The 72,089-nt window shown below is 36.8% G+C and overlaps 2 protein-coding genes and 1 pseudogene across 2 annotated transcripts; all 3 read left to right on the plus strand.

Moving 5' to 3' along the window:
• The first annotated feature begins 21,036 nt into the window (after positions 1-21,036).
• LOC149253444 (uncharacterized) lies at positions 21,037-21,528 on the plus strand. The gene has a single exon (XM_089454482.1). The coding sequence runs from the start codon at positions 21,037-21,039 to the stop codon at positions 21,526-21,528; it is 492 nt and encodes a 163-aa protein (XP_089310608.1).
• A 16,357-nt stretch (positions 21,529-37,885) lies between these two features.
• On the plus strand, positions 37,886-42,642 carry LOC149253445 (uncharacterized; annotated as a pseudogene).
• A 20,997-nt stretch (positions 42,643-63,639) lies between these two features.
• LOC149253446 (F-box protein SKIP2-like) lies at positions 63,640-65,349 on the plus strand. The gene has a single exon (XM_089454483.1). It carries the CDS (start codon positions 63,640-63,642, stop codon positions 65,347-65,349), a length of 1,710 nt encoding a protein of 569 aa, XP_089310609.1.
• The last annotated feature ends 6,740 nt before the right edge of the window (positions 65,350-72,089 follow it).

Raw genomic sequence — 72,089 nt, forward strand, 5'->3', positions numbered from 1 at the left:
CAAACAATATACCTCCACTAACTTTTCCAAACGCAACATGCAAGAGAAAAAATAAACTTCACTTTCACTAATGAGCACGCAATCTATTGAAAGAAAAAGTGACTTGTACTTTACGAAGATGAACTTTACCTAACTAATGTTCTCTTTGATTTTCAGATGTTCATATGCAACTAAGCTTCAACTAAAACAAAAATGAAAATTTTGATTCAAAATTCTCATAATGCAAGTGATGCATCAACCAACGCAACACCAAATTCAAAAGCATTCAATGAATATGTATTTCACTTTCACTTTCATATAGATAAATAAATACACTCATTTTAGTTGGTAAACCAAACAATGTAATATATACTTGATGAATGACAAAGATGAATTTCAAATGCAAGATGACCTAGTACAAATGAAAAGCAACTTTGCACAAGACAAACTGAAACTAAAGAAAATGAATGTTTGAAATGATTTTACCAGATGATCAGACCTAAGTAATCAGTAAACCTCTAACTTGATGACACTCACAAGCAATAAGTGACAATAAAATGACCTATAAACCCTAAAATCAATCCCATTGCACTCAAACACTTGAAAGTTCAAAGAAGTAAGAATTTTCTAATAAAATGAGGTAATCAATCAAAAAATCAATAAATCCAGTCATACAAGACAAAACAAGACCTCAGGGCTCAGACACACTGGAGTTTGACAGAGAAACCCTAGGTTTTTTCCAATCTCAAGGATCAGCAAAGTTGTTATTTCCAAACAGGCGCTGAATTGGGGATCAACGCGACTATTTCAAGAGAAAGCCTATTGGAAGCATGACTATTAGAGAAGAAAGTGTGTTGGCCAAGGAATAAGGAAAAAAATAAGAATAATTCCACAAACACTTCCAGAATGAGCACTCTAAGATAACAACCAGTGATTGTGTAGACCTATACAAACCCAAACTAACTGAGAAAATGATGGTCGGTCAAACTAATCAAGGGATTAGTTGAGAAAGGAACATGAAAAGACTATATCTTCTCTAGTGGATTCACCATTTTGTTGTGAAGGTAAATCCCCTCTACAGACAAAGGTGATCCCTCTAGCCCAATGAGTGGGTCTAGAAAAAATCTAAACAAACTAACATATAATTTCCTAGTTTATGTTTAACAAATGCAGAGAGAAGGAGAAACCTACCTCGCTCCGATGCTAATCACTCAATCTTTTAGAGATGACTTTGAATATTTCGCTCCAAGCCTCACTCCTTACTTTTTCTTCACGTCTGAGAACCTGCAAGGAAGATCGAATATCTATGCAATGTACAAGAGCATATATGGCATACATAAAACATAAAATACTTCATAGATCAAGGAGCATTAAGCTAAAAGAATAAAAATTTACAAATTATGGAAAGTGAACATCATATGTATATATTAATAAGCTAAAAAGGGAATCATACAAGCTATACCTCGATGTTGGAGACCTCCTTTTGGTAGATGTCCAAGTCCAAGAAAATACTCTTCAAGCACTCCTTCTCCAAGCTAGAATGGGTAGCATGTAAGCTTAATCTCAGCATAGGGATGCAACAATAAATGACCAACTATTTGGGGATGGAAGGGAGTGAATTTATACGAAGGGAGGGGGCATTAGGGATCCACAAAAGAGGGAAGAAGGTCCACATCTCAAGGGGAAAGACCATGATGATAAGATCAAGAGGTCCAAATGGGAGAACTCGACCATATCAACAATAACCAATATCCAACTCATTGTTCTCAAAGGTTCTATTGCACTAAGCTTCTCCTCCAGTTTGGGAAAACTTACCATAAGAGGTTTAGCATGGGTTTTCCTATCAAAACCTGTGCTAGCAGCACTAGTGTATAACTATGCAACTTGCCATCAGCATAATCAGGTAGTGGAGAAAAGCGAATTGATTCTAAAACTTATTTTTTTAGATAAACTTCTTCAGAATGAATTCATGACAGTTTTCCTTTGATTCTTCAGGGAGATTTTGGTCTATATATCATGATGGATATGCTGCATAGTAGTCAATGTTTTGGCACTTCAGAATATGGAACAGGAAGTGAACACGAGGTATGAAAAAATACTATGTAACATACCCATGTGGATGAGGTGAAGATGTTCGTATACTCCTCCATGACCTTGTCCATCTGCTGCTACCATGTGTAGGATTCATTTCATGAGGGTGTGGAGGTGGCCACATTCTTCTTCTTTCCCTCATGGAAAATCATAAGGAAGACAAACTTCTCGGTCTAGGAAATGATCTTATTGCATTTCTCCGCAGAGATTAAATAAATGGCGGTAGGCAATTCTACCTCTAGTATCTTGTATAACTTATCACCCAAACTAATCATAACAGTGTGAGGCCTAGACTCATACACAACATGATGCTTCCATAGGTATGGTTGGCCTAATAATACGTCACAAACATCAAGAGGAGCAACATCACACAATACTTCAGCTGTGAAGGGCTTGATGTTGTAGGGAAGATGACACTGTTGGCTTACGTGAAGATCTTGCCCTTGGTGAAGCCCCACGATGGTCTATGGTTGCAGGTGTGGTGTAGTTAGTAGGCCCAACCACTTCATGACCTCTGCTAAAATGAGGTTATTTTGACTTTCACTATCGAAAATGAACTGCGACGGAGAATCCCTCAACCATGTCTCTGTGTAGAAGAGCCACTCCCCCCCATCTCAATATTTACTCTCAATCTTCTATATCTTGTTCGTGGAAATGGTCACACTAGGCTCTCAATCAATAATATAATTTCCTTTTTCATTCCCTTTATTAGGTTCTGACTCATAGTTGGAACATGCATCTGATTCAGAAGAATTCAACTTAACCAACAATGACTTCTTAGCTCAACAGTCACTTATGTTGTCGGTGGGGCTCTTATGAAACTCACACCATTTCCCTATTTCCTTATTTGTCTTTATGGTATTTTTCTTTTCTTACAGCTTCAATGGGTTTTCCTAGGGTGCCCCACCTTGGCCTTGTCCTTCTTTCTATGGTTTGGGGGTGACTTTCCCTTGGTTCATATTCATAGATCTAAAGTCTTTCTTCTTATGTTTAAATTTATGCTCAATAGTTACAATGTATCGATAGGCAATGCCAAGTGAGGAGATGTCCAGGAATTCCATCTCATTGTGGATGTACTTGTGTAGAAAGTTGCGATACTTGAGTACCAAATTCTGCTTAGAATCCTTAATACTCAACTTCGTGAGAAGGGTATGAAAATTATTTGTGAACTAGAGCATGTCTTGGTCCCTTCCCTACCACAACATGGTCCACGTTATGTATTTATCTTTACAGCTCCCGACAGGGTAATATTGTCCATTGATGGCATCTTAGAAATAATTCCAAGTGGGTGTGGCTAAAAACAGTGAGGGCTCCATCTTGTCCTTCTGTTCATTGTAGGTTTCCCATTGGTCCTTGTCATGGGGGGGAATTTTAAGGAGTGAAAAAGTAACCTCTTCCCAATTGGAAAAGCCATGAACTAGAAAATATCCTTCCAACATATTTAACCATCTATCTACAATGTTTGCATCTATCTGGTCTTTAAATATGGGAATGTCAAAGTTGACTTGCACCTTAAAGGGAGTGGCACCTCCAGAGTGGATGATGGATGAAATTGTGTCGCCTGTGGCTAGCCGCCAAAGGATCTAGGAAAAGTTATCCACCATCACAGTACTCTATCGCTCAAGGGCTTCCTTGAGAAATATTTTGAAAAGATCTCCTTCTCCCTCATATTTCTTTTCTTCCACCATGAGAGGCCATCAGTGTTTGCGAGGTTGGTCTTGCAAAGATTCAACCAGTTTGAGGCTTAACTCCTTATACCTTGACCTCATTGGGGACATGCAAAGAAAAATAGAGAAAGAGAAGACTTGATCCAGATTGGACCATTATGATCTTTTTCATCCATCTCGATGCATTCAGAGTGGAAAAAGTGGAGGAATCATCTTACAGGACAGTTTTACCGGCAGGATCCAGTTTATCGAAATTAGACCAAGAACCTTTCGGGAGAATTTTGAGCCATCAAACGACATTATTTGGGGTAAAAAATTGCTTCTCTAATCATCACCAATTTATGTTATTTTGCACACAGAGATATTTACAACTGTGTAAGAATCACATCAATCGAAGTCTGTATGCAAACATTATGCCACTCAGAAGTTAACCTTGTTGTTTTCACACCTATAGTTTGGGAGGATACCATGTCAACCCCCACTATTCATGGGAAACGTGCTAGCCACATGATTATGAGGTAAAAGAATCTAGATGAGTCTATATTGTAGCTCTAGTTAATAGTTGATGTAGTCAAAATTAACCACTAGTAGGCTATCAGGTTGTGTTATAACCGAAACACTAGGAGGAAGAGACATTCCATTCTTTCGAGAGCATTGTGTTCCATAGTTCAGAAAATATATCTAGGAGAGATAGTAGGTAGATTAGATAGAGAGGATATGTGCACTATAGTAGCCCACGGGGCATAGGCATTACTTGTTTATAATTGAAGCCATATTTGAAGACAGAGAAAGAGAGCGAAGCGAACTCACCTTCCAGCTAGGTTTTCTCCCGAAACGGTTTCCCACAAAGCATATCTTGTGTCTTATGTGAATGTGTGAGATTGGTTTTTCATCTCTACTTTTTTTCATAATTTTCATTCACATGCATGCACTAATTACAGTTAAATCTACATATATGGAATTTTAGAAAACTGTAATAGTGTAAAAATTTAGTATTTTAATATATTATTATTAGATTTGTTGTGATGAACTATCTAACGGAATATCCACAACAATTTACGGATCAGGTTTGCTTTGATACCACTAAACCAGACTTATGTATAAATGAAAAAGAATATAGATATAAACATAAACACAAAGTTGCAACAGAAAGAAATCTTCATTTCATTAATATCAAAGAGTTGAAATATGCTTACAAGCAGAATGGAAATAAACTAGCTCGGGTGATGGTAGCTTATCTCTAAGAAGAGATGTGGTAGCTACATGACTCTGAACTGTGTTACAATGAGGCTCAGGGGAATTTTTGTTATTTAACAATAAATGGAAACCCTAAAAAACCAAAACCCTAACCTGAGGAGATGGTACGCCAAGAGATTATGCGCCCCGTTGGGGTTAGCTAGGTAGACAACTTCTTTGGACCATAACTCGGTCATATGATCTTCATTTGGTGCGTAAAATACCTCATTTGAAATATCTCTTTGAGTTAAAATAGGGTTTGCAAAAAACCCCTGTGGAGCTAAAAATAATTCTATTTGGGGGTTCAAAATAACTTCAAAAGTTTAGGAACCGAAAAACTACTAAAAATAGTAAATGATGCTATAATCAGGGAAATTTATGAAACTGGTAGGAGGTATAGGTGAAATAGGTGAGTGACCACCAATATCCACTTGGATCAATCCCCCCCCTTAAGAAGCAATGGTCCCCACTCTGTGCAGGGCCTCCATAAGGTGACAAAATTTCTGTTGAACCTACTCCCTAGTGAACCACTTGCCCCGGTGTAGGAGTTGGATAACTTTGACAACTTGATGCAATTGGATCCTCTATTGGTGAGTGTTCTTGATATTTGTGTCCATGATCCTGTTAGTTGTGGCATGTTCAATGCGGCTTGGGTTGAGTTTTACTCGTGTCAGCTGCTCATCAACGTCGGATGTGTCCAACAATGGGGTAAAGAATGGTCCTTGATGGTCCACATTGAATACTAAGTGCAGGCTAAGGAATAGTGGAATGCTGAGCTCGAAGGCATTGTCTCCTACAACCTTGCTAGTGGTGTACGACCCATATCGAAGCGGGAGAAGCTTTTGGTGGGGCCCAACGAGGCGCTCCTACTGCAAATGGAACCAAACTTTGTTTCCCACCTAAAACTTGTGTGACACGTAATATTGATAATGACAATTCCTTTACTTAGCATTATCCATGTCCAATATGTCATGGACCTACTGGAGGATGTGCTAAATATGATCAATGAATTTGTTATCCCTATCAACTTAAGACTGGACATGAGCCGAATCTTCCTGAGTAGATGCAAATGGTATGCCCACATCAATGGACCTAGTGGCTGGAATCCCAACCAAACCAAAAAGGGGATGTGGCCAGTTGAGCTATGGAGATATTTTTTGTAGTTTTTTTGGACATAGGGGAGGCTTTCATCCCATTTGTGTGGATGCTTCAAGTTGTACATGCACAAAATTTTCATGATCATGTTGTTGACGACCTCTATTTTGCCATCAATTTATGGGTGGAAGATTGTGGAATTAGTAAGCTTAATATCTAGCATCAACTAGAGGCTTGATGAAAATGTACTCAAGAACCTTTTTTCTTGATTTGAGATAATGGACTGTGGGATCCAAAAGTGTATCCACACATTCAAATAAGAGCGTAGCAGTGGATTCTACTCTGATATTGTTCCTATAGGTTGCTATAATGGCCATCTTAAAGAATCTATTGACGATAAAAAATACACAGTCGTTGCCATGCTTAGTCAAAGGAAGGCTTAACATGTAATCCATGAAGATGGATTCCCAAGGATGACTAGGAGTAGGCAGAGACGTATGTAATCATTTTTTTTCGATTTGTAAATGGTGCAGTTAGTGCAGGATCTAATGTACTTCCTAACATCCTATCAAAGGTTCGGCCAATAAAAATACTTTGCAACACTGCCACTATTTTCTCTATTCCATAATGTCCAACGTACCAATTGTAGTGCATCTCCCAAATCATCTTGGCATGCTCGCTTGCAGGAACACAGAGATGTCCCAAGTGGCATAACAATGCACCCTCGAGGTGGAAATCTAAAACTTGCTTGCCTTCTAGGAGCATCTGGTATGTTTTTCCAAATTTTGGATCACTCTTGTGAACATGTGGGAACCCCGAAGTCTCATGTCCACAAGAGTCGAGAACAGTGGTTAGCACTGTAACCCTTGGTCGGCTGACACAGTGTGCAACATTATTGATGTTTCCCTTCTTGTACATGATGTTCAAATGGAATTGTTGTAGATATGTGAACCATTTATGATGGAGATTGTTCTACAACTTCCCTTCTGTTTGTATGAACTGTAGGGGTCGGTGGTCTATGTGGATGACCATTTCCTTCCCCGGAATATAATGCTTCCATTGTCAACAGGCCTACAAAATGAAATAATTTATTTTGTGATAAGTGGGATAATTTCGGATTGTATCAGAAAGTGTCTCACTATGATATGCTACGAGATGCCCTTTCTAGGTAAGAACTGCATGGTCAGAGGTGTATGACTCAATTTCAAATGGTTGTTGCAGATCTGGTAATGTGAGCACTGGTGTAGAGTAGAGGTGATGCTTCAACTCAACAAACGTCTTCTTTTGGGATTGAGACTAAAGGAACTTTTCTTTCTCTCCGCCCTTGGTGACTTGAATCAAAGGCCAAGCACTATGAGATAATCTCAACGCAAACCTGTGATAGAAATTGGCAAGAACTAGAAATCTACAGAGCTCTGTTAGAGTGGTTGGGGTTGGCCAATCCCAAATAACTTGTATCTTCGTTGGGTCCACATGCACACCCCTCTCATTAATGATGTACCCTAGATATTGAACCTGGGTCATACCAAAAGTACATTTCTCCAATTTGGCACACAATTTGTATTGTTAGAGGGCATCGAATACCTGTCAGATATGATGTATGTGTTGTTCCCAACTTTGGCTGAAGATCAAGATGTCGTCTAGGTACACTACCACGAACGAGTTGGTGAAGGGCCGCAAGATGTCATCCATTAGCCGCATGAAGGTTGTAGGGTCATTCGTCAACCTAGAAGGCATGACCAACCATTTGAAAAGGCTCTCCTTGGATTTGAAGGCATTCTTCCACACATCATATGGTTTGATTGGTACCTAGTGATAACCGGACTTCAAGTAAATCTTGTTGAAGTATTTGGCCCGCTTGAGCTGGTTCATAACGTCATCAATTTGTGGGATTGGATACATATTCTGGACAGTGATCTTATTCAATACTTGATAGCCAATACAAAGTCTCCAAGTGTTGTCTTTCTTTTGTACCAACACAATTAGGCTCCTGCAGGGTGATGAACGTGGCCTGATGTGCCCTTTCTGCAACAACTCTTGAATATCCCTCTTAATTTCATCGTTCTAATAAACATAATGTTGGTAGGTCTATCCGTTGGGTAGAGGTACGCCCCTAGTCATATCAATGGAGTGATTGACCTCATAGTGCAAGGGTATCCCTGTGGGTGAGGTGAAGATGTCCATGTACTCATCCACGACCTTGTCCATTTGCTGCTACCGTGGGGAGGAGCCCTATCTCAAGGCCATGGAGGTGGCCACAATATTATTATTTCCTTGAGGGAGAATCATAAGGAAGACAAATTTCTCAGTCTACGAAATGATATTATTGCATTGCTTCGAAAAGATTAAAGTGATGGCATTAGGCATTGCTACCTCTGGTATCCTATATAACTTATCACCCAAAGTAATAATAACAGTGTGAGGCCTAGACTCATGCACAACATGATGCTTCCACAAGTATGGTTGGCATAATAATACATCACAAACTTCAAGAGGAGAAACATCACATAGTACCTCATCTGTGATGGGCTTCATGTTGTAGGGAAGGAGGCATTGTTGGTTGATGCAGAGATCTCTCCCTTGGCGAAGCCCCATGATGGTGTACAGATGCAGGAGTGGTGTAGTTTGTAGGCCCAACCACTTCACGAACTCTGCTTAAATGGTGTAGTTTCCCATAGAGAATATCTTGTGTCTTATGTTTGTGTGTGATCTTATTTTTTCATTCTCTACTTTTCTGCATAATTTCCATTCACATGCATGCACTAAGTATAGTTAAATCTGCAGTTATAGAATTTTAATAAAACTGTAATAGTGTAAAAATTCAGTGTTTTAATATATTATTATTAGATTTGTTGTGATCAACTATCCAGTAGAATATCCACAACAGTTTACAAATCAAGACCGCTTTGATACCACTGAGCCAAACTGATGAAATAATACAATACAATATAGATATATACATAAACACAAAGATGCAACTGAAAGAAATCTTCATTTCATTAATATCAAAGAATTGAAAGCTACTTACAAGAAAAATGAAAATAAACTAGCTTGGGTGATGGTAGCTTATCTCTGAGAAGAGATGTGGTCGATTCATACCTATGAACTATGCTACAATGAGGTTTAAGGGAATTTTTATTATTTAACATCAAATGGAAACCCTAAACAAAAAAAACCCTAACCCCAAGAGATGGAACACCAAGCGATTGTGTGCCCCATTAGGGTTAGTTGGGTAGCCAACTTCGAGGGGTCATAACTTGGTCATATGATATTCGTTTGGTGTGTATAATATCTCATTCAAAAGATATCTCTGAGTTAAAATAGGTTTTTTGTCATGCTCCTACAAACCTCAAAAAATTCCCTTTAGGGGATCAAAACAACTCCAGAAGTTCGGGACCCGAAAAACTGCTAAAAATAGTAAATGCTTATATAATCAAGGAAACTAATGAAACCAACTAGAGGTATAGGTGGAATAGGTGGGTGGCCACCAATATCCACCTAGATCAATCCTCATCCCTTAAGAATAAATGGTCCCCATTGTGTTCAGAGCCTTCATGAGGTGAGGAAATTTATGTTGAACTTGGTCCCTATTGAACCACTTGCCCTGGTGTAGGAGATGGCCTACCTTGAAAACTTGATATATCTATCTCCTCTCATGATGAGTGTTCAAGATCTGCATGTCCATAATCCTGTCATTTGTGGCATATTTGATGCAACTTGGGTTGATCTCTGTTGGTGTTAGGTGCTCAACTATGGCGGATGTGTTCAACAATGGGGGAAAGAATGGTCGTAAATGGTCCACATTGAATACTAAGTGCGGCCAAAGAATAGTGGAATGTTGAGCTTGATGGAATTATTGTTTGCATCATTGATAATTGTGTACAACCCATATCGGAGTAGGAGAAGCTTGCAGTGGAGCCTAGTGAGGCACACCTACTGCAAATTTAACCAAACTTTGTCGCTCACCTAGAAATTGTGCAGCACTTGATGGTGATAATGATGTGACTTTTACTTAGCATTGGCCCTATCCAATATGCCATGGACCTACTGGAGGATGTGCTAAATATTCTCCATGAATTTGTTAGCCCTGTCATCTTCAGACGCGACATGAGCCGAATCTTCCTGAGTAGCTGCAAATGGTATGCCCACATCAATGGGACCTAATGACTAGAATCCCAACCCCACTTGACAGGTGCTATGGCTAGTTGAGCTATGGAGAGATCTGTTGTAGTTTTCTTAGAAATATGGTAGTCTTTCATCCCATTTGCATTAATGCTTCAAGTTGTACATGCATAAAATGTGCACGATCATCTTATTGACAACCTTTGTTTGGCCATCAGTTTAGGGGTGGAAGGTCATGGACTTAGTGAGAAGGGTATCCAACATCGACCGGAGGCTTGACAAAAATGTACCTAAGAACCTGCTTTCTTGATCTGAGATAATGGGCTAAGGGTTACCAAAGTGTAACCACACTCATTCAAAGAAGAGCTTAACAGTGGCTTCTATTGTGATACTATTCTTGTATGCCACCAGAATCACCATCTTAATGAATCTGTAGATGATCATGAACACACTTTCATTGCCATGCTTAGTAGAAGGAAATATCGACATGTAATCCATGGAGATGGATTCCCAAGGCAACCCAGGAGTAGGCAAAGGATTATATAGACCTTTCTTCTTGATTTTCGATTTGGAAATGGCAAAGGGAGTGCAGGATATGATGTACTTCCCAACATCCTATCAAAGTTTTGGCCAATAAAAATACTTATACAGTACTGCCACTATTTTATCTACTTCGAAATGTCTAGTGACTCGACTATATTGTGCTTCCCAAATTATCTTAGCAGGCTCACTTTCAGGAATAGAGAGGTGTCCCAAGTGGCATAATAGTGTACCTTGGAGGTGGATATCTGGAACTTTCCTGCCTTCCAGGAGCATCTGGTATGAGTTTCTAAATTCTAGTTCCCTCTTGTAAATATGCAGCCATCTTGAAGTCTCTTGTCCACAAATGTGAAGCACAGTGGTCAGCACCATAACTAGTGGTTATATGAGATAGTATGCAACATTATTGGTGCTCCCCTTCTTTTACTTTTTGTTCAAATGGAACTTTTGTAGATAGGTAGACCATTTTTATGGTGATCATTCTGCAACTTCCATTGTGTCTATATGAATTTCAAGGGTCGGTGGTTTGTGTGGATGATCGTTTCCTTCCCCATAATTTAATGCTTCCATTGTCAGAAGGCTTGCACAAAGGAATACACATCTTTTTCATAAGTGGGATACTTTCAGACTATATCTAAAAGTGTCTCACTATGATATGCCACCAGATGCCCCTGCTAGGTAAGAACTGCAACAATAACATAGTTGGAGGAGTATGTATCAATTTCAAATGGTTGTTGTAGATATGGTAATGTTAGCACTAGTTCAGATCAAAGACGATGCTTCAACTTGACACATAGGTTCTCTTGGGATTCAGACCAAAATAAATTTTCTTTTGCTCCACCCTTGGTGACTTGACTCAAAGGCCAAGTGATATGAGAGAATCCAAACACGAACCTATGATAGAAATTTAAAATACCCAAAAGGTTGTGGAGATCTGTTAGAGTGGTTAGGGCTAGCCAATCCCGAATAACTTGTATCTTGGTTGGGTCCAATGCACACCTTGCCCATGAATGATGTACCCCACATATTGAACCTGGGTCATACCAAAAGTTCATTTCTCTAAATTGGCACACAATTTGTGATATCGCAGGGTTTGGAGGATGTATCAGATATGGTGTATGTACTCTTCCCAACTCTAGTTGAAAATCAGGATATCATCCAGGTACACTACCACGAACAAGTTGGTGAAAGGCCACAAGAAGTCCTCCATTAGCTGCATGAAGGTTGCAGGGAAACTCGTCAACCAAAAGGCATTACCAACCATTCTAAAAGGTCCTCCTTGGATTTGAAGGCATTCTTCAACACATCAGAAGGTTGGATTGGCACTTGGTGATGATAGAACTTCAAATAAATCTTACTGAAGTATTTGGCTCCCTTGAGCTGGTCCAGAAGGTCATCAATCCATGGGATTGGATACCTATTCTGGAAAATGATCTTATTCAACACTCGATAATAAATATAAAGTGTCCAGGTGTCATCTTTATTCTTTACCAACATGATCAGGCTCCCACGAGGTGATGAAATTGGTCTGATATTACCTTTCTACAACAACTCCTCAATCTACCTCTTAATTTCATTGTTCTCTAGAATAGAGCATGAGTAGATCGATTCATTGGGTAAGGACACGCCTGTGGTTAGATTGATGGATTTCTTGACCTCGCAGTGCAGGGGTATCCCTGTGGGTGAGATGAAGATGTCACTGTACTCCTCCACAACCTTGTCCATCTACAACTTCCATACGGAGGAGCCCTCTATGGAGGCCATTATGGTGGCCTTAATATTCTTCTTTCCCTGAGGGAAAATCATAAGGAAGAAAAATTTCCTAGTCTGGGAAATGGTCTTACTTCATTGCTTCACATTGATCAAAGAGATGGTGGTAGGCCTTTGCTACCTCCGATATCCTGTATAAATTATCACCCAAAGTGATAATAACAGTGGGAGGCCTAGACTCATACACAAAATGATGCTTCATTAGCTATGGCTCGCCTAATAATACATCAAAAACTTCAATAGGAGAAACATCACATAGTACCTCATCTGTGAAGGGCTTGATGCTATAGGGAAGGAAGCATTATTGGCCGACGCAAAGATCTCGCACTTGGTGAAGCCAAGCAATGGTGTATGGATGTGGGTGTGGTGTGGTTGGTAGCCCAAACAACTTCATGAAATATTCTGAAATGAGGTTATTTTGGCTTCGACTGTCAAAAATGAACTGTAACAAAGAACCCTTCACCCACATCTTTGAGTGGAAGAAGCCCTCCCCTTCCTCTGGATGTTCAGGCTCAATCTTCTGGATGTTGGTGGCGGAAAATGTGGCACTGGGCTCCGTATAAATAATCTAGTTTCCTTTTTCATTCCCCTTCTCAGGTTCTTACTCAGATTAATAACATGTGTCTGATTGAGAAGCCTTCAACTCATCCACCAATGACTAATTATCTCGACACTCGCTTGTGTTGTGAGTGGGGTTCTTATGGAACTCACATCATTTCCATGTGTCCTTTTTTGTCTTCGTGGCATTACTATTTTCTTGAGACTTCGGTGGATTTTCATGGGTCACCTCGCCTTGGATTTTCCTTTATTCTGCAGATTGGGGGCGCCTTTCCCTTGCTTCAAATTTGTAGATACAAAGTCTCGCTTCTTCTGTTTAAATTTTTGCTTGATCTTGACAGTGCATCAATAGGAGGCACCAAGCAAGGAGATGTCCAGGAACACCATCTCGTCTTGAATGTACTTGTGTAGAAAGTTCTGGTAATTGATTACCAAATTTCGCTTAGAATGCTTAATACCCAAATTCGTGTGAAGGGTATAAAAAATATTTGTGAACTCTATCACGTCTTGGTCCCTTCCCTCCTGCCGCATGGTCCACTTTATGTATTTATCTTCATATATCGTGAAAAGGTAATATTGTTCCTTGATGGCATCATGAAAATAATTCCAAGTGGGTGTGGCTGAAAACAGTAACAGTTTCCTCTCGTTTTTTTGTTCTCATTAGGTTTTCCACAAGTCCTTGACATGGGGTTGACTTTGAGGAGTGAAAAAGTAATCTTTTCTTTATTAGAAAAGTCATGACCTGAAAAATATCCTTTCAACATATTTAAACATCTATCTACTACGTTTGCATCTATCTGGCCTTCAAATATGTGAATTTCAAAGTTGACTTGTACCTTAAAGGAAGTGGCACCTCTAGAGTGGCTTCTAGATGAAGATGCATCGCTTGTGGGTATTTGCCGAAGGATTTGGGTAAAGCTATCCATCATCGCATTCCTCTATCGCTCGAGGGCTTCGTTGAGGAATATTTTGAAAGGATTCTCCTACTCCCTCATCTTTATTTTCTTCCACCATGGGAGGCCATCGGGATTTGCGAGGCTGCTCTTGCAAAGGATAAATTAGTTCAAGCCCATAATTCCTTATACCCTAATATCATTAGGGACATGTGAAGAAAAATAGAGACAGAGATGATCACTCTAAAACCATTGATCCAGAATTATGCACAAGTGCAATAGAATATAGATATCAACATAAACACAAATATGCAATAGAAATAAACCTTCATTTCATTAATATCAAAGAACTTAAAGATGCTTACAAGTAGAATGGAAATAATATAGCTTGGGCGATGGTAGCTTAACTCGGAGAAGAGATGTAGTGGCTACATGCCTATGAATTATGTTACAATTAGGCTCAACAGCCTTTGTATTATTGAACAATAAAGGGAAACCCTAATCAACGAAAACCCTAACCCCAAGAGATGGAACACCAAGAGTTTGTGGGCCTTGTTCGGGTTAGTTGGCCAACTAATTTGAGGGTCATAACTTGGTCATATGATATTCATTTGGTGCATACGAGACCTCGTTGGAAATATCTCTATGAGTACTACCATATTTGTGGTTGGCAAGGTTGCAAACCTCAAAAAAATGTTGTTTAGAGGATCAAAATAGCTCTGAAAGTTCAAGACCCAAAAACTGTCAAAAATAGTAAATGCTTCTGTAATAAAGGGAACTGATGAAACTGACTGGAGGTCTAGGTGGAATAGGTGGGTGGCCACCAAGGTACACTTGGATCAATCCTTCAAAATTAAGAAGAAATGGTCACCATTGCATGCAAAGCTTCCATGAGGTGAGGAAATTTCTGTTGAACCTAGTCCCTGGTGAACCACTTTCCCTGGTGAAGGAGTTGGCCTAATTTGACAACTCAATATAGCTGGATCCTTTACTGGTGAGTATTCTTGATTTTTATGTCTATGCTCATATTAGTTGTGGCCTATTCGATGCAGCATGGGTTCAGCTTTGTTGGTGTCAACAGCTCAGAAATGTCAGATGTGTCCAACAATGGGGGAAAGTATGGTTGCAACTGGTCCTCATTGAATACTGGGTGCAGGCAAAGGAACGATGGAATGATGAGCTCGAAGGAATTGTCCCCTATAACCTTGGTGATGTTGTACAACCCATATCAAAGTGGGATAATCTTACAGTGAGCCCCAGTAAGGTACTCCTTCTACAAATGTAACCAAACTTTATCGCCCACCTAGAACTTGTGTGGCACCCGATGCTAATCATGATGGTGCTTGTACTTAGCATTGTCCTTGCCCAATAGGTCATAGAACTGTCGGCGGATGTGATGAATGCACTCAATGAAACTATTAGCCCTCTCATCTTCGAACTATACATGAGCCGAATATTCCTGAGTAGATGCAAATGGTATGGCCACATCAATGGGACATAGTGTCTAGAACCCCAACCACACCTGAAAGGGGTTGTCGCCCATTGAGCTATGGAGATATCTATTGTAGTTGTGCTAGAAATAGGGGATGATTTCTTCCCATGTGCATGGATGCTTCGAGTTGTACATGCGCAAAATCTACATGTTATTAGATGTCTTAACAAAATGTGATAGTTGAACCTTGACTAGTTTTGATAGAGCACCAACAAGGTTGTGAAAAGAGCCTTTGGATCTATAGGTGTGAGAGACAAGTTCCCTATAAGGATAATGGACAATGCAACAAAAAAATTACTAGAAACCCTAAAACATGTGTTCAAAATTTATCAAAGTGGTAACACGAAACATATTTCTATATTAAATGAATTCATTTTTTTATACTTTCTTCATATGTGTACAAACAATACAAAAAAAATTCATGACCTATAGTCATAGCAACATGTCACCTCTAAGTGGTTGCAACAAGGGATCGAAAAAACACTCTGCAACTTGAGAAAAACTTGAAGTTGGTGTCAGTTTTGGTTTTAGGGTTTCATGGTGGGTCACGCAGGAGGGAGCGCTGCTCCCTCCTACAGTCAAGCCGTCATGGAGGGAGGCAGGGAGGCAGGAGGGAAACAGTTCAAAATACCGATGGGAAAGACTGCAGAAACAAGAGGAAAGGAAACAGAGGGATGCAATGAGATCTCAACTTAGGAAGAAGAGCAACAAGACTCAAGTCTAGAAAGGGAGAAAGGAAACAGTAGCAAGAAAAGGCCTCAAATGAAAACTACGGGAGCATGCAAGCCCAAATCGAGCATCATCCCCAGGGTCATATTAAGTGATCCAGTGATTCAAGCACATAGGGACCATATGAGAGAACATGCGATCATCTGCAAGTTTATGGGAATATGGCCAATGGAGAGAGCCTTACACATCTGGATCAGGAGCCACTAGAAGCCCAAAGGAGAGATACATTTGCATCTGGGTTCAAAGGGCTTCTTCATGGTAGTGTTTGTGAGCCTAGAGGACAAGGATAGAGTGTTTGAAGGGGGACCATACTTCTATGCTGCAGCAGGACTTTACATGCAGCCATGGACGATGAACTTTGTCCCGGAATGAGAAACATTCACATCTGTACCAGTTTGGATCACATTGTACTCACTACCTCTGGACTACTGGCAACCAGAGTCACTGAAAACCATAGGCAACAAGCTGGGGCATTTTGTAAAAATATCAGAAGCAACTCTCAAAGGTAAATATACCTCCTTCGCTAGAATATGTGTGGAAATGGATCTATCTAGAGCCCTCCCGGATGCAATAATCTTAGAGGTATATGATGAGGAATGGATGCAAATGGTAGACTATGAGCACATACCTTTTAGATGCTGGAAATGTCATGAACATGGTCGTCTATTCAGAGATTTCCCTACAAACTATATGGAAAATAGTGGAAAGACCCCTATGGACAAAGATCATGAGAGTTTTACGAAGGTTGGAGGCAAAGGGAAAGGGGGAAAAGGATCACATAAGAAGACAAGCAAAGACAAATATAAAAGACACAATAGCTTCAAAATCCTCGAGGAAGTGGAGAAGAACGTGGAAACAGACCCAGTCAAGGATAACATCCCTAAGGAGCAGGATATGGAAGCTGAAATGGAGGATATCCCAGTAAACGATCAGCAAATAGAGGAACTACAAAGTTGCATGGAGATCAGCAAGGACCAGGAAATGACCCCAAGTGAGGCAGGTACGGAGGATCATGAACTGCAGGAGATACTAGACAGAGAAAATCTAGATCTAGAGCAATTTCTAGAACAGGGGAAGAATAAAGGTGTGGACTCACTGCCTAAAGAAGATTATGATCGAGTCCAACAACTCTATCTATGGAGGGCACAATCTAAGGGAACTGGAGTCAAAATAAACCACGAAAGCCAAGAACAGAGTGGGGTCAAAGTGATGGAGAACCCGCAGACATCATCTCCAAAAGACTCAGGAAGGAAAAGAGGAAGGAAAAGACAGAATGAGCTGCTAACGGAATGTGGGAAACTGATGATTAACTCAAGTAAGATGAAAGATCTTACCAGCTACTCTTTTACTAACCTTTCTTAATGAAGCTCACAACCTAGAATATTAGAGGGTTAGGGAGTAGAAGAAAACAGAGAAATCTCAGCAATAGATTAAAAGAGGAAAAACCAGACATGGTCTTTATTCAAGAAACAAAATGCTCAATGGAAAAAATAAGAGAAATCCATAATAAATGGTTAATTAAGTATGATTATTTAGAGGTGAAATCCATTAACTCTGCAGGAGGGATTCTCACGCTATGGGATCCACGGAAGCTGGGAATACTGGATGCTGAAGCATCCAGGAACTATCTTTCTCTGGTGTGCCAGCCTATAGGGGACAAGGAGACCTACATGATAACTAATGTGTATGGCCCTCAACAGCATGCAGAGAAACTTAAACTTCTTAACTCCTTGGAAGGTCTCAGAGCACGTCATCCCAACATACCCTGGATACTAGCAGGTGATTTCAACATGATAAGATCTCTCTCAGAAAAAAAAGGAGGTACCAGACAGCTGGGCAGAGACTCTGAAGCCTTCCAAGATTTCCTCATGAACATGGGACTAGTGGACACCGAAATTACACATGCGACATTCACTTGGAATAACAAAAGAGGTGGAGTTTCCCAAGTGGCGACAAAACTGGATAGACTTATTGTCTCTAAGGATCTTATCCTCACAAGAGCAGCCATATCAGTGTCCATTCTGCCCTTTGGTGGCTCGGATCATTGGCTTGTACAGCTAGAAGCTTCCTTTATGGGCACACCGAGGAACAGGCCTTTTAGATTCGAAAATGCTTGGCTCTCTAACCCCAACTTCACCAGAAACATTGCCAAATGGTGGAAGGATGATTTGAACATCCAGGGTACTACGATGTACATGCTCCAGCAGAGACTAAAATACATTAAACCAAACTCAAGGATTAGAACAAAAAATAATTTGGTGATATCATCAAGACCAGAATGAGTACTGAATAGAAACTCAAGGAGGTCAATATGATCAATATCACAGAGGGCTTCAATGAGGAAAGACATAAATTGATTGATTCTCTGTAGGAAGAATGGGAGAAATGTTGTCTACAAGAGGAAACTTTTTGGAGACAGAAATCTCGGATCTAATGGATCAAAGAGGGAGAAAGGAACACTAAGTTCTTTCACAAATCTACTATGGCTCACAGGGCACATAACAGAATCAACAAGCTAAAGGACTCTCAAGGTTCTGAACTTGTAACTCACAAGGACATGGAGTCGACCCTAGTACAACACTTCTCGGACATTGCAAAGGAGCCAATGGAAGACAGATCCAGGTTCATTACGAAGATCACTCAGTACATTCCCAGGTTGGTCACCAATGAGGACAACCACAATCTCAACAGGCCAGTCTCGGAAGAAGAGGTTAGTGAGGTGATCAAGGAAATGCAAAATGGAAAAGCACCAGGACCAGATGGCTTCAATGTCAATTTCTTCAAAGCCTGCTGGGATACAGTCAAACAGGACATACTTGAGGTAGTTGAAGACTCAAGGCAACACAAAAAGGTTCTAAAAGCACTAAACACAACCTTTATAGCTCTAATCCCCAAAAAGGAAAACATTGTCACACCAGATGGGTTTAGACCCATAGCCTTATGTAATGTGGTTTACAAAATCATCTCCAAAGTGATAGCCAACAGACTCAAGCCACTGCTACCTTTGCTCATATCTGAGGAGAAAACAGGCTATGTGGAGGGAAGGCAGATTCTTAACAACATTATCCAAGCCCATGAGGTGGTACACTCTCTCAAACACAGCAAGCAAGCAGGTATGATCATCCAATTAGACCTTGCGAAGGCCTATGACAAACTCAGCTGGTCTTACATCAGAGCCATTCTTAAAGCCTATGGCTTTAACCAAGACTGGATAAGATGGGTTATGGCTTTAGTCACCTCGACCAATTTCTCCATTCTGCTTAATGGAGCTCCCTCCAATACTTTTACACCTTCCAGGGGACTCAAACAAGGTGATCTGCTCTCTCCCTTCCTCTTTGTACTCATGATGGAAGGGCTTGGTAGAGCAATCAAAATGGCAAATGTTGAAGGTAGAATTCAGGGAATCAAGCTCACCCCAGATGGAGAGGCCAACACTCATCAACAATTTGTGGATGACATGATGCTGCAGGGTGTACCCACAGTTAGGGAGGAAAAAGCAATCAAAGATATCTTAAACGACTTCACTATGGCAGCAGGCATAGAGGTAAGCCAAAGCAAGTCCAAGGTTTTTTTCTTTAACACTAATATTGCAATACAGAGAAATATCACTAGGATTCTGGGTTTTCAAAGGGAACAGTTACCTTCCAAATATCTAGGCATTCCTCTTACTGACAAACCCCTGTGTAAGCATATATGGGAACCAATTTTAAACAAGCTTCAGGACAAAATCAGCAATTGGACATACAGAGCTTTAAACTTTGCAGGGCGTCTGGTGCTCACCAAGGCGGTTTTGCAGGCCATTCCCATTTTTATGTTTGCAGCTATACTAGCTCCTCAGGGCATAAAGCAGCAAATAAGAAACATTCAAAGGAATTTTCTATGGGGCAGAGGGGAAAAGAAAAATAAATGGGCTTTAGTTGCCTGGGACAAGCTCTACAAACCCAAAAGCCATGGTGGTTTGGGTCTGGAAGATCTGGAGACTCTGAGTCAGGCTTTGGGAGCCAAGCTGTGGTGGCGATGGATCGATGAATTGAGAGCACCATGGGCCAAGCTTTAGACTCAAAAGTACGCCAAGAACTTGCAGGAACAGGATCACATTAGAATGACAGGACAAATCAGGGGCTCATACATCTGGAACCTTGCATGGGAGAACAAAAGCATTGTCCAGAAGCATTGTTTTTGGGAAATTAGAGCTGGGGACCAGGCTCGCTTCTGGGAGGACAGCTGGCAACAGGAACCCATCCTGAACAAGAATGAACTGGCAGACCTCAAAAGGGACACAGACAGCAAAGGTCTCTTATTAGAAAAAGACTTCTGGGATCAAGGGAGGAACAAGGATAAATGGAGGAAATGGAAGAATCTAAGTTACAACGAAGAAGACCCTTTGAAGGGCATGGCAGAGGCTCTTGCTAAGGACATAGAGCAAAGAAGGATTCTGGTCTCTTCTACTCCTGACCAATTACAATGGGGCAAAAACAATGAAGGTAACTACAATCTCAAGGAGGCTAAACAGGCAATCACTGCATTTAACTTGGTAAAAGCTAAGAAAGTCTGGCAGGAGCTATGGCAGACCTCTCAATGGATGAAAATAAAATTATTTATCTGGCTTGTTCATCAAAAGAAAATCCTAACTTGGGAAAACCTTATGAAGAAAGGTTTCATTGGCCCCTCTAAATGTCAGCTTTGCGGCTTGCAGGAGGAAATGATTGAACACTTGCTTAATCTGTGCTCCTTTTCTGCCAAAATTTGGGATTAGGTGGCCTCAAGCTTCAGACAGACCAACAGGGACAGGCTCAACATATCCAATACATTATCAAAATGGAGGAAAAACTTCTCAAAAAATGAAATCATCAACAAAGCCTAGATGCTAATTCCAAGCTTTGTCATCTGGAATATTTGGAAAGAAAGAAACAGAAGAATTTTCAAAAACAAAGCCAGAGAACCCCAGCTTATCATCAATCAGATTTTGAAACAGCTCAAGGAAACAGTCAGAAGCATTCTGAGAACAAAACTGACGAATCCTCCTCTGCCTCAGGAGATACAAATTCTTATTAATCTGGATCTTCAAGCCATCAACCCTCAAGGTGTGAAGAAGGATCTGAGAACCTTAAACATAGGGGAGAGGGGTTGGCAGCCCCCTCCTCAGGGCTTTTTCAAAGTCAATATTGATGGAGCCTCCAAGGGCAATCCCGGGGAAGCTGGCTTTGGTGGAGCCATCAGGGATCTTGAGGGACATATAAAATACATCTTCCATGGACACCTGGAAAAGGGCACCAACAACATGGCAGAACTTCTAGCATTAGATCAATGTATGGAGATCCTAGCAGAGGAAAATTTACAGAATGTCATTATCTGATCCGGATTTAAACAGGAACGCAACAAATTACAGAGATAACCATATACACAAAGATGCAGCGGAAATAATACTTCATTTCATTAATGGAAAATACTGAAATATGCTTACAACCAGAAATGGAAATAAACCAGCTAGGGCGATGGTAGCTTATCTCTGAGAAGAGATGTGGTGGCTACATGCCTCTGAACTATTTCGAACTGTGTTACAATGAGGCTCGAAGGCCTATTTATTGTTGAGAAACAATGGAAAACCCTTCACATCCCGAAACCTAGCCCTAGAAGATGAAACGCCAAATTGTGGGCCCCGTTTGGGTAAATTGGTACATCAATTTCCCGGGGTCGTAACTTTGGCATACGATCTCCGTTTGACGCGTACGATAGCTCGTTAGAAAGATCTATCCGAGTACTACCACTTTGGGAGGAAACATCAGTCCGTTGACCCATGTTGCCCCAGATTCCCAAAAAAACGTCATTTAGGGCCTCAAAACGGCTCCGGAAGTTCAAGACTCGAAAAACTGCTAAAAATAGTAAGTTGTGCTACAATTTAGGAAACTGAAAAAGCTGAAAGAGACAATTGTGGGGGTCCAAATAGGATAGGTGGGTGGCCACCAACATCCACCTGGATCATTCCTCCCCCCTTAGGAAGCAATGGTCCCCATTGCGTTGAGTTCATCCCTGAGATGAGGAAGCTTCTGCTGATTCGGGTCTTTGGTGAGCTGTTCTGCAATCTCTGATGTGTCCAGAAATGGTGGGAAGCATGATCGACGACGGTCCCCATTGAACACTCGATGCAAGCCAAGGAATGGAGGAATGCTGTGCTTCAAAGCATTGTTGCCCGTAGCCTTGGTATTGGTGTAAGGACCATGTCGGAGTCGCCTGAGTTTCTGATGGGTTCTGGTAAGGCGTTCTCTCTGCAGATGTAACCAAACTTTGTCGCCCACCTGAAACTTGTGTGGTACCCCTGTGGGTGAGGAGAAGTTGTTCCTGTGTCTTGTCATGACTGTATCCCTTTGCTGCTGCTGCTGCTGCATGGAGGAACCCTTCGCGGGGGTCATGGATGTGATGGCAATCTTCCCCTTACTTTGGGAGCGAGCCAGACAGATGAATTTCCTGGTCTGTGAGATGAGCTTGCTGCCTTTCTTAGCAGTGATCAAAGAGGTGGCAGTAGGTGGGGCTACCTCCGGTATCCTGTATAATGAATCACCCAAAGAAATAATGACAGCGCGAGGTCTTGACTCATACACAGCATGTCGCCTCCACAAGTATGGCTGGCCTAATAGTACATCACAAACATCCAGAGGTGTAACATCACACAATACCTCGTCTGTGAAGGGCTTGATGCTGTAGGGAAGGCGGCACTGCTGGCGAACTTTCAGATCTCATCCTTCATGAAGCCACCCGATACTGTACGGCTGCGGGTGCGGTGTAGTCGGTAGGCCCAACCGCTTCACAACCTCTGCTGAAATGAGGTTCTTTTGGCTACCACTGTCGACAATGAATTGTAGCGGCGAACCCTTCACCCACATCTGTGAGTGGAAAAGACGCTCCCCTTCCTCTGGATTTTCGGGCTCATCTTTCTGGATCTTGGCAGTGGCAACAATGGCGCTGGGATCTGCATCAATGATCTGCTTCCCTCTGCCATTCCCCTTGTCAGGTTCTGGCTCAGGGTCGGAACATGCATCTGATTCGGAAGCCTTCAACTCAGCCACCAGCGACTGCTTGGTTTGACACTCACTTGTGTTATGAGTGGGACTCTTGTGGAACTCACACCACTTCCCTGTGTCCTTCTTCGGCTTCATGGTGTTGTTCTTTTCTTGTGGCTTCGACGGGTTGTCTTGGGTCACTCCGCCTTGGCTTTGTCCTTTGGGCTTCGGATTTGCAGATCCAAAGTCTCGCTTCTTCTGTTTGAACTTTTGCTCGATTTTGACAGCGTATCGGTATGTTGTGCCGAGTGAGGAGATGTTCAAGAACACCATCTCTTCCTGTATGTATCTGTGTAGGTAGCCGCGGTATTTGAGTACCAGATGCAGCTCAGAATCTTTGATACCCAACTGTGTGCGAAGGGTATGAAAAATGTTTGTGAACTCTGGCACATCTTGGTCTCGTCCCTGCCGCAGTGTGGTCCATTTGATGTATTTGTCCTCATAGCTTCCGACAGGGTAATACTGCTCCTTGATGGCATCCCGGAAGTCATTCCAAGTGGGTGCGGCTGAAAATAGTGAGCCTGTACTTTCATCCTTCTGCTCGCAGTAGGTTTCCCACCAGTCCTTGACGTGGGGGGCTACTTTGAGAAGAGCGAAAACAATCTTTTCTCGACTTGAAAATTCATGAACAGAAAAATACCCATCTAGCAGATTTAACCATTTATCTACGGCATCTGCGTCTATTTGACCCTCAAAGATGGGGATTTCAAAATTAACTTGTACCTTAAACGGCGTGGTGTTTCCAGAGTCGCTGTTGGAAGCCGATGCGTCGCCTCTGGGTAGCCGCTGAAGGATCTGCGCAAAGCTATCCATCATCGCGTTCCTTTGCCGCTCGAGCACTTCTTCGAGCAAGATTTTGATAGGATCTCCTGCTCCCTCGTCTTTCTTCTCATCCGCCATGGGAGGCTGTCGGGATTTGCGAGGCTGGTCTTGCAAAGGTTCGACCAGTTCAAGCCCTAACTCCTTATATCCCGACCTCGTTGGGGACATGCAAAGAAAAACAGAGAAAAAACAGACCGCTCTGATACCATTGATCCGGATTTAAACAGGAACGCAAAAAATTACAGAGATAACCATATACACAAAGATGCAGCGGAAATAATACTTCATTTCATTAATGGAAAATACTGAAATATGCTTACAACCAGAAATGGAAATAAACCAGCTAGGGCGATGGTAGCTTATCTCTGAGAAGAGATGTGGTGGCTACATGCCTCTGAACTGTTTCGAACTGTGTTACAATGAGGCTCGAAGGCCTATTTATTGTTGAGAAACAATGGAAAACCCTTCACATCCCGAAACCTAGCCCTAGAAGATGAAACTCCAAATTGTGGGCCCCGTTTGGGTAAATTGGTACATCAATTTCCCGGGGTCGTAACTTTGGCATACAATCTCCGTTTGACGCGTACGATAGCTCGTTAGAAAGATCTATCCGAGTACTACCACTTTGGGAGGAAACATTGGTCCATGGACGCATGTTGCCCCAGATTCCCAAAAAAACGTCGTTTAGGGCCTCAAAACAGCTCCGGAAGTTCAGGACCCGAAAAACTGCTAAAAATAGTAAGCTGTGCTACAATTTAGGAAACTGAAAAAGCTGAAAGAGACAATTGTGGGGGTCCAAATAGGATAGGTGGGTGGCCACCAACATCCACCTGGATCATTATCGAAGCTGACTCGGAATTGGTCGTCAAAGCTGCCAAGAAGATTCAAAATGGAACCTCGCCAGACAAAGTGTCAAAGCACTGGAGGCTGCTGCAGGTGTTCCACCGTATCCAATCACACTTACAAATCCTTAAAACATTAAGATTTGTGCACGTTAGAAGAAAGGCAAACATGCTTGCAGACAGGCTGGCCAATGAAGGGGTGGTCAACAAGGACAGGGATTCTCGGCATCCTTGGGAGTTTCTTCCTGTCGGGCAGCTACGGGAGGACTATTCCACTCTAGCAAATGCAGACTGGGATTCATGGTTGAGCAGTGTTGATACTGGAAACAGAGATGGGCAGGACAGTGCCCATTTTTTCGTCAGTCTCTGTTCTTAAACTCTCGTCTCTTTTCCCTGGGCATTAGAATGACAGAGGAAGGTTTCAAGGTGAGCGATAACACAGATTGGATGGCTGAGACTCTCTTGGCTTAGCAGCTTTTGTTGGCAACTCCCGAGGGCTAGCTCGGAAAAGAAGGAGGCGGACAGATTGGCAGGCTCAGATGGACGGTCTCCACCCAGCAATACCACGGATGCAATACCACAAGTGGTATATCGTGCGAGCTTTGGTTGGTTTCTAGCTTAGTGGAAGAACCACGCGTTTTCATTCAAGAGATGACGCGTGGCGTAGAGATAAGAGAGAAAACCACTCTTATCGCGCGGTTAACCTCCGTGCATCTTGGTCGCGCAATATCTCTGTGGGGCATTGGATAGGGGCGTTTCTTTCAACGGTTGAGATCAATCGTGCTATTCACTTAAAGGTTCAGGACCCGACTTATTCAGGTGGACCCCATCTTGATAAGATTATGGGCAGGTCCACCAGGAGCCACATGGCCCTTGGTGGGACCATCTGGGGGCCCGGCACCCCTCAAGACCATGTTCACAGATCATATATGCCTAATGGGTTTCTGAGTGGCACCAAGGTGGGTTCCACAAAACCCAAAAACCACAAGTGGTTTATCGTGCAGGACACGGGCGGTATTAGGTTTTGGAGCAATTGCACGTGATTCCATACAGAAGGCAACACGTGGCAAGGAGAGGTGGGGGAAAACCGCTCTCATCACATGGTTAACCCCCTTGCTTCTTGTTCGCGTGATATCCAGGATGGTCGTCAGATCGAGACTCTGATTTCAACGGCTCGGATTGATTGGTCTTATTGCTTATTGGCAAATAGGTCGGGGCTTGTACTAATCGACGCTATGTTATTTTTGCCGGTTATCTAAGGGCTTCGTCCCCGTTTTGTTTAGGATCTACTTTTGTTGCAGGAGGGTCAGTTTATGGTCTTGACTTGTCTGGTAGTTGTTAGCCATTTTTGTTGGCTGTGTCGCCCCTACTGTCTGGGGCTCTATGTAAATTATGTAATTTATTCAGATCAATAGAAGGTTCGTCTCTTACTTATCAAAAAAAGATATGTGTACAAACAATATGGAGAGGTATACAATCTTTCTTTTTATAATACAATGAAGTGTAACTATTTTTTAAGGAAGAATACAATATCGTGATTGAGCATGATGTCATATTTTATGATACTAACGATAATAATCAAGATTATTATTCCAATAATCTTCTTAGGAATATTCATAATTTATAGCTATTAATATATTTTTAAATACCTTTTATTTATATCAATAGATCAAATATTTTAAATTGTACTTTAGATCCATGTTAATTCATGAGCTAGATATGGGACCTGTTAAATCTCTTGCAAAGTTGGGAAGATCACGAGTTATTATATCTTGATCCCCTTGGAATTAGGCTCCCTAGTCAAAGGAAAATATTTATCATGTATACAATCGATACACCATGAATTATTATTCATAATATTTATTTTGCTGATATATCATCAAGTAAAATTGATCACTTTAAATACACGATGACATCTCTATTATACTTTATTATAAATCTAAAACCTTTTGGTGCAATTAATAAATACTCAATATTACAAACTTTAAGTAATATTGTTTAGATTTTTTATTTTGAATATATACTTATATACGATTCTAATATTTAATATTAATTATTTTTAATATATAAATTATATTTACAAATTTCAGAAGGTGATTTACACATATGTGTCCCTTTTAATAAAAGTTGATAGATTGATCTTTCCTTTAGTCCAAATCTTTACCTTATGGTTATAAATGAAAGGTGCCATATTTTCGTGTCTCCCCTAAATAAATGGATGAAATTTTAAATATTAATTGGCTTTCACTCTACTTAACCATGATATTCTTAGCTTATAAATAAGGTTTGTCACATTATTGTTTCTTATCAATACCACATTCGACCAAAACTATAACCAATTTCATATGACTTTTTCTTTTAATTAATAAATTTAATTATAACGGTTGAAAGGGAATAACTATTTTTGAAATAAATTATAACTTTTGATTTTTTACTATTATTAAAAATATTCTAGAATATTCTTGTGGAGGTTAAATCTCTACTATCCATCTAATATTTTTTTATAATTAAAATATAATTTTGAAAATTATGTTATAAAAGAGACACATCTATTAATGTAATCATTTATTTATTATGTCAGATGTATCATATAATAGATGGAAAGCAATAGTGTAGCCTTATAAATTAAATGGCTTGTAAATGTCTATAAGCATCAATCCATAATACACATCAAAACACTTTTTACATGATATATATCATGTTGCTAAAATAAATAAATAAATCATAAAAACTAATTAAATACTAAATTTATTTTTAATTAATAATAATGATAAATAAATTTATAAATTTATAATATTAGATAAATAAATAGATAAATATGATGCATAAAAAAACTGCATATTATCAATAAAAAAATGAAACTAGTTATCAAACTTCGATTTCAATAAATTACTATTAATAATTTAAAATCGTTAAAGACTACGTCAAATTTATATATAGATTAAGCATATATACATATAAAAAAGTATGGAACAAGATGCTTAACCATGAAAATTTACCCTCACTTTATCATGAATATTCATAATTTATAAATATGTTTTGTTACAATACCATGGACCAATGCTATGGTTATCAATATTACATGCCCAAAAAAATGATAACTCACTTTATAGACACTTGTTCATGTGACATTTTTTTAATCAATTAATTTAATTAAAGAGACAAAAAAAACACAATTTTTAAGGTAATTCTCAACCTTTGATTTATGTATACTACTACTCAAATTCTGTAATATTCCATGGTTGTTAAATCCATACCACCCACCTAATAGCTATTGATAATTAAACTAAAATTCTAAAAGCCTTGTTTTAAAATAGACATATTTGTCACCTTGAATTCTTAATTTAAACCACATTAATATGTGTTAATTTATCCGTGTTATGTGATAGTGCTATTCCTACTAAGTGGTAGCTTCCATGTGTTAATTACACTCATGAACGTGATGAGGTTCCAAGATGTATATTACTTTAAAACACAAGCGTGGTGGAGGATTTGGTAAAAAAATTCTTTATAGCAAACGCAATGGTCATCTTAAAAGTAGCAGTAAATTCCTACATTGCCATTTTCCTAGGAATATCACTATAATACAGTGATATATATGGTGTTATGATATGGTTATATACATGATATTGTGTTGGCAAAGTTTTAATTATCGCAATTATATAAATTACAGGATTGGTTATATACATGATATTGTGTTGGCAAGGTTTTAATTAGCCTAACTATATAAATTACATGATTGATGAACATTATGAATATTGATAAGATTAGTGTAGTTACATAAATTAAAAAGTTGGTAAATATTGATATCTACTTATTTTCTAAAGTATTAGAATAATTATTTTATAATACATCTCACATTCTTAAAATTAAAAAATAATCATAAATTTAATCAATATCATGTGCTATTAGCATGGATTATTAATACTGTATTCCCAAAAAAACCCTAATTTGTTTCATTTGACATTTTTTTTAATTAATATATATAAGTAAAAGAACCTAGCTATTTTCTAACGAAATCTCATCCTTTGATTTGTGTATACTTCTAAGAATATTCTAGAATGTTTTGTGAAAAATAGATCGATATCATCTACATAATATCTACGTCCATGCAAGCAAAGTAGATAATTGTAGCAACAAAGTTGCCAAGAAGGTAGATAATTGTGGCAACAAAATTGCCAAAAATTCAAATCTTAAAGTTGGAAATTGAGTATATGACTAAAATACGTTTTAATAATATAAGTAATCACAAAACCTCATTTATAAATACAAGTAGCTTAAAAAATTTAATCTTATCTTTTTATTGAATAGCCAAAATAAATCATATTATGTTTTTATTAAATCTTAAAAATAAACCTAATATTTATAATAAAAAGTTCTAAAATTTCTTAACTTTTTTTAACATAAACATCATTATTAAATTTTTTACAATCAATCAATCAATCAATCAAAAAAATATATATATATATATATATATATATATATATATATATATATATATATATATATATATATATTCTTATTCTAATAACAACTAATAATAAATAACACTATAAATAAACTATATTATTTTTTTTATTGAATCTTAAAGATAAACATAATATTTATAATAAAAAAATTCTAAACTTTCTTGACATTTTTTTAACATAAATATCATTATTAAATTTCTTACAACAAATAAATATATATACGATTAAACATAAAATATATATATATATATATATATATATATATAACATAAAATATATTGGTATATTCTTATTTAGTAACAACTAATAATAATAACACTATAAATAATTATATATGATTTAACATATTTTTATATATATATATATATATATATATATTGGTATATTCTTATTCTAGTAACGACTAATAATAATAACACTATAAATAATTATTATTGCTTATTGCGGCGAGAGGCAATTTACAGCCCATTATATGAGGGAGATGTTGTCACCTAAGGTAAGGTTACATTGGTTGCTGCAGTGATAGGGAGTGAAGGACTAGCGGGAAAATAAGCGCGCGAACAGGGTTCGAGTTTCAGTGGGCGTTTTCTTCCATGGAGGGATGTGGAGGAGGGGGACCTTCTCCCTCCTACAAGGAGATCGTAGCCAACAAGGGCAAGAAGCCCTCAGAAAAAGTCAAAAAGTTCACAGAAGGGGGAAAGAATAACACAGAAGAGGAGGAAGAAGTAGCTAAAATAAAAGAGAATAATAGCACTAAAGATAAGGAGGAAAATGACAAAAGGCAGGAAACAAAAGAGAAAAAGCAAAAGGGACCTTGTAAACCCAAGGTTGAAGTAACACCCAAAATTGTTTTAAATGATCCTGCTCTACAGGTGCACAGGGAGCACATGCAAACCTACGCAATCATCTGCAAATTCATGGGACTATGGCCCACAGAAAAATCTCTACAAACATGGATCAAATACCACTGGAAACCTAAAGGTAGAATTGATCTACACCTGGGGTCAAAGGGTTTCTTTACCGTGGTGTTCACAAGTACTGAGGATAAAGACAGAGTGTTTGAAGGAGGGCCCTACTTCTATGCAGCAATCGGCTTCTATATGAGGCCTTGGAAGATGAACTTTGTCCCGGAATGAGAAACATTCATTTCAGTCCCAGTCTGGGTAAGACTCTATTCTCTACCTCTTGATTACTGGCAACCTGAATCGTTAGCTGCCATAGGCAACAAAATAGGTAGGTTTGTCAAAGCTTCAGAAGCTACTAGAAGGGGAAGATACACTTCCTTTGCTAGGATATGTGTTGAGATGGATCTATCAGGAGCTCTTCCGGATGAGGTGATATTGGAAGTTTTTGATGAAGAATGGGTTCAAACGGTGGACTATGAGCATATTCCGTTTAGATGTCATAGATGCCATGAACATGGGCATCTTCTCAGAGACTGCCCTCTAGGAAAAACAGAGAATAATAGCAAATCTAATACAATGAAAGATCCGGACAGCTTTCACAAGGTAGTCCATAAAGGAAAGAGCGGCAAGCGAGGGCAAAGAATACAGCAAAATGAAGGACCACAGGTTAGGCGGAACCAGTTCCAAGTTCTGGAAGAGGACGATGATAAAACAACAGAAAATCAAGCAAATAAAGGTAGTACAGGAGAGAAGGAAAAAGAAGGAAACCGTGAACAAACACAAGAAAATGACAAGCAGATAGAGAAAATATTGAGTGACACAGAACCAGAGATGGACTAGGAAATGACCCAGAGTGAAATGGAACTGGAGGAAACTGAGCTACAGGAGATACTGGAAAGAGAACACCTGGATCTGGAAGGATTCTTAATTCAGGGTACTTCTGGTGGGGTAGATTCATTACCCCAGGAGGAGCTCAATAGAATACAGCAATTATATTTATGGAAAACTCAGGAAAATAGTATGGAGGGAGCCAAAAACAGGAGTAGGCTGAGTAGCGAAGGAGTGAAAATGATAAAATCTACTTCGGGTTTAGCACCCAGAAACCCAGGAAAAAAGCGAGGCAGGAAGAAGCAGAATGAGCTATTGATGGAGTGTGGAAAGCTCATGATAGACTCAGGTAAGATGAAAGATCTGACCAGCTACTCCTTCACAAACATTTAATAATGAAGTTTATTTCTTGGAATATTAGAGGACTAGGAAGTAAAAGAAAACAGAGATTGCTTAGCAATAGAATGAAACAGGCTGCTCCGGATATAATTTTTATCCAGGAAACGAAATGTTCCATTCAAAAGTTAAGGCAACTTCATAACAAATGGCTCAGTAAGTTTGAATATCTAGAAGTTAAAGCAGATAATACAGCAGGAGGTATTCTCACTCTGTGGAACCCTCAAAAGATTGACATAATTGATGCAGAGGCTGCTAGGAATTATTTATCAATAGTGATTCAGCCTGTAGGGGACAGGAGTACCTATCTAGTCACGAATGTGTATGGCCCTCAAAGGATAGAGGAGAAACTCAGGCTGATAGATTCCCTTAGGTATCTCAGGGAGAGACAGGCAGAAATACCCTGGATCTTGGGAGGAGATTTCAATATGATAAAATCTCTTTCTGAAAAAAAAGGTGGAACCAGAGCACTAAGTAAAGATTCTTTAGCATTTCAAATCTTTACAGACAATATGAAATTAGTGGATGTGGAAACGAACAATGGCCTCTTCACTTGGAATAACAAGAGAGGAGGGGAGTCTCAGGTAGCATCCAAGTTGGACAGGTTCATTATCTCTAAGGATCTAATGCTATTAGATAAGGAAATAATAGCAAGTGTTCTTCCTGTTGGAGGCTCAGATCACTGGCCAATTCAAATGGAGATCCAGGGTATAGGTACCCCCCAGAACAAACCTTTCAGATTTGAGAATATTTGGCTTTCACACCCAGATTTCATCAGTAATATTGAAAAATGGTGGGCAGAAGATCTTCAGATCTAGGGAACTAGGATGTTCTTGCTTCATAAAAGATTAAAGCACATAAAAATGAGGCTCAAAGAATGGAATAAGAAATATTTTGGCAATATTTTTGCATAAAAGACTTCAGTTGAAAACAAAATGCAAAAACTCAACCAAGCTATGATTACAGAATGTTTTGACCAAGACAAAAATAGTCTAGTGGAGAAACATCATCAAGATTGGGAAAACTTGTGTAAACAAGAGGAGATATTCTGGAGACAAAAATCTAGAGTTCAATGGCTAAAAGAAGGAGAGCGTAACACAATATTTTTCCACAAAGCCACCATGGCGAATAGATCAAACAACAGAATTACCTTAATAAAAAAGGAGGATGGACAGCTGCTACAATTCCATGAAGATATAGAAGTGATATTAGTTCAACACTTTCGAGAGATAGCCCTGGAAAGTAATCCAGAAAGAGAACATCACATCAAGGACTTAATAAAGCATATACCTAAGGTGGTGTCCAGAGAGGAAAACCACAAACTCAACAGACCAGTTACTAAAGAAGAGGCCAATGAAGTTCTCAAAGACACGCAGAATGGTAAAGCACCTGGCCTGGATGGCTTCAATGTAGATTTCTTTAAAGCTTGTTGGAATATTGTAAAAGAGGATATTTTGAATGTTGTGGAAGACTCCAGGATTAACAAAACCATCTTGAGAGCTCTTAACACCTCCTTCATTTCCCTAATCCCTAAACAGGAAAATGCTCAAACTCCAGACAGATACAGACCAATAGCTCTGTGCAATGTGGTTTACAAGATAATATCCAAGGTGGTGGCCAACAGACTTAAACCTCTGCTTCCTTCTCTGATTTCGGGGGAGCAATCAGGATATGTTGAAGGCAGACAAATTTTGGACAACATTATTCAAGCTCATGAAGTGGTCCACTCATTAAACAGCACAAGGAGAGCTGGCATGATCATGCAACTGGACATAGAAAAAGCTTATGACAAAGTGAACTGGACCTATATCAGGAAAGTGCTAATGGCGTTTGGTTTTGATCACAACTAGTTGAGATGGTTCATGGCCTTGGTTACATCTTCCAGCTTTTCAATTTTAGTTAATGGCTCTCCTTCTGAGATTTTTCTTCTGTCAAGAGGACTGAGGCAGGGGGATCTGCTTCCCCCTTACTATTCATACTCATGATGGAAGGTCTTGGCCGGTCTATTAAGCACGCCAGAGTTATGGGCAAAATTCAAGGTCTTCCTCTAAAGGAGAATGGTCAGGCTTTGACACATCAAAAATTTGTGGGTGATATGATGTTACAAGGTATCCCCACAGTCAAAGAGGCTCGAGCGTACAAACAAATTCTGAGTGATTTTTCCATGGCTTCAGCTATGGAAGTTAACCTCTCCAAATCCAATTTTTTTTCTTTAATACTCATCTGGCCATTCAGAGAAATATCTCCAAAATTCTTGGCTTTTAGAGGGATTCTCTCCCTTCAAAGTATTTAGGAGTTCCTCTCACGGCGAAACCCTTGCAAAAGAGCATTTAGGAACCGCTGATCAACAAAATGCAGGATAAAGTCAGTAATTGGACGATCAGATCCTTAAATCTGGCAGGAAGACTCATGCTGACAAAAGCAGTGCTCCAATCTATTCCAATTTTCATGCTATCAGCTCTACTGACCCCTAAAGGAGTTTTGCAGCAATTCAGAAACATCCAAAGAGATTTTCTCTGGGGCAGGGAGGAAGCTAGAAAGAAGTGGGCCTTGGTCTCTTGGGAAAAGATCTGTAAACCCAAGAATCATGGGGGCCTTGGCTTAGATGACCAGGAGATCCTAAGTAAAGCTCTAGGGGCCAAACTATGGTGGAGGTGGGTTAAAAATCCCAAGGCCCAATGGGAAAGCGTATGGAAAGAAAAATATGCTAGCTCCTGGAATCACACTGAACTCATAAGGATGTCTGGTAACATAAAAGGCTCTGCCATCTGGAATAAAGCCTGGGAAAACAAAGGTTTAGTTCAACGAAACAGCTTCTGGGAAATCAGAGAAGGTGACCTTGCTCTTTTTTGGGAGGACAAATGGCAACAAGAACCAAAACTATTAACAGAGGAATTTTGGAACCTTAAACATGAAACTGACACCCAAGGCTTGACTAGAGTGAAAGATTTTTGGGATGACACCCACAATAATGGAAAATGGAGGATATGGAAGGATATAGACTGCAAGAATGATAGAATGCTGAATACAAAAGCATAGACTCTTGGAAAAATGCTGGAACAAAGGATGATCTTGGTGACTGAAGGGCAGGACCAACTCAGATGGGGAAACAACACTAAAGGAATCTTTAATATCAAGGAAGCAAAAAATTCTCTCCTTGAGCTGAATTCCCTAGCGCCAAATAGAATCTGGCTTAACCTTTGGAGACATCAAGGGTGGATGAAAATCAAACCCTTCATGTGGTTGGTTCTTCAAAGGAAATTCTTGACTTGGGACAACATTAGAAAGAGAGGCATACTTGGACCTTCCATATGCCAACTCTATGAAGCCCAAGAGGAAATGATGGAACATCTTCTCAATAGCTGTAATTTCACTTCCAGACTATGGGAGGTTTTCGCCAACATATTTCAACAGTCTGACAGGGATAAGGAGAGTATTATTAACACCCTTAACAGTTGGAGGAGAAATTTTTCGAATAATGAAGTTCTCAACCTTGCTTCGACCCTCTTTCCAAGTTTCATTATTTGGAACATATGGAAGGAAAGGAATAAGAGAATCTTCAAAAATGAAAAGAATTCTGCTCCTCACCTGTTTGATCAGATCTTAAAACAGATCAAGGAGACGGTAAGCTCAATAATCAGGAATCTCCCCAAAAATCCTCCCACTGGAATAGACTTGAGAACTCTCAGGCTGTTAGGATTGCAGGGGATCATCCCCCTAAGTCAGAACAGAATAGCAAGTAATAGGGAGTCTGAAAAGGAATATTGGCAACCTCCTCCAAGAGGTTTTTTGAAGTACAACATAGATGGAGCCTCTAAAGGCAACCCCGGAACAACTGGCTTTGGAGGGGTTCTTCGGGATGAAGTAGGTAACATCCTCTCTCTTCTCCTTTGTCATCTTGGAAAAGCCACTAATAATATGGCGAAATTAATGGCCATGGAGCAATGCTTAGATTTGTTGAAGCAGGAAAACCACCACAACGTAATCATTGAAGCTGACTCTGAGTTAGTTATTAACTCGGTTAAAAAGATCAATTATGGTTCAGAGCCAGAGAAAGTCTCTCAGCACTGGAAGTTAATATGGGTTTTTCAGCGTATTCAGGGTCACCTTCAGGGGCTTTTCTCAGTCAGGTTCAATCATGTGCGCAGAAAGGCTAACAAACTGGTGGATTTCCTAGCCAACCAAGGAGTTAGCTGCAAGGAAGGCAAAGTTGTGATAGGGTGGCAAGCAATGAGCAATGACAATCTGAAAACTCTTTGTCACAATCTCGCGGAAGAGGACAAAAAAGTGTTTCGGGATAAAACTAAAAGGGAAAGGTCGCAATGAGTCATTCTCGAAGGGATCCCTCATTATGGTCATACAGGTAAGTGGAAGGCAAATTAAAGCAGGCTTTAGTAGCACTGATAATCACAACTTTAGGATTCAGCAGCCTTGGCCAGGCAGAGGGCTTCGTTCCATAAAGATCTACGAAAATCCTGGTAGCAGGCACTTCAATCATGTTAAGAAGGAGTGGAAAGGTGGGCTCAACATTCTAGAGGTTATGAAAGGCGATTGGGAGAATAGTGGAAGCTACTTTTCCCACAGTTTCATCATTCAGAGAAAAAACCGCTTCCTAAGCGGTTTCCTGCAGATCGCACCACTCTCAAGCGTTAGGTGGTTTCTGTTTTTCGGAAGCGATACCACACACCTAATGACACGTGGAGGAGGGAGAGGGATGTAAAACGCCCTCATCGCACGTTAAAGCTCGGGAATTTCTGTGGGGCGACTTCGTTCTGGTCCGTTGGATGCATAGGCGCTAATCAACGGTCAGATTTCATCGTGCTGATTGGTTGGGGCGAATCGTTAATGTTAAGTTTTGGCGGTTTGGTTTTATGGCTTTCGGGGCCATGTGATGTGTTTTAGACCATGGGTTGTAGAAGCAGAGTTCAATGTTCCAGTTAGTTCATGCAGTGGTGTGGAGCCGGGGAATCGAGGTTTACTTATCTTTGTAATTCGATTTTTTCCTCTGCGGTAGGGTCCAGCAGTGACTGGGTTATCAAGGTTTCTCGGTTGGTTTAGGGGGTCTCAGTTTCTGGTTGGAGGTCTTGCCTCTGGCGGTGAGCAACCTTGTTTGTGGTCCACTTTGTCTGGTGGACATATGTAATTTTTGTAAATTATTTTTCGTTTAATAGATTTGGAAGGAACGCCTCTTACCTTAGCAAAAAAAAGGTAAGGTTACATTAAAAAGTATTAAAAATATATGAGGGAGATGTTGTCACCTAAGGTAATATTACATTAAAAAAATTAAAAAAATATGAGGGAGATGTTGTCACGTAACGTAATATTACACTAAAAAAAATATTTAAAAAAATATGAGGGAGATGTTGTCACATAACGTAACGTTACATTAAAAAAAATATTAAAAAAAAATATGAGGGAGATGTTGTCGTAAAGTTACATTAAAAGAAATATTAAAAAAAATATATGTGTCGGCTAATATATATTGTATATGCTAAATATTTGTGTAACGTTACTATATATGTGTGAGCTAATATATATTGTATATACTGAAGATAATGTGTAAAGTTACCTTAAAAATAAAATTAAAAATGTGTTGGCTAATATTAACATATATTGGGTAACATATAATATTATAATATTATATTTTTTTGTAATCAATATATTTCTAACAATTAATATAGATGTGTTCCATCTATAAATTTAATTAATAAGCCGATAAAAAATTAATATTTACAATATGACAATATTTTTGATCATGAATATTTACCATGGATATTATTAGTCCCTGCCTTGCCTGGGACTCTTAGCAATCGATCGTGCATTGACTGCCTATTAATATCTTGTTTGACCAAAAAATATTGCTATACATCACAACTTTAACCAAAGTTTTCATATTACAAAATAATATAAAATTTATTATGTAATTTTTGATTGGACAATAAAGTTGGAGGTCTTATTGCGCGCTTCGCAGATTTCAAGACATTATGTTCGGGGTAAATATAAGATATCCAAAGTTTTCACAGATGAAAAGTTTTTGTTATCCAAAGTTTTCAGAGATGAACATACATTGTGCTTAGTGCTAGTTTCTATCCAAAGTTTTATTTTAGAGCTTTGATATTTTTTGCTTTTTATCTAAAGTTTTATATTGGACGTCTTAATTTTGGATGGCTCATTTCACTTTGTGAATTTTACGCAAAGTTTAGATGGCTCATTTCTATATAAACAGTTTCGAAAAATACTTTGAACATTTATAGTAATTCGTCTGCTTCTTACACCTGCCACACAGCATGCTTACACCTACCACACATGCTCATCCATCTTAAACTCGCCATAGGTTTACATTCAGAGATAAATATACATTTGGAGCTACGCATTCAATTTTTAGTTGCAGATATGACATTTCATTTTCAATTTGTGCTGAGAGACTTTGATAGCAAGTTGCAGATAGTAAGATGTCTCACACCGCTGGGTACAGCACGGGAAAATGCAAGCTCTTCACCGTTGTTAGCAGGCATTGGTAGCCCTGCACTTTTGACTGTACTTAGGTCCCCTGCTTCAGGCTCTACTGCTGTTGCTGCTGCGGATACGGTTACTGTACCATCCCCTACGCAATCATGGCAGCCACCTTACGTCGGCCTCAACCCTGTTCCTCTCAGCCTAGGTCAAACAAAGGTGGATACAACTCGGCTTTTGGGGAAGAGATTGAGGGATGCAGAAGCAGTTGTCACCAGGCCAGCCAATACGGTAATGAAATTTCCCCTGTAATCTTGTAAATTTTGTATGTTGAAAACTGTAATTGTTTAATTGGGTAGGCGCCCTTTACAAATTTCGCCGGTGGTGGAATAGCTGTTGGATCAACAGAGCAGTTATGAATTAGCGCTCTCTCAACCGCAAGCTCAGTCTTCACCTCCACCGGGAATTGTGGCAGCACCTGCACACCCACCCGCACGCCCTCGAGTAAGGGCCAGGCGTGGTCACGCGACAGATCCTCATAGTATTGCCGAAAGAGTAAGTTATTGCCCAATTCCATATATGCTAAACAAGTGATCATGCCCAGAATCTCCCAGAGTATTTCTTGTTTATTGATTTTTAAACATGGCGTTTCATCTGTGTGTGATATTGCCCAAACTCTTTTTTAGTTGTGATATTGCCAAATTATTAGTCGCGTATGTTAATTTAGTTATAGTTTCCCATAAAACTACTTCAGATTAGTTTTAGATTTCTATTTGACTTAGTATTATTTAGTTTAGTTTAATCTTAATAATTATTTTTTTAAGTTTATTTTAGTTTTAATTTTAGTATAATTATGTTTTAGTTTAATTTTATGGTTTATTATTTTAGATTTTATTTTTGTTTTAAATTTAATTATTCTAGATTTAATGATACATTTTTGGATTAACAATAGCTTATGGTTTGGAGGGCAGATTGAAAATGGAGGATTTGACGAAGCAAAACAAATTATCCAAACAATAGCTTATGGTTTGGAGGGCAGATTGAAAATGGAGGATTTGACGAAGCAAAACAAATTCCAATTTTTATAAAAGGAAGCGGAAATGCAAACTGAAGGGAACACTTTTGGAATCTAGATGCTAAACTTGACGAATTTTTGGGAGGTTTTTTGCAAGTGAAGAAACTGAGTTGAATGAGTGAAGAAAATTGTGTTGTCACAATTTCCTTCCTGAAATTATTTGTATTTGGAGTTTGAAACAAGTAACCAATAGCTTGTACAATATTAGAAGGCTTTAATGTTTATTTGTTGTATCTATATTTGATATTATTATCTGGTTTACATAATACTTCTATCACATTTTGAATTTCATTGTTTACATAATACTTCTATCACTAGACTTTAGCTAATTAAGCTAAATGAAGACAAACTTACCAGAGTGGTTTGGACATGTTTACAGCAACGAAGAGAAAGAATTGCAGAAAGAATGAAGGCGTTACAGGAGCTGGTTCCCAACTGTAGTAAGGTGATTTTCTTGCTTGATAGAAGTGATCCACAATAACATATAATCTCTAATATAATGATTGATTAGTTGTAATGTATGTTTCTTGTTTGGCAGTTCCTTTTCCTTTGTGTAAAAATGAAAAATCAAATCTCATTGTCGGTACTCCAAGTTCCTCTTTTTTCATAACTTCCTGAAAAATGGCGATTCATATATTGGATACGCCTAATGGCAACCTTTACAGTACCTCTTTCAGATAGTTTCAGAGATATGCATATTACTATATCAGATAAACTTAAACATAATCCACTTTGAAATTGTTTGAAGAACATAAATACCACATGATATTGTGCACCAAATCGTAATAAATACAGCCAATCATAGTTCTTTTCTAAACCTATCAGATCTGTTTAGTTATATCGCTTTGGACTGGGAGGTCATTGACAACTTGAGTGGGTTAATGGTAAATGGTTAAGAAAAGGGATAAACGAGAAATAATTTCGTGGAGAGTGTTTCAGTTTGGAAGTAATATTTAATATTAGTGGATGATAAGAGGATAATATATGAGATTTAAACATTCATTCAATATTTAAAATTTAAAAAATTAAAATTCTAATAATTTTATTTCATAGTGATTTATATCAATAATATTAACTAGTATTTCCACATTACCGTGCAAAGGAACGTTGATGGTTAAACAAAGGGCGACAGGGTAAAAGAAAGGGAATGCTGCGTTTAACAGAGAAAAAGACACCTGTTTAAAATTTTGTTAAAAACAACAAATCTGATTAGTGTCATCAGGATAAATCTTACCATCAAAAACATTTTTACATAAAAATATTATAAATTATTAAACAAAAATCTGAAAGATAATTTTTATCCAAAAACCAGGGATTCAAATATTTTACATCGAACTGAAAGATACCAAAAGTGATTGCTCTTCAATATTTGAAAGATTCTGCCAATATAAGCTTCGAAAGGTACACTAAAATTGTTTTTGTTTAGTTCAAGAGAGGTCGTTTTCAATGAAATAGGTTAACGCTGGAGGCCCAAAAGCATCGGAAGTGAAAGCCTGCTCCAAATGTACATTACGTCCTCCTTTCAACGTTACATCACTGTCCTTATCACATTATTTTTATGTGCGTGTATTGTGTTGTATATAGCTGCGATTCTCTCAAGGCTTTGGACAACTTGGTGCATCCAAACTGAGTGATTGAATTATACAATCAATGGTACTTTCTGCTTTCTTGTATTTTACGACGGAGTGTTTGATGGATTTAACCTGACAATCAATCGTACTTCCTTTGTATATATTTTTGGTATTTTGCGACGCAGAGATTGAATTTGTAGACGCATTTTAACCGTCGAATTCCGCTACTTAACACGTGAGTAACAATGAATCATCTGTCTACCTATTTATTGAAATTGCAATTTAATCCAGGTCTGGTTTAAAGAGTCCAGAAAATTTTAAAAAATTTAGGAGTGTTTAATTTTTTTGTTTTTAGTGTGGAAATGAGTTCAATATTAAAAAAAAAAAAAATTGTATTACCCACAATTACAATGGTAACCCTAATTCTAAAAATTTCCACCAAAATTTTTCAAAATCATACTTAAGGAAGGAACACAATAATTGATTCTTAAGCATTGCATTACCATTATAGGCCACTTATTCCCCCTACTACTAGTGAAAGGAAAAAGGGAAAATATAAAAACTATCATTAAAGCAATCCAATCCAAGTTACACCTACTATATCCATAGGGATTGTGTTGTCTTGTCTTAAAGGTACCTACTATATCCATAGGGATTGTGTTGTGTCGTCCTAAAGATAATGATTTTATCATAGAGATGATAAGGGGACTATTAACAATAGTGCAAAGTTGAAGTTACAAGTACCTGGAGTCTAGTAGTAGACTACATACACTTTGATAGACTTTACCAGTTAAATTGTTGTTGCTGCCCTCACCATAAATACCAAAATACAAATGTAATATAACTTAAAAAAATTGGGCTAAAAATTTTAGCTAATATGAATATTTGGGATTGCAATAAAAAAATCATATATATATATATTTTTTTATTTTCGAGATAATATGAATATTTAGCATTTTCATATTCAATAAAATATGAATATTTGTAGCCCTATTTAGAAAACCAAAAGAAATTTGTAGCGTATTTAAAAAACCAAAAGAAAACTTTTTGATTTTTTTGATGCAAACATAAAACTTTACATAAAACCTCTAGATTTTTTTTCAGAGTAAAAACATTAATTAACAAAAACTTTTGATATTTCCAAGGAGGAGAAAATAAAGAACAAAAAATTTTCATGTAAAACCCTTCGATTCTTTGCAAATAAAGATAAGATTTTTATTTCTTTGTGGAGGTAAAAGTAAGTCTTTTCAATTTTCAAACAAAATTGAATGAGATACACAAACAAACGAGGGACAGAAGAAAATTATTAATCTTGATAAACAGATGGGGAACTGATGTCCCACTGCGTACGGTCCGTGAAACTGCTAACAGTGTCGAACAAAAGGTCATTAGTTAGGCTGCTGATGTGTTTCTTCTTTGTATTTTCTAAGATGCTGATGTGTTTCTTCTTTGTATTTTCTAAGAGTACGAACGAGTAGTTAGGCTAATTGTGAAGCATCAATGCAGCATGTAGGGTATGAAGAAAGTTTTTGCGTACTGTCCTTATTCTCAAATAGTATTAAAAATTTTGCGATAAAATTTTATTTTAGCATGTTGAATGGAATGGACATTGGACATGTTTTTATGCAGACCGACAAGGCAGCTATGCTGGACGAAATAATTGAGTACGTAAAGTTTCTGCAGTTGCAAGTGAAGGTAAAGTTTCTTTACGAATTTTAAGCTTACAGGCATAGGGCTAGACTAGCTACTATTCTCCGAATACTGACAGCAGTCTCCATTGACAGGTCCTAAGCATGAGTAGACGTGGTGGCACAGGAGCAGCTGGTCAGGTTATAGCCAGATGTAATAATCATGTTATTTGTTATTCTGAAGTAGTTTCTTCAATAATATCATTTGATGTGATTACCAACATTAGAAATTGAAAAATAAAGGTTAACAGAAATTTGATGAGATGTCAGGCTTCAAGCAGCATGCAGCTTAGCAAAATCAAGAAGGGTACTGAGAATATTGTATTTGGTATTATTTTACCTATGTTTCTGTCTTTTCAATAAGCAACCCTACGCTTATATTTGTAAACTTTCATATTAATTAGATAACACCATGTAAATAAGTTAATGGAAATACAATCGGTGACCGCAAAAGCAAAAGGAAAAGGAAAAATTGCACCCTTCATAAGCTCTGTTTCAGCTAATCAGTAGGTCTAACTAAAACAAAATCCATAGGTTTCGAATAAAACCCAATTGCATATCAAATTCCGCACATCACCGTCGATTTGACAGCTCTAGGTGAACTATTTCAGTTCTATTTCAAATGCCATTTCAAATCAGACAGTATACAATCCATTGGTGTTGTCCTTGCAGACCTCGGCAGGGACTACCGCCATGGCAGTGGCTCCTTGTTAACTTCTAAGTAGGTTTTTAACAATACCATGGGCCATCTAGACTTTTGATTATTATGTTATGGATCTACGATTTTAATTGTTAAAATACCATGGGCCAATATCTTGGCTTATCAATACCACATGCCCAAAAACAATAACTTATTTCAAAATAAAAATAATTTAATTTAATTTAATTTTATAACATTTTTTAATTAAATCCAAGAGAAAAATGGTTATAATTACACTTGAGGTATATCTAAATCGTCCATCCTCACGACTACTAACAATATTTTCTTAGAGATTAAATGGAGATTTTAATAAATTAAAAAATGAGAATTATTTAATATATACATATGTGAAACTTATATAATATAAATAATATTATAAATAACTAGGATAGATGCATCTTAACTAAGGATCCAAGCCATCAGAAAGCAAAGTAAGTGATTAACAATGATAGAGGAAAGATAGTGCATGATTTTTTAAATTTTTTATTATTGTATTTTCTTTAACATGATTGATCGAAAATATAGGTTTAATATTTTACAACCAATTATCTTTTTTATTTAATTATATACTTACGTAAATACAATACAATGGGATCATATTTAAGAAAGAGAGTGATATGGAAGGGGGAATACAGTGTGGGAGAGAGAAATAGAGGTGAGAGACATAGGGAGAGAGAGAAAGGAAGAGAGAGAGAGGAGGGGGGGAGAGGGAGAGAGATGGATTTGGAGGGGGAAAGAGAGGGAGTGACAAGGGAGAGATGAAGATTGAATGAGGGAGAGAGAAGAGGAGGGAAGAGAGAGATAGGGAGACATAGATATGGAGGGGAGAGAGAGAGAGAGAGAGAGAAGGTGGAGAGAGAGAGGGAGAGGAAGAGGGAGGGAGAGAGGAAGAGGGAGGGGGAGAGAGATAGATAGATATGGAGAGAGAGTGTGTATGTTTGGTGGGTGAAAATGAGAGATAAGGGGAAATAGAGATATAGATGGGGTGGGGGAAGGAGTAGAAGAGAGAGTCAAAGAGAGGGAGGGAGGAAGAGGGATATATGGGAGATGGAGGGGGTAGAGAGAGAGAGAGAGAGAGAAGGGGAAGAGATAGAGAGGGAAAGGAAGAGGGAGAGATAGATATATAAATTGATAGATATGGGCATAGAGAGAGAGAGCGTGACATATGTTTAGGGGGTTGAGCTAGAGAAACAAATAAAGAGATATGGAGGGAGGTATAAATATAGATATGGAGGAAAGAAGAGAAGGATAGAGAAATTTCAGGAGAGGCAGATAAAATGAGACGGGGGAGAGGGAGGCAAAGAGAGAGGAGAGGGGGAGGGAGGTAGACACGTAATGGAAGGTGGAGAGAGAGGGAGGAAGAAAGAGTCTCACAGAGACGAATACAGACATAGAAGTTAGATCTAGAAAGTCATGAATATTTAATATTTTCAATGTGGTTGTTGATTTCTAATCCTATTTGATCACATGCACTATATGGATTGATTTCAGTGTAGATGTTGATGTATAATTCTATTTAGTACCTTACACTAGGTGCATTGATTTCAATGTCGATGTTGATTTCTACTCCTATTTGATTGCTTGCATAGGATGCATTGGTTTTAGTGTAGATATTGATTTCTAATCCTATTTTATCGCTTGCACTAGATGCATTGATTTCAGTTTAGATGTCGATTTCTAATCATATTTAATACCTTACACTAGATGCATTGATTTCAGCGTAGATGTTGATTTCTACTCATATTTGATTGCTTGCATTAGATGCATTGGTTTCAATGTAGATATTGATTTTTAATCCTATTTGATTGCTTGCACTAGATGCATTGATTTCAGTATAGATGTTGATTTCTAATCCTATTTGATTGTTTGCACTAGATGCATTGATTTTAGTGTAGATGTTAATTTCTGATTTGATGCAACAAGATGTATGATGTACATTAATTTCAAAGTAATTAGATTAATAATGTGCATTGATTTCAGTGTAAGAACATCTCTACCTCCTTCATCTATATCTCTATCTCCCATTGCCTCTCCTTCTTTATCTATCTATCTCATCCCCTAAACATACACACCCTCTCTCCATATCTATCTATCTCTTTCTCCCTCCCTTCCTTTCCCCTTCGTCTCTCTCTCTCTCTTCGCCTCCTCTCTCTCTCTCTCATATTTCTCTCTCCATATCTATATCTCTTCCTCGCTCCATGTCTTTGCCTCTCTCTTCTTCCATTCCCCTGCCCCCCCATATATATCTCTCTATCTCCCCTTGTCTCTCCTTCTCACCCCCAAAACATACACACTCTCTCTCAATGTAAGCACATAAAAATTATTCAACCATAAATACCATACTTGAATTTTCATCCTAAATAAAATGTTTGATTAATCCAAATGTTTGCTTCTTAAAACTATAAACTATTTATAATTGGGTACATTCTTATTATTCTCATTTTCCATCATTCAACATTGTTAATTACTTTGAATTAAAACGCAATAATAAAAAATAACTACCATTGACAATTATTTGGGGTTTAACACTCCATAAGTCACAATGATTGAATTTCGAGAAAACTACTATTAATATTTGAGAGGAACATAGACAAGATATGTTGTTTACTACAATAGCTCGAGTTAAATATTTGAATGGTCTATGATTCCAACTACTCTTTTCATATGATCGATATGAGAAAAGGGAATATTGGAGAGGAATAGAGACAAGGTACATTGTTTACTACAATAGCTCGAATTAAATATTTGAATGGTCTATGATTCCAACTACTCTTTCATATGATCAATATGAGAAGATGGAAAAACTAATAGGTGTGACAATAGGAACATTAGAAGAAAATAGTTTCAAATTGATTGCAATGAAGATTGTTTGTAATTGCATACATTCTTAGTATTCACATTTTCTATCTATCAAAATTGTTACATTGACACTTTGCACTCAAAATTTGTATTTCATCATTCAAGCTACTAACAGCCTCTCTCATCTCAAAAAACTAGGGTAACTAAGCAAATTTTAAATTAAATTGACCAAATTAATCTTAGACATATTTAGCATATTTAAAATGATCAAAATAATTAGATGTTCAACAAATTTTGTATGACTGTACACAACTGAAACCAACCTAGACCCATCTTAACACCAAATCTATCAAGTGTTGAGAGAGATCAAATCTCTCGAGGTGCAAACCTTTCCTCAAATTTTTCACTCAAAAAATAAGTACCAAAAGGAATCAAATCTCTCAAAGTACAAACCTTTCCTCAAATTTTACACTCAAAAAATAAGTTGCACCTCGAAAGATTTTTTAATAAATAACAATTCTATTATATAAAATAGAATTATTTTTATATATGATTGAGAATTAATTTAGTTCCACCCCAAGTTTTTTTTTTAATTTACCTTTTGTTATTACTTAGCGTATCAAGCACAATTTTGTTACTTTATAATATATATATATATATATATATATATATATATATATATAATTTTTTATTTAAATGAATTTAAAATATAGGGAAAACAAATTGAATTATTTAGAATTAAGTTGGATGGTAATTTAGGATTCTATTCATTTAATATAAAATAATGTTTGTTCGCGTATGGACGGCCGGTCATAGATTTCTCGTGATAAGAACAAGGGAATCTGATTGGAGCTACCGCTCAATATGTCTTTTACATGTTTGAATAGGATGGAGTGTTAAAATTAAAATTAAAACAAATCTAATTTTGTTTATTTGTGTCTAATATTCAAGGTGGGTATTAAATGTCCCATTGTGCTTAAATTTCCCTTAGCCCAAGTAGGCATCGCATTTGATTTATTTGATTTACTAGTCCCTGCCTTTGGTAGCACAGTGACTATTGCATTTGCTCGGGCGTTGAATTCATATTAACTATGCTCACTGGGTCATCCACCCAAAGGTTTTTAAAAATATTTTTTTTAAAAATGCTTTTATCCGAAGTGTTTGTTCGGAGGTCTTATTGTCGGCCTGCGATTCATGCACATCAAAAAATGTTTATGTAAAGTTTGAAAAAACCCATCAACTATTTTATCCAAGGTTTGCGGCTTTATTCAAAATTCGAAAAAACCCATTCACTTTTTTATCTCAAATTTGAAACTGCACATATCCTTCATTTTATATATTCCAAAGTTTAAACCAAATATATTCTTTGTTTTACAATTATTTAAATCAAATATATCTTTCTTTTCACAATTATGTAAACGTAACGGTAGTCTTTGGGATATGCATATCATTGCCTTGCCTTACCACCTATTGCTATCATGCAATTTGGAATAATATATTAAAGAGCTTTTTCTTGCTACCTATCTACTACAACTTGGTGTCAAGCAAGGTGTTAGGGTGTTGGCATCCTTCCACCTCCTATACTCACATATTATCGCTATCAACTAGCTTACTGCTTCAGGGATAAACTATTATTGCTATCAACTAGCTTGTTGTTTCAGGGACAAACTATTATTGCTATCAACTAGCTTGTTGCTTTAGGGACAAATTGGGACAAACTCATTCGTGTGCAGTGCTTATGGTGCACATAAATGTTTCATCAATTCATATACCCGAGCAAGTTATTTAGTAGGTCATGTCTCAGCTAGTAGATGTTAGTTTCGAGAGGGATAATCGACATGCAGGGCAGGGTACAAAACAAAATATCTAGCATGAGATATAGAGACAGAGACAATAGAGTAAGTAACATAGCTATCTCCAGCAAGGAGGCCAGCGAGATGGCCAAACCTCTTCCATTCAGTCTGGTCTTTTGTTCTGAATCTATATTACGAATCTATAGTCGTAATAGCTGGCGCTTCTACCCTTACATCCATGCATGATGTCTCTATATATTATGCTACCTTCGTTCCACCTCTCTCAAGCCCTTAGGGTGACATGCTCTTAGCCTACTTGAGCAAGAAGCCCCACTAAGGCATACTAAAGACACCACCAGCGGCTAGGGTAGCGGTTTCACCAGCTTCTTTAGTCGTTGTGTCTCTGCCTAGCTGTATCAGCTTCCATCATTGCTTTTGATATAACCCCAATAGTATTACGGGTATCCCTATCTTTAACAGGTATAGGTAGATACTATGGAAATGGAAACAATATACATGATGTTAGACTCTATCCACGACATGGATGATGGGGCACTAATGACATGGTTGATGGAGCACTATTAGGAGGAGTAAAGACATCTAAAGCATTTGTTAACCCATAGCTTGAGCTCATTCAAGAGAAAATTTCAGATCGAGGTAATGGAATTGGGTGCAAAACTAGATGTTTTACTTGCCTCACAAAAGGTCGATATTGAAGGAAAGAATTTGGTTCACTAAGGTCTGGACATCTGTACTTATCCTAGTTGTTGTTGCTCATGTACAAGGTATATTTCTTATGTGTCTGCTTGTTCTTCCTGCACTTTAAATGCTTACCACTGTCTTCTAAATGCCTAGCTCTCTCTTCACTCGTATGTGTTTGCTTGTTCTTCTTGAGATTTAAATGCTTAGCTCTATCTTCATTAGTAAAAAGCACTAGTCCTTGACCAATGAATGAACTTTTTGATTATATAGTATGTAGTGCTTATAAAAATAGTTGTTTTTCTCACTTTTTTCTTGCGAGTTAAAATTTGTATGGTTTATTGGTTATTTTTTCCTATGAATTTATTTGAAATTTTTTTATAGGCCAAGAAAAGATAAAAGTCTTACCATAATATCTATCTCATTGATGGGAATGAACTCTCATCATATTTTCCAACGCCTTATCAACTCTTTTAACTTACCAATAAATTTTCTAAGATTCATGCTAATGAAGTCCGAATGTGTTTTAATGGTTTGCAAAATTCTTTTTAAAAAAGATTCTATGAACGTGGCATTTGTTTCATTAAAAATTAAATAGGGCAACTTGTAGTGAAATTGTTTCAGTGAAAAGAAATCATTAACGGCCATCTTATAAGGAACAAAAATGTTCAACTCTATGAGTATTGACAATTATACGAACTGATTGTTCTAATTTTGATGCCTTGACAATCTATTAACAACATTGGTTTTGCCATTTTTTTTTGGTATTGCACGCTCTTTCACTTTATTATAGCAAAAACATAGATTATGGATACTTTTTTGGTCATTTTCTGAATAGATTATGGATCTTTCGTTGAATTACCTATTATTATCTAAAAAAATAAATTAATGTTTTCTTCCTTTCATATGGAGTAAAACAATAAGTCAAAATAATTTTTTTTTCTTGTTCCTTATATTTTTATTTATTTATTTAAAACATTTAAAATTTTTGCAAAATATTATAAAATTAAAACTTTTGTTTATTTATTTAATTTTTTATCTGCGGAAAAATCATAACTTTTTATGAAGAGATAAAAAGTTACATGTGCACATGATAAAAGATAAACAATGATAATGAATTTATTTTTTTCTAAAAGAAAAGACAACCCATAGATCTATGAGAGAATCAGAGAAATTAACTTCCTTCAGAAAAATGTCTAATCAAAATCTTCAGGAGTGAACAGTCATATAAGTATCTGATATAGGAAAATATTTTTATACATTTGCTTCATATATGATAGATTATCGTGATAAAAGTAAAAATTCTTCATTGAGATAAAGCCATATTAAGCCATAATGGAAGAGTTGATATGTCAATGAAAGGGTGAAGTGGATGAATCTAAACTCCCCGCTCTATATGTTCACTGACCTGCCATACACCCATCACCTAATCAGGACTTATGCAGAAACAAAAAAAAATATAGATATAAACATAAACACAGATATGCAGCAAAAATAAATCTTCATTTTATTAATATCAAAGAAATGAAAGACGCTTACACGCAGAATGGAAATAAACTAGCTCAGGCAATGGTAACTTAGCTATGAGAAGAGATGTGGTGACTACATGCTTTTAAGCTATGTTACAACGAGGCTCAAGGGCCTTTTTATTATTTAACAACAAAGGGATACCCTAAACAACCAAAACCCTAACCCCAAGAGATGGAATGCCAAGAGTTTGTGGGCCCCATTGGGGTTAGTTGGGCAGCCAACTTCCCAAGGCTGTAACTTAGTCATATGATCTCTGTTTGGCACGTACGAGATGTCGTTGGAAAAATCTATCCAAGTACTACAATATTTGTGACAAGATACTTCCTATGAATCCTAGCTTGCTACATACCTCAAAAAAATGTTGTTTACAGGGTCAAAACAACTATGGAAGTCCAGGATATGAAAAACTGCTAAAAATAGTAAATGTTGCTATAATCAAGGAAACTGATGAAACTAACTAGAGGTATATGTGGAATAGGAGGGTGACCTCAAATATCCACCTGGATCAATCTTCCCCCCTTAAGAAGAAATGGTCCCCATTGCATGTAGAACCTCCATGAGGTGAGGAAATTACTGTTGAACCTGGTCCCTAGTGAAACACTTGCCCTAGTGAAGGAGTTAGCCTACTTTGACAACTCAATATAGCTAGATCCTCTGGTGGCGAGTGTTCTTGATCTCTGTTTCCATGATTTCGTTAGTTTTGGCATGTTCAATGCAGCTTGGGTTGATCTTTGTTGGTGTGAGTTGTTGAGCAACGTTGGATGTGTCCAATAATGGGAGAAAGTATGGTTGCAACCAATCCACATTGAATACTGGGTGCAGGCCAAGGAATGGTGAAATGCCGAGTTCTAAGGCCTTGTCCCCAACAACCTTGGTGATGGTGTACAAGCCATATCGGAGTAGACGAAGCTTTCAGTGGGGCCCAACAAGGTGCTCCTTCTGAAAATGTAACCAAACTTTGTTACCCACATCCAACTTGTGTGGCACTCGATGATGATCATGAAGATGCTTGTACATAGCATTGACCCTATCAATATGTCATGGACCTGCTGGAGAATGTGATGAATGTGCTCACTAAAGTTGTTAGCCCTGTCAACATCACACTAGACATGATCTGAATTTTCCTGAGTAGCTGCAATTGGTATGGCCACACCAATAGGACATAGTGGCTAGAATCCTAACCCCATGTGAAATGGGATGTGGCTAGTTGAGTTATTGAGAGCTCTGTTGTAGTTGTGTTGGAAATAAGGGAGGGTTTCATCGCATGTGCATGCATGCTTTGAGTTGTACATGTGTAGAATGTACACGATCATCCTATGGATGACCTTTGTTTGGCCACCAGTTTCGAGGTAGAAGTTTGTGGACTTAATGAGCTTGGTGTCCAGTATCGACCAAAGGCTTGACCAAAATGTACTTAGGAACCTTCTATCTCGATCTAAGATAATGGACTTTGGGATCCAAAAGCATACCCAAACTTGTTCAAAGAAGAGATTAGTAGTGTCTTCTACTGTGATACTCTTCTTGCAGGCCTCTAGAATGGCCATCTTAAAGAATCTATCGAGGACCCTGAACACACAGTCATTGGCATGCTTAGTATAAGTAAGACCCAACATGCAATTCATGGAGATGGATTCCCAAGGTCAACTAGGAGTAGGCAAAGGAGTATATAGGTCTTGCTCCTTTATTGTTTGTTTGTCAATGGAATAGACAATGTAGGATATGATGTAATTCCTAACATCCTATCGAAGGTTTAGTAAATGAAAATACTTCTGCAACATTGCCACTATTTTCTCTACTATGAAATGTCCAACAATTCGACTATTGTTTGCCTACCAAATCATCTTAGAATGATCGCTTGCGAAAACAAAGTGTCCCAAGTGGCATAACAGTGAACCCTAGAGGTGGAAATTTGAGACTTTCTTTCCTTCCAGGAGAATCTGGTATGTATTTCTGAATTCTAGATTGCTCTTGCAAATATGTGGCCACCCCGAAGTCTCATGTCTGCAAGAGTCGAGCATAGTGGTCAGTGCCATAACTGGTGGTCGGATTAGATAGTCTGCAACATTATTGGTGTTGTCCTTCTTGTACTTTATGTTTAAATGGAATTATTGCAAATATGTGAATCATTTCTGATGGCGATTGTTCGACAACTTCCCTTGTGTCTGTATTAACTGTAGGGATCAGTGGTCTATGTGGATGAATGTTTCCTCCCCCATAATGTAATATTTCCATTTTCATAATGGGATACATCTCTTTGTCATAAGTCAAATACTTTCTAAATGTATTTGAAAGTGTCTCACTATGATACGCCATCGTATGCCCTTGTTGGGTAAGAACTGTACCAATAGCATAGTCGGAGGCATCTGTCTCAATTTCAAATGGTCGTTGTAGATCTGGTAATGTGAGAACTAGTGTAGATTAGAGGTAGTTCTTCAACTCAACAAATCCCTTCTATTGGGATTTAGACCAAAATAATTTTGCTTTCGCTCCTCCCTTAGTGACTTGACTTAAAGGCCATGTGATGTGAGAGAATCCCAACACAAACCTGCGATAGAGATTGGGAAGACCAGAAATTTGTGGAGCTCTATTAGAGTTGTTGGAGTTGTCCAATCCCAAATAACTTGTATCTTGGTTGGGTCCACATGCACACACCACTCATCAATGATGTACCCTAGATATTGAACTTGGGTCATACCAAAAGTTAATTTCTCCAAATTGGCATACAATTTGTGTTGTTGCAAGGTTTGGATGACCTGTCGAATATGGTGTATGTGCTTTTTGAACTCCGGTTGAAGATCAGGATGTTATCTAGGTACACTACCAAGAACGCATTGGTGAAGGGCCAAAATATGTCTTCCAATAGCTGCATGAAGGTTGTGGGGGCATTCGTCAACCTGAAATGCATGACCAACCATTCAAAAAGGACCGCCTTGGATTTGAAGGAAGTCTTCTACACATCATAGGTTTCGGTTGGCACCTGATGATAACCAGACTTAAAATCAATATTGTTGAAGTATTTGGCCACCTTGAACTAGTCCAAAAGGTCATCAATCCATGGGAATGGATACCTATTCCGGACAATGATCTTATTTAGCACTCAATAGTCAATACAACATCTCCAAGTGTCGTCTTTATTATGTGAAAAAATGATCAAGCTCCCACAGGGTGATGAAATTGGCCGGATGTGTCCTTTTTGCAACAACTTATGAATTTTCCTTTGAATTTCATCGTTCTCCATAACAGAGCATCGGTAGATTAGTCTGTTAGGTATCGGCATGCCTGGGGTTAGATGGATGGAGTGCTTGACTTGATAGTGTAAGGGTACCCCTATGGGTGGGGTGAATATATCCCTGTACTCCACCACAATCTTGTCTGTCTATTGCTACTGTGCATACTGTTATCACTCAGTGATTTCTCAAGGTTAAAGAAAGAAGTCACAGAGGTAACCACAAACCAACTTTTGGGCATAGGCTCTAGCCAACCTATGCTCAAAGAGGGCTCTCTCTATATGATTTAGCTTTGTTTGTTTGAATTTAAGGCTAGTTATGATTGTTCTTGAGGTTTTTGATTTGTATTGAAGATTGGGTGGTGGGATCCTTAAAGTAGATGGATAGAATGATGTCTTTAGACCATTGGGCTATGGAGTCAACAAAAGGGTAGAAAAACTGGATCAACTCACTAAAGGGAATGTTCAAAGGGCAAGCTAGCAGAGTAAAGCGCAGGTCTTTGGGGCAGGGGGGTGAAATGGTCTTAATCAGGGTGAGAGAGAAATTAAGAATTCTCAGACTGGGACTTAAACGAGGAACATAGGGTAATCAAAAATAAAGAGAAATTAAGAATCCTTTGATATATATTATAAAGAAACAACCTAAACTAAGGAGCAGTTAAGAATTCCTTAACTTAGATATCAGTAGAAAACATTTATATGCCTAACTGTTAAAACAGAGTGTAATTAAACAAATTTTGAGATAATATTCCAGTTATAACATTCAGATTCTAAAATACATTAAATATTGTGGAAAAACTTTAAGAAAGATAACAACAACATGAGAAAATACTTGTCTGCACTTCGCTCAACACATGAATCCTTTGAAATATCTGATCTTTATTCATCAATCCAGCTTGCTGGCTTAGTCAATGATACAATAGATTTATAGTCTCTTGATCAAAATTCTATAGAAATGTCTAAGAATCCACCCCACATACTTCGAATTGTGAAGTATTTATACAAAAGTTTTATTACAAAATATCTCAAACTAGCTTGAGATTTAATCTAGGAAATAAAAATATCTTCTTGCAAGAAGATAGAGACAGCTATTGAACTACTTTCATGTTGTCCCATTTATTGTGGTACTAGTGGCCTTTATGGTTTGGTTTTAGCCCTTTATGCTCTTTTCTATTTGAACTATTACGCTGGAGGCTTCATTCACTTTAGGCTTTCATCTGATACTCTTTGACTTTGATGACCTGTCAATATCCTTTACTGTGTTTTTACTTTTACTGTATATTGTAACTTTTTACTGTGTATTTCAACAGTAAATTATTTAGTTTTTTATATGTATCAGCATATGGTTGTTGGATATTGGTTAACTTTCTATATGTTTTATCTATTTGTCTTCTAACTATACACTCTGTCTAGTTACTTTGTTTTGATACTCAATGTCTCTGTGTGGATGATTTCTTCTCGGTTCTGTGTATAATTGTCTTCTTCTTCTTAATATAGGCGTTTGAATAAATTTCCTTTTGAGTCTTGGAGTAAACAAGTTTTGTGACTAGTATCAGAATTGTTTATCCAAGCTCTGGATTTCTGCTAATTACCTGCAAAATACAATAATCATTAAGAAAACATAGGTTGGCAGGAAAGGCAATTGATGGCTTTATTGCACAAGGATGTCTGGGGAAGGAGTCGTGGAAATGTTTTGAAAGTAATTGGAGGTCAAATTGTGTTGCAGAGGTTCAGGGTGGCGCTGGAAGGGTTTGATAGGTTTTACTGTGGAACAAGGAAAAAGGAATGAAAATGAGGGTTTTTAGGGTTTTAACGGGCAACTTTTTAAATTTGGCATGGAAATTCATATTATGAACTGTATGGTTTATCAAGTTGAGCGGGGAGGTGGTTTCCTAGGCTGTTGCACCGTTTATGAGGGTTAGGTGGTATTTGGGAGGGGTCACCCAATCTACTCCAGTGTATGACACGTAGCATTTGGGGTTCGGGAGAAAACTGCTTTATCAGGAGGGTAACAATCGGCCATTGGGCGCAACCGATATGACTATGGACGTTGGATGAGGGGGATGGTAATCGGATGGCAATCGGGTGAGGGAAGTGCTTGGGTGATAAAAGATTGGGCTTCAGGGGGGCCCAGGGGTTTTAATTACGGTGGATTGTGATTATTCAAGATTTAATCACAGGTTTAAAATGATTGGCAGTGTTTTAATGAGAGGGTTTAATTTCGGGTAAAGGTCGGGCATTGAGTGAGCCCGATATGGCTGTGCATCGTCGGATTTGGGCGCTGACAATCGGATGACAGTTGGGTGGTGAAATAGCATGGACGGGATGGGTAAAATGTTTAGGGGGCCTGAGGATTTAATCACAAGTGGTTTGTGATTAATTATAGGTTAAATACAGGATTAAATTGATTAGAAGGTTTTTTAACAAAGTGGGACCATGGGTTTAAACGAAGGGATTTTCTTAACTTTACCTAGGGTTGGTGAGTTAAGAGGGGTTCATCGGGATATGGGGGATTTCTATAGTTTTTATTAAAACTAAGGGTTGGGGGTATTTATTTATGGGATTTAATTAATATACGGGAAAAGGTTTTATGGGATTTATATAATAAAATTAAAAATTAATATGAAATTAGCGGAGTGGGTATATCCTTAGCATAATGTAAAATGTAATATTTTCGCACTTTATTTGCATACACTCAGTACTTAGGATAAGATGTATTTTGTGGGTTTTTTGAATGAAAAGGGATTTAACATGGGGGTTTTCACTTTTCCTAGGCAAATGAAGTTTATCCTTAGGAAAAGGGGTTTTATTAGGGTAGTGAAGGGAGATGACTTTTATGAAGGGGATTCTAACACTTGATGTCCATAAGTCATTAAGCCGAGGGTCCGGTCCCACCAAAAGTCAGAGAAATGCTCTAAGCCTCTTTGACTTGAAGGATTAAAAGTACTAGAACATGCTTGTGGATAGGAAATTAGTAAGTATAGGGGAAAATATGACTAAGGGGTAGTTAATTAAATTAATTTGTAAACCTTTGCTTTTGCTTCATAATTGATCATACATATTAGCACATATGTCTAAGCATGATGAATGTGTTTTGATCCAATCAACTTTATCGTTCAGCAACCTTTCTTCTACTTACCCATTTACTTATTCTAACATGTTTTCTTCATTTCTTTGGGTGCATTTAGGCTAGCAAACCCTTATCCTATCTTTTCTTTTATAAAACAAACTATATATTTCTAACCTTATATCTTCCAAGGGCTCAGATTAAACTGATGAGCTCCTTTTATTTCTCTACTTATCTACTGATATGCCAAGATTAAACTGTTTGGTCAGATTTTATTCTCTAACTATAAACATAAAATTCAAAGAATGAAATAACCAAGATTAAACAATTTGACTACCATGGATTGTGGCATGAATAACAAGCTGCACACAATCATTATTATGCATAAAAGTAAATAGTAGTGGCATTTAGACTTGCACTCTTTCATGGTCTATTTTTGTTTTTAGGGTTCATATATTTTCATTTTTTGACCTTCTCTTATTCTTTTTACCTTTTGATTTTTTTTTTAGGACATACCCTCTATACATTTTTTAATTCTAATATAGAAAACATTTGTAGAAAGCAAAGGTATGCACAATATTATAAGGCTTAACCTTAGTCATTCAAAATTATGACTCCTATTGGTATAGGAACCTAACACAGACGAGGCCTATCTAGTGGCCATGGAGGTGGCCACCATCTTCTTCCTGTCCTGAGGGAAAATCATAAGGAAGACACATTTCTTGGTCTAGGAAATGATCTTATTGCATTGCTTCCAGGAGATCAAAGAGATGGGAATAGGCATTGTTACCTCCAATATCCTATACAACTTATCGCCCAAAGTAATAATAATAGTGCAAGGCCCAGACTCATACACACCATGATGCTTCGACAAGTATGGTTGTCCTAATAATACATCACAAATTTCAAGAGGACCAACATCACACACTACCTCATCTGTGAAGGGCTTGATGTTTTAAGGAAGGCGACACTGTTGACTGATGTGAATTTCTCGCCCTTCGTGAAGCTACCCAATGGTGGATGGATGTTGGTTTGCTGTGGTTAGTATGTTCAACCGCTTCATGGTTATTTTGGCTTCCCATGTCGACAATGAATTGTAGCAGAGAACTCTTCACCCACATTTTTTAGTGGAAGATCCATAAGTTATGGATAAAAATAGTGAAAACATTTGGATTGGAAAAACTATGGATAAAAGAAGCTAAAAAATTTGGATAAAACCAATTAGCGAAGATGGATAAACTTAATGAACAAAGATGGAAATAAGTGAAAGTTTGCATAAAAGTACCTAAATATGGAAATAAAAGCAACAAGCTCGCAATAATACCTCAAAACTTATTCACCAATCGTATTTCAAATAAATAATTTTTTATTCAATATATAAATTAAACAAATTATTTCGGTTTGTTAAAACTTTGGAAAATGTATAATGTTGATGGTCAAAGCTTAAATTAATAAGAGGTCAATGATCCAGCGAATGCTATAGTCCTTACAGTGTCGAAGGAAGGGTATAATAAGGGTGTGTTGTTATGAATACCAGGTTAGTGTAACTTTATTGACTTATTTCAACATAATCCACCGCATCGAGTTTTATGGATTTGGATTTAGTCAATGATTTATTACCACAATGAAAAATATATTACATTTCACTCACTTTCTCACCCACTATTCTTTTTCACTCACATCCCTATGTAAAAATTTTCCATTACAATACCATTGGTCCAATACCATGGGCACTGACAACTTTCACTTGATTTGGTCCAACGCCAAATGATCTCCCACTTGAAAAAAAATAGAAGCTTCAGTGAATGCTTTTGACATTATTTTCTCTTCTCAGTACAAACCCTTTCTAAACATGCATTTTTATTACATTTGCATTAATCTAGCCAGGGTTCTACAAATTTCTTGTTTATCCCTGGGCAAAGTCTTTATTAACATATAAACTAGATTTTTTGTAGTGTGCATTTTCTCCAACTGTAACAACCCATCATTTAACACTTCACAGATTGAACATCGACATCCTTTGTCTTAAATGACATATTGGGATTTTTTGCTAAATGAATAACACTCTCATTATCACTATGAAAAAAAAAATATATATTTTTTATTCCCAACTCTCCTAAAAAAATTTGCATCCACAACATCTCTTTGCAGGCTTATATGACAGTGATTTATTCTTCCTTTGTTGTGGAGAGGGCCCCTATTTTTTACAATTTGGACATTCTAGATAATGTTACACCTGCAAAATTGCATACGTAACTAGTGGTAGACTTTCTAGTTTCAACATATATAGCCATGTTTTCATCCATGTAACCTTCAAGAACAACATTATTATTACTGAAACATAAACAATAATTACTAGTACCCTTGAGATACCTCAAAATCCAATTTACTGTTTGCAATTGTTGTTTGTTTGGATTTGCAAGGGACCTGCTCAGTACACCCACTGAATGTGCAATATCTACCAAGGCATACATCAACCTACCAACAACTGAAGCATAAGGGATTTTACTCATTTCTTTCTTCTTGTCATCATAAAGACAAACCAACACTATGTTTGAAGTATGATGCTAGGGGTGTACAAATAGGTTTACCATCCTTCATATTGAACATGTCTAACGCCTTTTCAATATATTTTTCTTGTGACAACCACAACTTTCTAATTTTTTTGTCACGTATAATCCCGATGACAATATTTTTTTTGCTGGACCTCAATATTTTATTACAAATTTTCTTCTGAAATCCTTATTCAAGTTATTAATCAAGTTCTTTTGATGTCCAACAATTAGCATACCATCCACATATAACAATCATATAATATACTTTTATTTGTCATTCCTCTTAATGTAGACACAATGATCAACCTCTAGTCTTTTGAATCCATGCTCTAGCATAAATGAATCAAATTTCTTGTACCATTGGCAAGGTGTCTGTTTCAACCCATAAAGGTTCTTCTTCAACTTGCAAAGAAGGTTCTCTTCTTCTTCAACCTTCAAAGAAGGTTCTCTTTACCTTTTACCTTGAATCGTTCCGGTTGATTGATATAAATTTCCACCTTTAATTTTCCATGAAGAAAAGTTGTTTTCACATATAATTTTTTGAGATTCCAAGTCTAAAGATGCAACACAACCAATAATAACTCTTATAGATGACATTTTAAATTCAATGCCTTCTTGTTTGTAAGTCCCTTCCCGACCAACCTTGCTTTGTATATTTATTTCTTCTTTTCATCCTCATGTTTTAATCACATATACCCATTTGTTTTGTAGGGAATTTCTTCCTTTTGGAACCTTCACTAACTCCCATGTTTTATTTTTCATCTAGGAGTCCATTTCTTTCTTCCACATTTTGCTAGTTTCCACTTTACATGCTTCGTCAAAGCAATTAGGTTTACTTTCATCACTTAGAAAAATATAAGTTGAGGGTAGATACCATTATGAGAGATTTTGAGGTCTAGTAGACCTGGAAACCAATTGTGGTTGTGTGTTTTCCACTTGAAACTCGTGTAATGGCTACAGAAAGTTTTTTTCTTCTCATTGTCCATCGCGTTCCATCTTGTTAGACGCTAAAGTGCTGATAGCTACTATCCATTTCTCCGAGCTATCTGACATAAGACACAACAATAAGATGACTCTAATCTCATCATCCAAAATAATTTTGACAAAGGCAAGATGAGTTGGAATTATATTAAACTCATTCAAATGCTCCTTCATCTTGAGATTGTACAGCTTGCTCATCAAGAAGATTTTTCAATGCCATGTTCTTCTCATATAGGTCATTCAATTTTTTCCATATCCCTTTTGCTTTCTTCTCTTGAGTGACGTCAAATACTGATTAATTGTAGTGATGACTTTGTCCATCATCAATGGGTGATTCTTTGCTACTCCTTCAATCGACAAATACAAATCCTCTAAAATCAATATGTCCTTCATTTGCCCCTTCCATAAGAAAAATTAGCCCTTTTTAATTTCTCCATAATATCCTCATATTATGCCCAACAATAACCTAGCATACACCAAAAATTAAACAATAAAATTAATCTTACATTGCACTCGCTTTCTTACCCAAGATTCTTGTTTAGTTGTACATTATATGAAAATATTTCATTAAAACACCGTGGGCCTGATACTATTAACAATACCATGAACACTAACAATTTTGACTTGATTTAATCTAATATCTAACACAATTATTTCAATAAAAATAATATGATTTAAAAAAACAGTTACAATATTTTTTTCGTCTTTTTATATTTAATAAGTTTAATGATTAAAAATATATATTTCCTATTTAAAATAATAAAATACAATTATAAATTTAATATATATGAAAACAATTATTTTATTTAAAAAAATGATAACTTTACGATTATACTTTATTATTATTATTATAACTTTATTCGATATCCAAATTTTCTTCTCTTCTATTTATTTCATTGAAATCTTACCATAAATATAAATTGAAGACATCAACTATAAGAAACTCATTCGCTAGCCTTTTTATTTATATTCCATGCTTAATGAACCTTTTATCTTAATCATTAAAATCCAAAACTTTATAGATTTGTATGAGACATACTTATGCGTACATCATCGACCAACCGAACCTTTGTACGAATTGATAAAACATCACGCAAATATATTAATGAATTGGACCAACACCTTCCGTTGTGCCGTATGGGGCAAGCGATGTGGAAAATGCCACGAGTCCCTAAGCGACTAGTGTGAGAACATAATTATATTTAATGAAAATTAAAATTAATCAATTTCTTTATAATTTTTTAGGTTTAAAATTGGATTCCTATGTGTGTGAAATTTATTGTTTTTAGAAGTGCTTTACATTAAAAGCAATAATATAATAAATATATTAAAATGAATAAAAAATATTAATAACAAAATATTTTTAATATTGAAAAGAAATATTAATTAAAGAAAAATACTTTAATTGCTATCATAAACTAAATATTTTAATATTTTTAGTAATAACATAATTATATAATTTTGAGTGATAAAGTAATTAATAATAATAAAAAATATATTTCCATCTATATCTTTTTTCTACTATTTAGTATAAGAGAGATGTGTAATTTACTAGTATTACACATATCTAAAATAATAATGGTTACAAATCACTAGGAGATGTAAAATTCATTCCATGCTCACCACACATTTAACAATACTATTTAAAAGGTATATAATAATAACAAAAATTTCAATGCTAACTTTATATATAGAGAAATAAAGAAGTGAGTGTAACATTTCTTGTTCTTTTGAAATTGTTTGATTTCCATATTAAGTAATATAGTTTTATATTAACTTTATGGTAAAGAAATTTTATGGTATTTTGCTTTTTTTGTTTTTTTGTAGTATAAGCTAGCTAGTAATTTTTCTATTATTCATTGTGTACTTTCATTAAAATATTGGAACATCCTAGTTAACTACTATTTCAATATGCACATGATACATAAATATACATATATAGAGAGAAAGCAAAAAAAAAATATTATTGTGTACCATAGATAAAATGCTTCCTAAGTAGGTGGGATGTAGTATTTTTCAATAATATTTATCACAAAAAAAGTGTGTATAAATACACACACAAAAAAAGAGATAGAGAAAGTGCTTCTATTACAAGATTTCTTATTCCCAATAAAAATGAGACTCCTTTTACAAATATTTCGATATCAATATTGTATTTTTGACATTGAAATAATATAATAAATACATAAAAAAATATTAATAACAAAAGATCTTTCAATATTGAACATAAATATTAATTAAAGAAAAACATTTCAATGTTCACCATAAACCCAATGTATTTAGTAATAAGATAATTGCATCAACATTATATAGAAAAATAAAGTAATTAATACTAAAAAATTCTAATTTCATCTATAACTTTTTTCTACTTTCAATAAAACATTTGAATATTCCGATTAACTAATATTACAATATGAAAGAGAAAAAAAATATATTATTATTTACCATAAATAAAATGCTTAATATAGAGTTCATGTGTAGTACTTTTCAATAATGTTTATAAGGGAAAAAAAATGTGGGTATCACACAGACCAAAAAAAAGAGAGATTGGAAAAAGTATTTCTATTATACACTTTCTAATTCCCAATATGAATGAGACATGTCAACATTGAGATTTTGACATTAAAATAATATAATAACTACATTAAGAGAATAAAAAATATTAATAATTAAAGATCTTTTAATATTGAATAGAAATATTAATTAAAGAAAAACATTTCAATGTCTTTCGTAATAACATAAATACATTATATAGAGATAAAGCTATTAATATTATAAACTTCTAATTTCACTCATAACTACTATCTTCTTTTTAGTAGGAGGGAAATCTATAATCAACATGGGATTAACATGGGATTACACGTGACATCTAAAATAGTAATAGTTACAAAATAGTTGTTAAGAACTAAAAGGAGATGTCAAATTCATTTCATGCAATATATATATTAATAACAACAAACATTTTAATATTCACTTTATATATAAAGATAAAAAAATTGAATGTCAAGTATTTTTTTTTTGAACTTTTGTAGTAATGTTTCAATTTCCATATTAAGTAATATGATTTTATATCAACTTTATATATAACTATAAAGAAACGGGGGTAATTGTTTGAAAGTTTATGTTGTGATTTAAATTTGAAGAATAAGATTTCCGAGTTTTATTCAGTCTTCATTTTTAATCAACATTTCAAATCCAGACGAAGACCCATCATCACCAAAAATTGATGAGAGAAAAAAAAATGAAAAATACAAATTATATGGAATTGATATTTAATATTTAAAAAACTATTAATAACATTTTCTTTTTAATATAGATTTTATATCTAATTAAAATATAAAAGAGAATTGTGGTTTCCTAGAATTATAGTTTTTTTAACCTTTAATACAAAATTGTATTTACAAATATTAATTATTTGTAAAATATAAATTATAAATAAAATATTACAATATCATGTATTATCATATAAAACAAGCAGGAAAATAGATGTATTATTATATAAAACAAGTGGAAAAATATAATATTACAGTTATAACCTTTTATTAATATAATATTAATTTACAGAGCTTATAAAACCATTTAAATTATTGTTTAAATAATTTTTAAAGAGTTAATTAAAAATTATACACAGTGAACAGAAAAAAAGGGTTTGAAACTTGAATACACTTCCAGAAAACCAACGATCAGAAGCTATCCAATGTCATATATATCCATAATTGACATTTAAATCCCACACCGCCATGCCCCACACAAGTCATGGCCATTGGCGATGACCAATGATGATGTAAGGTGTGTTTTTTTAATACCGGTATTCGATCAGTGTATTTCACGGCGAATGAGATCGCTGGATTTTTCCAAGTCAACGCCAGGGATTCCGAGGCATGGAGGGAGGGGGAGCTCTGTTTTACAGCTTTTCAACATAAATCCACAATGTTTCTGGCAGTAGTTAGTAGTTGTTCAGACCACCATTATTTTCTGTAAATTTCTCCTTTCATAGAACAAAACTAACAATGAAGAATAGCATGGAAATTGTCATGGGAAACAGAGGATTGTTCTCCCTCATCTTAACACCGCTGTCGGAGCCGCAGGATCGGTACTCGGCGTCCATGGTCTGCAGAGCCTGGAACGACGCAATTGAATGGGCTGTCCACAAGCTCAGTGTCAGGTCGACTGCACTCCTGCCTTCTCTCCTTCCCCGCTTCAAACATGTTAAGCACTTGCAACTCGATCAATGCTGTGATCAATTGCAGGACTCAGATCTCCAGTTGATCTCCGAATCCCTTAAAAGCCTACTGATATTATCCTTACGGAGCCCTGAGCAGCCTCAGGTATGCATTTCAGATGAAGGGCTTGTGGGATTTGTGAAAATTTATACTATGCTCCAGGAGATTACCTTATCTTCAATACCCAATTTAACGGATTCTGGCATCGAGACCATCGCTAGGATTTGTAAGAGGCTTAGGTCTATCCATCTTCAGGATTGCAGGAATTTATCGGATGGTGCACTCAACTCACTGAGAAATTGCAAGAATATCCAAGAGTTGAGTCTAACAGGTTTCTTTGGATTCAGTGCCTCTGGTTTGTCCAAGATAGGGAAGAATTGTCCAAAGCTTCTGAAATTCTCTCTAGATTTTGGTGACTACGTCCCTGGTACTTATTCCATCGATATCACCTCGGCCCTCAGGTCTCTGGCTACCCACTGCCTACATCTCCAGATATTGTCTTTGAAGTTCCTAAAGGGGAACCTGAGAGAGCTGTCAGGGTTATCAACTTTGATTGCTCTGTCTATTCATACATACGGGGATCAACAAGCCTGTCCTGATTATTCATTAGCAACCATTGTTGCAGCAAACAAAAAGCTGAAGGAGTTTGTGTATTTTAACTGGTCCTCTCCTTTAAATGATGCTGCTCTACTCATGATTATACAGAACTGTAGAAAGCTTGAGAAGCTTTGTTTGGTAGCTAAGCTATTGACGGAGTCTGCCTTGCTTCATATAATGGATTGCAACGCTCTAACATCACTTGCACTCGACGGCTTCCATAGTGATGGGAAATGTCTGGCTCTGTTAAATTTCAGTGGGATGGAATTGAAGGAGTTCTCACTCAGGTCAGCATCGTTGGTCACAGATGCAGAATTGGAAACTCTACTTGTTTCCAACAGCAAGCTTGAAAGAATCAATCTCAATGGGTGCTTAGTACAAACTTCAAAGGGCTTCTCTGCAATTGGTCTCTGTAGTAATCTGCAAATACTGGATCTCAGTTTTACAGCAGTAGATGATTTAAGCTTGGCTACTATAGCAAGCGGTGCTAAAATGATAAGGCATTTGAGCCTGGTTTGGTGCACAAATATCAGTAATTTAAAGGTCCTCACAAATTTCAGAGCATTAGAATATCTTGATGTCACCAATTGCAATTTTGTGACAGACGAGGGACTTGGCTTTCTTGCTACGAGCTGCAGAAAGTTGTGTCATCTAACCTTAGTATTGACAAGGATCACAGATGATGGATTAGCCAATCTTGCGTGTTGCAGTATGTTACGGTCTCTGGAAATTTATCATTGTGCAGGAATTCAAGGTCCCGGTTTGGGTATAATAGCATTATCATGTAAGCGGATTCGATCCATGGTCATAAGTCATCGATTCGAGGGCACAGCAATAGTAGACGAGCTGAGAAAACAATGTTGCGTGGTACGATTACTAGACGATGACGAACCGATATAAGAATCGTGGTCACAAGCCATTGCTTCAACGGCGCACCAGAATGAAGACAATGATTTACTGATAATTCCAGAATGGTAATTATATGTATTTGTTGTATCAGCAGTTAGGAAAGATGTAAATAGAATAATAAGTATTTCTATTGCGTAGGCTTTGGATTATTTTGGCTGAAATTCGGTGGAATTCTTTTCTTGCCCATCATATTTTTTTGTTTGGTTTAAATCATATTTATTTTTTATTCGAAATGGTTTTATTTTGTATATATCGATTTAGCATTCTGAAAACCGTGTAATTAAATTATTTATTTTTGTTCAAATCAAATTAACATCTTGAAAATCTTCTAGCTTTTTAATTGTAAAAAGTTTTCAAATCAAATTTATGATTGCAAAAATTCTTACCAAATTTTAAATAAATTAAACTAGAAACTATACCAGAAAATTATCCAAAATATAACCCAAATAAACTATCCTTATATGTGTAAGGGAATGTAATATGAATATTGAATGTAATATATTGACCAAAAACAAGTTTTAAAACAGTAATTCATTTCCACTTACAAATGGATTGCCATAACATCCGTTTCATATATATATATATATATAATTTTATTTTTAATAGTCTATAATATAATTTTGATTAAAATTGTAATTTTTATTATTTAAATTATATTTTTAAACACATAAATCAATTTCAACTTGAATATTTTATTATTACAATTTAAAAATTTAAAAACTCTATTATTTTTAAATTTTTTAAAATTTAATATTAAAATATACATTTTTAATAATGGTTGATTTAAATCTATTTTATTAATTAATTAAAAAAAACTAAAAGACAAACCAACAAAACAAAAGTTTATAATATCAGGCTTTCATTCTAGTACAAAAAAGGGGCATTCTTTCTTATTTAGAAAGGTATTCAAAATCCTGTGAATTATATGCTGATGGCTTCTAAAAGGAAATCTTACAAACATTTAGGTCAGCATAAAAATTTCATTTAAAACAATACACGGAGACCGCAAATAGATTCGTTTGATCATCTCTCAGGTTGATTTGTTTTCTCTTTTTTTTTTTCCGCCAAGAAGATAATTTTTATTTCGATTGAGAGTCAAATGTGGACTTAATATATATTTTTATTTTTCTTTTAATAAGTATTTTATTTCAATATAAATTTAACAAAGTTGTAAATGTTAATTTATATTAATATTAATTTATTTTATAAATATAATGTATATAATAATGTATAATTATATTTCTCTCGTTGAGGATGAGGGCAGTGTTAGAGGCGCCAGGCCTGAGTTGATATGGTCAGTACAATAGAATTCATTATAGCAGCACCCCACATGCTCAAGGCAGGGAGTGCGGTGTCCTCTACCTTGAATGCATGGGAGGTGCGTTAGCAAGGTGGTAGAGGGGGACATAAGGGAAGGTGGCAGAGTGGGAAGAGGTATTCGACATGCAGTGGAGGTGAATGGTATAGCAGAGAAGGCAAGAAATGTAGAGCAGAAGGGAGGCGAAGCAAACAAGTCGGCAGGGAAGCATCGACTCTCAGGTATGTAGACTGGTCCTCGCTTCGTTCAATTGATAAGTTCTCGTTGGGTTTAAGGGGAAATTCCATGAGGTGGTGGGAGAGTCGCTAGGGAGGAGGAAGGGGCGCAAGGCCACCCCAACGAGGCTTAGCCCAGCCAAGGATGAGCCAGGGAACGCAAGGGGAAGCTATGGCTCTGCTCTACGCTATTTTTATTTTTCTTTCAAGCAAAAGATGGGGCTATGGCATGATTGATACCAAGCGGAGCTTAGAAACAAGACCTGACCTGAACGACCAGCCTGAAGGCATAGGGATTAATGGGCAAGCCTCGCTTGGGTGACTGTGTGTAGCTTAGCGAGGCAAGGGAGAGTTGCAGGCAGGGGGTTGGGATGCTAGCAGGGTGGGAAATTGGCTGAGCAAACTCGAGCAAATGTCAAGGCAGAACCATATGAGAGTAGTCAGGGACCGTGGGTGGCTTGAGAGGTAGAGAGGTGAGCAGAAAGTGGATAGAAAATTGTCGGCAGAGGCAAGGGTTTGCGAGTATGATAGAACTAGCAATACCTGGCTCCAGATGGGTCTGAGAGCCAAGTCATGGCCGCAAGGGGGTGACCAATCTCCGAACCTTGGCAAGGGCGAGAGGCATGGAAATAAACTAGGGGAATCTTGCTTGAATCCCACTTCCACTAGCCACCTATGGGCATAGGGATACCTTTTCTTGTCGCACGTTAGGCATGGCAGCGAAGTATGGTTATTGCAATTGTGTTGTGTTGAGATGAATGATTTAGTGCAACTAACAATGTTGGAATGTATATAGGTTACAATTCGACAGGGTATGGCTCCAGCAAGACGTGGTCATGGCCGTAGCAATAAGGGCTCGGAACCCCAGGCAAGCAAACGACCAAGCATGACGGAAGGTCGCAGGGGCCGTGAGTCCGCCAAGCACTTCATAGTTGAGGCTGCCGCAACATACAAGGAAGAAAGAGATGAGGGTATCCAAAAGTTGATAGATGATTGGGAAGACTAGGTAAAGAATGAACTAGAACCGGACAGTGAAATAGAAGTCTGGACAATAATGGTGCCTGACCCAGGGATCACAAGAGGCCGATTACACAATTCAAGGACACCCTGTACCTATATTTTCTTATGAAAAGCCTGCTAGGAAAATCAATGGAGCAAATTTTTGTGGGGATGGCAGTTACAATGTAGGGCCTTCCCAACTACAAAAAAGACATGGAGAAGATCCTATTCCAGCTGCACAAACAAGACATTAGGATGGACCATATTGACCGACACATCCCTTGCATTGTGGAGCTCTTTAGAATGCCAGAAGTAACTGTCGATGATCCTGCCCCAGTAGCCTCAGCCTCTGAGGAGTAGAATGTCAAGAAAGATTAGTCTTCCTATATTTAGTTTTTGTTTATGCGGATAGCATTTAAATTTCCAGTTGTTTATGTCAATTGTCATAGTTATATAGCTTGTGGTCATGAGACTAAAACTTACCTAGCCTTGCTAGAAAGACTAAAGAAGTTATGTTTTTGGATGGCGTATAATGCTGATCGATGGCCAACAGAGTTGGTTTCCCCCTTGGGGCTAGTTGAGGCCACCAGGTAAAACTTTACCTGTATGGTGTAAATTTGCCTTATATATATAATATAAAATAGATGGTCTTGCTAAGCATTACAAAAAAAATTAATGTATAATTTATTTAAAAGAAATCTAATTTGTTTGCTTGTGGGTAACAAGTTTTTTACTTTTTAAGTCTAATTTAAATTTATGGATATGGATTTTCATCTTTTATAAGGGTATTATATATATATATATATATATATATATATATATATATATATATATATATATATATTGCATCGTAAGAAAAATAGAGTTAATTTTTTTTTTACTCTTTTTTTTCTTCTGACGCAATTTGCATTGTTATTATAAGATTTTTTTTAACTCTTTTTTTTCAATTTTTAATTTTTTTTTTTTTTTTTTAATTTTAATTTTTTTTTTTTTTTTTTTCTTTTTACTTTATTTATTCATTTTATTTTTTCCTTTTTAAGTTTTCTTCCTTTTTATTTTCTTTTTCTTACTATAATCTTCATACTAAGACTTGAACTTTGGGGTGTATATGTATTTAGGGTAAAAGAGGGTGAATATGTATTTTTTTTCTTGGCCAAGAATATAATTTTTTATTTTGATGTAGAGTCAAATGTGGACTCAATATATATTTTTATTTTTCTTTTAATAAGTATTTTATTTCAATATAAATTAAAAAAAATTGTAAATGTTAATTTATATTAATATTAATTTATTTTATAAATATAATGTATGATTATATTTAAAAGAAATCTAATTTGTTTGCTTGTGGGTAACAAGTTTTTTATTTTTAAATCTAATTTAAATTTGTGTATATATATATATATATATATATATATATATATATATATATATATATATATATATATACCTATACCAAGGGAAAAAAGAATTTGTATTTTATGAATACAGTAAACAAGAGTTTAAATATAGTTTAATTAAAAAAATAACAAAGATAAAGATTTCATGACAAAAATAAAACAACTAATAAAATATTGTATTATTGAATGTTAGCACCTAAAAGTAAGAAATATGACTAATATTGTTTATATTAACATAGATTTATCTATATGTGTGTGCTTTATATATATATATATATATATATATATATAATTGTTTATAATTAAATTTATTAAAATATGTTTTCAGTATAATAATAAGTCACCTTAAATTGAAAATATTGTGAAAAAGTTATAATTCATGAAAATATAAATAATAGAAAAAAGAAAAAGAAAAAATAAAAAAATAAAAAAAAATGGAAATAAAAATAAAGACAAAAAATGTTATGAAACCAGCTCACAAAAAGATAGAAAAGAGATATCAACGCCTTAGAATTCAGCCTCTTCGAGGGGGCAACCTCCTTTACATTACACAAATGAACAATTCTTGGATGATTCAAATGAAAAAACCTCCTTTCTATATATAGGAGTCTAAGGAGTCACAATATAACACAGCTGACCTAACAATAATAATATAAAGCCACAAAAATAACAATAGAGGGATTCTATGGGGCACAGTAATAACAATATGGGGACAATAGGGGCACAACAATATTAATAAGGGATATAACTACAATAGTAATGGGGTAATCACTAGTATTATAGGGACCCAACATGCCCCTCTCCTTCAAAAAGTGTTGTCCTCAATGCTTGAGTAGTTCTGGATGCTTTTGTATAAAATTCTCATCCTCCCATGTGGAATCTTCAGCGGATAAGTTCTTCCACTTGATAAGATACTCCGAAATTGATCGATTTCATAACTGTCGAGTTCTTGTTTATGTGACTGCTTCTGGTTCCAATATAATTTTTCCTTCCTCGTGAAGTTCTAGCAATATTGTTTGAACTGGGAGCTTGTCGCCTATAACCTTCTTTAAACATGAAACATGGAAAACTGGGTGCAATCGAGAAGCTGCAAGAAGCTCCAATTTGTATGCCATAGTACCAATCTTTTGCAACACCTTGTATAGATCATAATACTTTGGTGATAATTTATTATCCTTCTTAGCTTGCTTGAGGGACATTTGCTTATATGGTTGTAGCCGTAGGAATACCCAATCACCTACATCAAAACTTCTTTCACTGCGATGTTGATCTGCCTATTGTTTCATTCTATTCTGTGCCAACATGAGGTTATCCTTTAAGAGTTGGAGGACTTGTTGTTGATGTTCGATGTGATGTTCCACTGCTTGAACCTTAGAATTTTCTCTTAAATATGATGTGATGGATGGTGGTTGATATCCATAAAGTGCCATAAATGGGGTCATTTTTGTTGTTGTATGGAAGGAAGTGTTATACCACCATTCAGCCAGAGGCAACCATTTGACCCATTGTGTCTGTTTATCAGATACAAAGCAACGAAGATATCCTTCCAAAAATTTGTTTACTATCTCAGTTTGCCCATCAGATTGAGGATGATAAGATGAGCTATGAGCTAACTGAGTACCAAGACAAGAAAATAATTCTGTCCAAAAATTTCGAGTGAAAATGGGATCTCTGTCACTTACAACAAACTTTGGGTTTCCATGTAGCTTTTGAATTGTTTCCATAAGTGCAGTAGAAACTGTACTGGCTTTAAATGGATGTGATAATGCACAAAAGTGTGCATACTTGGTAAGTCTGTCAACTACCACCATGATGACACTCTTTCCCTCAGACTTGGGTAAACCTACGATAAAATCCATTGAAACCTCCTCCCAACGTTGGCTTGGAATGGATAAAGGTTGTAATAGACCCGATGTCTTAATTGTTTCAACTTTATTTTGTTGGCAAACCCAACATTCTGCCACAAACTTTTGAATATCTGATTTAAGGCCCTCCCAAAAAAATTCCTTCTTAACCCTGTGGTAAGTTTTTAAAAATCCTGAGTGCCCTCCTAAGGGAGAAGTGTGCAATTCCATAAGAATCTTTTGTTTTAGCTGGGAATTATTACAGAGGTATAAGCGATCTTTGTACCATAACGAATCATTTTGCCAGCTAAATGTATCAGACATACTGGAGTCTTGTTGTAACTTTCGAACAAGTGCCCACACTTCTTCATCGTTCTTCCATTCCTCCCTTGCTTTGTTTATCCAATCTAGTTGGATAATAGAAATGGCGCACAACAATGCTTCCACATCCTCATCCTTTCTTGAGAGTGCATCTGCCACCACATTTTGCTTCCCTTTTTTGTAGATGATTTCAAAGTCATAACCCAACATCTTTGTGACCCACTTTTGTTGCTCTTCAGAGGATAATCTTTGTTCTAAAAAGTATTTAAGGCTATCATGATTCGTTTTTACCTTGAAGTGTCTTCCCATTAGGTAGGGTCGCCATTTCTTAAGTGCATGGAGTATTGCCAACATTTCCTTCTCATAAATAGCTTTGTGTAAAAACTTTCCCTTGATTGGACAACTTTCAAAAGCAATGGGTCTTTCATCTTGCATTAAAACAACACCAATTCCATTTCCTGAAGCATCACATTCCACAATAAAGGTTTTTGTGAAGTTTGGTGTAGCTAAGACCGGTGCTTGGCACATTGCCTCTTTAAGATGCTCAAAGGCCTTTGTTGCTTCTGGAGTCCATGAAAATGCATCTTTCTTCAATAATGTTGTTAGAGGTGCTGCTATTCTCCCATAATTCTTAACA

The sequence above is a fragment of the Pinus tabuliformis genome, chromosome 7 (assembly GCF_031772625.1).
Source record: "Pinus tabuliformis cultivar Carrire ecotype Pingquan chromosome 7, CPIR1, whole genome shotgun sequence".
In the NCBI taxonomy this organism is placed as follows: domain Eukaryota; kingdom Viridiplantae; phylum Streptophyta; class Pinopsida; order Pinales; family Pinaceae; genus Pinus; species Pinus tabuliformis.

Bases quoted from the DNA above. Each gene is read 5' to 3' on its own strand.
- LOC149253444 (XM_089454482.1), top strand. From the start codon at position 21,037: ATGCTAATTCCAAGCTTTGTCATCTGGAATATTTGGAAAGAAAGAAAC.
- LOC149253446 (XM_089454483.1), top strand. From the start codon at position 63,640: ATGAAGAATAGCATGGAAATTGTCATGGGAAACAGAGGATTGTTCTCC.